Here is a 72089-nt window from a genome sequence, read left to right as displayed (position 1 = left end):
TTCAAAGTCTAAAATTTTCATCACCAAAGTTTGAATGAAACTTAACTTGGGCTTTTTTTTATTAGTTTTCAATCACATTCTGGTGCATTAATTTAAATACCAACTAAATGCTACTCTAGTATGTTCTTTAATCAACGATTCAAGGTTTAAGTTATAATGGTAGGACAAAAAATTATTAAAAAATTTATTTAAGTTATCCTGAGTCAGGTCAAATTAGCTAAATTTCAAATAAAATTAGATATTAATGCATGTTTTATTTATTTATTTATTAGTTTTTTTATGATAATTTTTAATTTAATAAAATAAAAACTAATTAGTTTTGTACCAAAATTTTATTTAAACAGAAATTATTTTAGATATGAAAAAAGAATGGTGTTTTATTTAAATATAGATGTTTGAGATGTTTTACGAAAATATGTAAGTATAGAAAAGTAGTCCAACACGTTATATGCGTGTTGAATAGATGTGGGTCACGTGGCAACACGTTACCTGCATGTTGAACAAATGTGCACCACGTGACAATACATTACCTGCGTGTTACATGCGATTGTACTACGTGTCTAATACGTTAATTGCGTGTTGACTCAGTACATTACTTGTCTGCAACGTCTACTTATCTATATATACACTAAAAATCTCCATTTTTAGGTAAAGTACCCATTTAAAATTCATATTAAATTTTTTTAGTCTCGTTTAAGAGTTAGTTATTAATCAAAGACTTATTACATATGTAAATAAGTTGTATAGGAGAAAATTATGGAAAGTAAATACTTAACTGTGTAGAAGGAAAGAGAAAGAGTCAAATGTAGCAAAAATTTCACAACAGTAACAAGTTCAGTGCAATGAGAGAGAGAGAGAGTTGTGATTTGATTCCTAATGAGACATGAATGGCATGGCATATAGAATTGGAAGCGAGCGAGCGACGTGAGGCAGTCAAAAAAGAGACAGTAGTAAACAGGAAAGGACATATCCGTGCGCATAAATTGAGAAATACTTAAATGCTATAATCTAATATAAAAATATTTTTAATATTAAAAATTAGACATTAAATTAATTATTTATATATTGATTATATTTTTAAATTAAATAATTGATTAAATTTATTAACAATGATATAATAAAATAATTTTTTGAAATTCTAAATACATATTTTTATATATCATGATTGATGATTAATAATTAATTTTTTATTGAATGTAATATATAATATAACGTCACTTTGCAAGTTGGCACTTACCTGCTTTTCAGTTTTATTCCTGACTGCTACATCTCACCTTTTATCTTTGTTTTACTTTGCTTTATTCTCGTCGTGACACACTCATTTGAACCCCGGCCCCTTCTATTACCTCAATAATAATTAGTATAATTACTTTCATGTTCTTAATTAGATATATTAACCTTTGGTGTTGTTTGGTTGGAAATTGGGATGACAAATTCTCCTCGTGTGTTTTATTTCGTCTAATAAGTTCTATTTTGAGAATTAGCTGATTAGAGTTTTCTTTCTTCTATGACCTAATAAAAGGAGATTATTCCAACATGAATAATATAGTTTTGGAAGAGTTTTAAGTGTACCAAAAATACTGGTATTCAGTTATTTTAACTGTTAATCTGAATTATAAAAAATATATATAATATATATTAATTGAAATCAATGATTAAAATAATTGAAACATCAATATTTCTGATACACTAAATTTTTTCTATATTTTTAAGTTTTAACCGGACCTATACACTCTTCCCCATTTGTTCAATATGTTTGCGTTGAATAGGGGTGGCAGGAGTACCCGAACCCGCGTATACCTAACTCGTCCCTATCCGGATGGGGCGGGTTTAAACCCGACCCGAAGCGAGGCGGGTCCTGAGCGGGGTGGGGTGTTGATCGGGGCGGGGCGGGGTCAGGTTCATGGTAAACCCGCCCCTACCCGTCCCGGAGTGTACATATACTCCCTCATATAAATATCTCTTTTAGCAATTAGGGTTGTCTCCTTCATACGGTCATACTCACTTACCCCGTTACCCACATACCCAAATTCTAGAAACACACAGCACTTACTTACCCTTACCCAGATCCCAGAAACCCACACCTTGCTCACTGTCTTCGTGGCTCACCGCCGCTGTTGCTTGCTTTGCTCAGTCGCACACTGCCGTCGTCGCTCACCTCGTCGCTCTTCCTCACTGTACTCATTTCGGCCGCACTTCTCTCGTTGCTGTCACTCTCCTCGCCATTCGTCTCTTCGATTTGTAGTCTCCGGTCCTTCCTTCCACTGTCGTCGTCTCACTGGTAAGCAACAAGCACTTCTCATTTACTCACTATTTATCGCTCCTACCCGCTCCACTGTCAATCCAACGCCGTTGAATAGTGGTTGTACCATTAGATTATTTATTATATAAAAATGATAAATTAAAACCGTTATATTGATATATTTTATTACATTATGAATATAATATATTTATATTTTAACTATTATTTTTATATAATGATATTTTTATATAAGTATTACTATATTATTATATAAGAATTTGTTATTTACACTCTTGATAATAAGTTTTATTATGTCTCGAAAACGGTGATAATATAATTCAGTTTATATCGATATTTATTTTTATCAAAAGATAACGCGTGGAAACCATACCTATTTATTTTATATTTTAGAAGAGTACAAAATATACTTTTTTAAGATATCTAAATTCGTAGCATTCATCCAAAAGGTGCCATGCGGAAGGGGACTTGAACAAACAAAGGGTGCAGGAAACAAGAGTGTCAGAAATTATAAATATTCATCTAGGATTATTTATTTTATTTTATTTATTAATAGGAGCAGTTACGAACAAATTAATCTTCAAACCAATGTGTAAAGATCAGGCGAAAAAAACAAAAGAGAAGAGAAGATGTACGACTACAAACTTCGAAGAGTAAAGACAAATTTGAATTTTAGTGGCACGCGTTTATTGGATGGCCTGCAACTAAGTTGGATTTTACCCAAACGTTAATTAAGTAACGATCAACCTCTGCTATATATATTACAACACTTTTCAACCCCATCCATATAACTCGGGATACTAATAAATAAATAAAAAGTAAATAAATAAATATATTAAATTTACATTCAAATTAATCACTAAAATTAATCATTAATTTAAAATATATATTGAATATAAAATAAATTATGTTAAATAATTAATGATTTTTTGATCAACATAAACAACTATTAATCAAATAAAAATATATTATACCTCTAAATTATTTACATAAATCTTAATATTAAAATAATCATCCGTACACTTAATAAAATGAACATCTAATATATTTATTGTTCACATTATTTAGTATTTTTATTATCTACTTATACTTTTTCATATAAAGTATATTAAAAAGTTAAACTACATAGATATTTATATAAAAAAATTACTATTTCTATCTATAAATATTTAAAATATTAATAAAATTATTCATAAAAAAATTTAACTTTATATCTATAAAAAATAAATTTTATATGACAAAAATATTCAAATGCAAAAAAAATTTAAATTTCTACTGTGCTTTCGTCCTCACCACTCTTACCATTATCATTATATATTTAACACTTGTATACTACTTTAGTTTATTATAGTTAAACATTATTAATCATGCCAACTAAAATAAAGGAAAGTAGACTAAGGCACGATGAACTTACAATTTCGTATTTTGAAAAAAGTAATTTCACGTTGCTTGGAGAAGAAATAACACGTTTTACAAACACGAACACTATTGAATCTTATTTCTCTCCTTTTTTATATCTTCTTCTTTCTATTCCTTTTATTTTTCTTCCAGTTTTCTTTCATAATTAGGATTATAATTTTTTCAAAAAAATGATTTTCTCCTATTTACACTTACTCACTTCGCTATCTTATTGTAATTTTTTAGTTTTTGAGTTCTAATTTTACTATTTTTTTATTGAGATTCTTTCTTTAAAATCAAACAGAGCTTTTTAAGTTTAAGGTTTTTTTTCTATCTTTTAAAAATGTTGACGATGAGATAATACTACCATTCTAGTCCAAAGATTTGAGAAATTAAGGATTCTATAATTAGGATTCAACAGAATTATTAGAGAAATACCAAGTTTCGAGAATTTTGTGGATTTTGAATTTGCCTGTTAAGTGTTAGGGGGTTTATGGACTGGTCGGATCGAATTTAATTAGATCCAGACTTAATCCTAAAAGGTCATTTTAACTAAATTTAATGTAAAATGAGTATATACAAATTTGTAACTTTTATATACTAAAATAATAAAATTTTATTTTTAAAAATTAAATTTAACAAATGTTATATCATATTTATACCAAAATTATTATTTTAAAACAAAAATAATACCGTATAATATAAAAATATTAATTGAAGTATAGAAGTATAATATGACATTAGTAATTTTATGCTAAAATATATACTTTTATTATAAAAAAAATTTAGATCAGACCAGATAATCTAAAAATGACCCAAAAAAATACCAAGCAAAAAAACAATAAATTCAAATTCGATAAAATATTTTTTGTGTTTGGGTTGAATTTTGGACTGAACCGAGTCTTGAACACCCTATCAAATACTAATAATTCAAAGTTTTTTTTCCTAATTTTTTAGAAGAGATAAAAGGAATTAAAATAGTCACAAAAAAAGGTGTAAAAAATAGTGGTGGTGGTGGTAGTAAAAAAAATAAAGATAAATTTAAAATTTAAAATAATTTTTTAATATTTAAATATTTTTGTCATATTAAATTTATCTTTTGTAAATACAATATTAATTTTTTTATTGATAACTTTGTTAGTATTTTAAATATTTATAAATAAATAAAAATTTATTTATATATAATATATATTGACTAATTTGATAATTAATTTTTAATATGCACGTAATATTTTTAATAAACAAGTTATGCTTATTTGCTAATATCTTTATCACGTCGATGTAAATTTCTTCAATAAAAATTATTGATAGGTTCTATCCTAAATAATTGATGAGAATAATTTAATTAAAATAGAAGATTATTCGTTTTTGTTATAAATAGGATAATATATATATATTTTTTAATATTTTTAATTTTTTTAATGATATCAAATGTTTAATTTAATTTTTAGTATTGAAATAATTTTTTTTATTTATAATAATTTTTTGACAAACAATATTTATTTTTTTAATTTTATCCGTTACTCTATCATCATTATCATTCTTAATTCTAATTTTAACTTTTATTCTAGTTTAATCTCAATCAAATTCAAATTCTATTCAATCTTTATCTATAGACTTCCAAACAGTCAAACTAATCAATTCCTATCATCCTACCACTCTATTCACCATCCTTCCGTTATCGCTCTTGCCTCTAACTTCATCAAAACCTCTTTTTCTTTTTCTATTGTCCCACTTTTTCTTTTTTTCACCCCCCTTAATTTTTTCTCTACCTTATCCTCTCCTTTGTATCTTTATCTCACTTTTCGTATTCTCTTTTATCTCCATTGTCTATTCTTTACCTCACTATCACCTTCCACTTTTGCACTGGTCTCTGCCTCTAGCATATTTTTCTCTCTCAATTTCGTAGGGGTTGGAGGGTTGGATATTGAAGAGATCGAATTTAAAGTTAAAATTATTAGTAGAATTTACTGTTATCACATTCACCATCCTCCCGTTATCATTCTTATCTCTAATTTCATCATGGCCTCTTTTTCTTTCTCTATTGCCCCTCTTTTTCTTTCTTTCACCCTCCTTAATTTTTTCTCTACCTCGTACTCTCTTTTGTTTTCGTTTTTATGTCGCTCTTTGTATTCTCTTCTACTTTCGTTCTTTACTTTTTGTTTCACCATCACCTTTCACTTTTGCGCTCGTTTCTACTTCTAGCACATTCTCCTCTCTCAATATCGTAAGGGCTAGATGGTTAGATATTGAAGAGATCGAATTTAAAGTTAAAATTATTAGTAGAATTTGCTGTTAGAATTAATTTGAAGATTTAGGTTTAAGACTATAGTTTCGCAAGTTAGATTGAAAAGGTAAAATTGAGAAAACTTTAGCTAATAAGTGACCGTAAAAAATATAAAAATGAAATTAAAATTTATTTCAAATATTGAAAATAAAAATTGAATCAAATCAAATGTTAGAAGTAATTTAAAAAAGGGTAAAGTATATTTTTTGTCCCTAAAGTTTTTGAATTTTTTCAAAAATATCCCTAACATTTAATATAGTTTCTATTTTATCTCCATCGTTAAATTTTTGTCAATCAACAGTTAATCAATTTTTTTTTCAATTTTACCCTTAACAAAAAAATCTTATCCAAATCCCAAATCTTCTAATCTACCCCAATCCTCCTCCAACCCCTGATACCCACTCCTCCATCCCTCCAACCCCCACTCCCACTCCCACTCTTACTCGCACTCCTTCCTTCTCACTAACATTATACTACCACCACCTCTCTCTCATCATCGCTCTCACCACTATTGCTTTTTCTCCCCTTCCAACCATCACCACTCATCGTCATCGTTATCCCATCACTATCGCTGATGAAGCAGGAGCAGATTCCATGCCACCTATGTGCCGCATCAGCCTAACCTCTTCGCTTTCTCCTCCGTTTTGGGTTGGTATCCTCTTTGTCTTTAGTTCTCCCTCTCTCAATGATCATATCTCATTCTCTTTTTTCCTTTCGTTCACTTTCTATTTATTAATCTTGTTTATTTTTTGAAAAAAAAAATTGTTGTTATTGTGGGTGAAAGTGAAAATTTAGGTAAGAAAAAATTTGTGCGGAGATTTATTGAAAAGAAAAAAGAATAGTTGCTGCTAGTTAGGTGTGTTATTGTTATTACTGTGATTAATGATTAATGAGGTGTATTATTTTTATTGTGATTAATGGAATGGATGACATTATAGGACGTGTTGTTCTTTTTGTTGATTAATAATGTGTGCTGTTCTTGCTATTGTGATAGAAATAAATTTGTTGATGAGTGTAAAATGATACTGTGATAATAGTGGTAATTTTGAGGGAGGTTGATGTGATAATGGTGAGATGAAGGTTTTCAGGTGGCAGTCATGGTTGCGATGTTAGTGATGGTGGTAGTGTGAGGCGAAGGGTTAGAAAAGTTGGGTTTAGGATGATTTAGAATTAGGCAAGTTTGAGATTAAAGATGAGTTAGAAATTTAGTTGTCTTAGTTAGGATTAGGATTAGATAATAAGGTTAAATTAGGAAAAAAAATTTTTGACTAACTATTGACCATAAAAATTTTGATGGTAGAGGAAAAATTAAAATTATTTTAAATGTTAGGGATAAAATTGAATTAAATTAAACATTAGAGATAGTTTTAAAATTTTTCAAAAATATTAGGGACAAAACACATACTGTACCTTTTTAAAAAAATTGGAATAAAAATATTTTTTACCCTTAGGGTGTGAATAAGTGTGATATGATAAAATTTTGTTCATAAAAGAGTGTAATTTTAGTGAAATATATAGGCTTTTTTAATAAATAAAATATTTCATGTTTACCTTTTTGTTTAAAAATTAATTTATTCACTGTTTTACGTATTTTGTTATCATGTCGCAGGCAGAGGTTATAATGCAGGCAAAGGCTGCGTTATCATGGAAGAGCGCTATAGCGCATTCACTGTCAGCGCTATAGAGGTAAATCAGAATGTGCGCTACAACGCACTCATTACCTGCGCTATAGCCGAGACCACTATATATCAATGCAGGCAGCCCCTGCGTGTTCACCTGCAGTCATTTTTCACATTTTGGCTATTTGAAGAGAGTGAAAAATGAAAAAGGAAAAAGAAAAAAGAAGAGAAGAGGAAAAATGTCCAAATAACAGAGAGTCGGCAGGTCCTATTTCTGAGGAGGAATAGGGACTCAGGAGTAGAAGGTCCTCTTGATGCATTAATGCCTTATTTGGAGAAGGTTGGTTTCGCCCATGTAGCTCGAGTTAGAGATTTTAACTTTCACAACTCGCTCCTGTCGCCTTTGTCAAGAGATGGCATCCAGAAACCCATTTATTCCACATGCCATGGGGTGAATGTACTATCACCCTTTAGGACGTTGCTTATCATATTGGCTTGCGAACGCATGGGGAGCTTGTAGGAGGTTGCAGCCGTGATTTTCAAACTTATTATGGTAATGACACGTGAGAAATGGTTGAGGAGGCACTGGAAGCGTTATCACCATGTCAGAAGATGCGCGAGGGTATGCGGCAGGCTGAATCTTTCACCATTAAGATAACACGGTTGAAAGCTCGCCTGAGACAGATGCTTGTTAATGCTGCACCAGATGTACTATAGTAGTGTGCACGTTGTTACATTCTCAGATTGATTGGTGGGCTACTAATGACAGATAAGGCTAGTACCTTAGTACATGTTAGATGGATCCCACTGATTGTCGATTTTTGAGAGATGCAAGTAATACTCATGGGATTTAGTACTCACGTGTTTCAACGAATGGATTTAGAGCCTTAGTTTTCTTTTAGTTAGGCAATCTAATTGATAAGTTATGCATTTTTTTGTTGTATACAACAACATTATATATTATTATATTATGACAGTGGAAGAAACTAACCCACTAAATACGTGAAAACCAAGCAGTTATACAAAATTAGCTACTATATATACTAGTTTCAATTAGAAAGTTTTATTGGCTTTATATTTTTCTACCAACATATATATATAATTATATGAGAAGAAATTTGGTGAATTACATGAGAAGCAATAGTATTCATTGAATAATTTATGTGGATTTTCTTATGCCGAAAAAAGTTGTATCTACTTCACATTGCTTACAGTCCAACAACATTGAATATGATATGGCTATGGAATGGTGCTTACTACAAGAAAGAACAGACAAAGCATGCTTAAAATTATATTAGATATTACATTTAGGTTAATGCATGTGTCTGAAATCATTTTCAAATATGCCTTTTCTATTGTATATTGATCATTTATTGTCATGTTTTATTCCTTAAGCGTCAAAGGGAGGAATTGAGGAAGCTAAAAGCCAAGCTGAAAACTAAAATCTAAATGTCTTGGAATATCTTGTTTTGTATTTGCTAATTATTACTATTTCCATTTCTTTAATTCTAGGTTTTAATTTCTTCCTTGTTAGAAGAAATTAAGGGTAAGTGTATCTTTGGAGTTATCAATTGTAGAGGTTCTGACAGTGTATCGTAACAGCATGTCACAGATTTAAATATACAACTTCAACAAGTTAAGGATTAAGTGGCAACTCTCCACACATTTCTACTACAAAAATATGGTAATGAAGTATCTTTTTTCCCAGATGATATGCCACACACTTAGTCAGACTTAATGTACATCATGGCTTGTTAGTTTAATCTTTAGATACATCTAATTTAAGGCGGATTTTTCGGTGTAGAATAGGAGACAATTCTATACTTGTAAAAATGCGCTGAAGAGATTGCCTGTGCGACAAGTGTCTAAGAAAGGGACAACTTTGGGCAGTTGAAAAGAGACATGTCTGAAGTCTCTCACGTGATGGGTTAGGTTAGTTTAAGTTAGTTAGTTATTAATGTTAGTAAGTTATAACTAATTAGTGTGAGTTAATTAATTGGCTTATACGTAGGCCTTATTCTGGTGTAGGGTGAGGAGATCCATTTGTTTTGGATGTTGTTAAATGTTTTTTAAACAATCAGCCTAAATAATGTTATTTTGTTGGACGTTTGTATTTTTGATATATATTCGGGTCCTAGGACTAATTGTTTTTGGACATTATTTAGTAGTGTTATGACCATGTTTTCAAATAATGATAAAAATATTGGGTTAGGGTCCTAATAACTTACCAAAAAAGTATGATAAGATAATTTTGATATAACTTTGTGAAAGATTGATTAGATAAAATGTGTTGATTTATCTGTAAAATTTGATAATTTTGTTAGTAAGTAGATACGTTAATATGTTATTGTTGTCAACAGCTAATAATACTTTTAGAAAATAAAATAAAAATATAGAGATAAGATATTGATTGATTTTTGTGCATATTTTTGAAATAATTATGTAAATATTTGTATAAAATTTTGAATCAAAAGGTATAATGAATTTGTTGTGTTTTCATATATTTGAGGTTACTTTTGTCGAGGATAAAATTCTGGTGTATTTTTTTTTGGGAGAAAATTACTGGATTGGATTTCTAGAGATTTATTCGTTAAAAAAATACCGCTAAACTTTTTGTACTTGTATGTAGCTATGTTGAATATATTAGTTTCTTAGTGTATAAATCATATTTAAGAGTCTAATTTAATAATTAGTCGTTAAAACAAAGAAATTAATGAAGTTGTAGTTGAGAGTATATTTTTGAAGATAATTTAGTTGGAATTTTGAAAATTAGGATTTCGGTATTGGGTTTCATATTTAGGGTTTAGAGATTAAGGTCTTGGGCTATGGCGTAGGATTTTGGTTTAAGTGATTCAGAATGACGATGCATCATAAATTGTATAGCATGACGCCTAAAAACAAAACTAATAACCATAGACCAGTATGCATAACACTCGGTTATGAACTTATTTTAGAAAATATCTTTATAATTCTATATGAAAATCAGTTTAATGCATAACTGGACTAATTGTCTATTATTAATGACCACTGACCTGGCGTTTGATCTGAAGCAGAGGAGATTAATGACCACTGACCTGACGTTAATCACTTACAGCCTGCAATGGAATGAATAATCAGAAGTTGAAGTAGATAGTGAGAAAAGTTGATCCAGAAGGAGGAAGCATATCCGAAGCCTCAACCATTCTTTTATTATTGATTTCACACCTATCTAGTAACACTTTAATTATTCTATTTTTATGCTTTATAACAACTATCTTTTCTATCTGCCTAACTAAGATCTACAAGATAGTCATTGTTTGCTCAATTCGACAATCTCCATGGGATCGACCTTCACTCACCTGAGGTATTACTTGGACGATCTGGTACACTTGTCAGTCTATCTGTGCGAATATTGCGGAGTCAATTTCATGCATCAATCACCCAAAGCCAAAAAGTTACGTTGATGTCCCGAAGCATGTAACTATATAAATCGAGTTAGACAAATTTGATTTTCACGTTATGAGAGTCAATTGAATTGAGTTGTATCGATTTACATAGGAATGTTGTGTTAACCATAAATCAAATCGAGCGTAAGCGAACTAGGTAAACTCAGAATAAATTGAATAAGACATATTCAATTTACATGAATCAACAATAAAACGAAGTAAGCCAATTCGATTTATAAAGGTGGTGGCTATGGTAAATTGAATGCAACATTATCGATTTAATAGGCACGTAGCCATAAAAAGGAAAAATAATTTATATTATAACAAAATTATAATAACAAAATTATAATCTTTTTTGGACAAAGTAAATAAAAAATTATAAGTAAAAATGATATGTTATAACTCTTTTCATAATAACAAAATTGATAACAACTAAAATATATTATCTTATGTGTTATTTATAATTTAATAAATAAATATTAATTTTTATTATAAATAAAGTATTTAAAAATTATCAATTTTTATATGTTATTTATAATTTAATAAATAAATATTAATTTTTATTATGAAAAGAGTACCAACATATATAAATGGATTTATGTTAAGCGAAAACTAAAATTAAAATATTAAAATTAAAATATAGTTATGTTATATTAGTAATTATGTTATATAGTTATGTTATACTAATAAATATAAATAATATATAGTCATTATGTACTTAACCAAGTAAATGTGCATATAAAATTTATTTTGTAGCCTCAATGTTAAGTTATATGTTTTTTATTTTCTTTTAATATTTTATATGCACCAAGCATATTTGGTAGCCAAAGTGTTTAGTTGCGTGCAGTATCTCCCTGTATTCCTAAGGTATTGCTATCATGAAGGCTTGTCTTTTTTCAAAAAAGTCTTTTATGGTTCATTAGACCCCACGCGAAGTTTTCACATCAGCATTCAATACTTTTGTGTGAGATACTGAAGCTGGATTATATAATCATTGGGGTGCCTAGGTTTGCCATTGAACATTTATCGGAGAATTCACTTCACAGAGTGAGCGAGAATGGAAGGTGGCCGAAATTAATACTACGCGGTGAGGAGGGGGGCGTGTTCCTGGCATATACGGCACATGGTTAGAGTGCAAGTGTTAGGTTACCAGATTTAAAAACAACGAATACAAAGATTTCAAAGACTTGGATGAGGCTAAGACGTGGCTTGGTGGCATTCCAAAACCACCAGATTTCGGGGGGGGGGGGGGGAGCCTCAGCAGCCTGCTATCGAGGTTGGTGAGCAACATCAATAGAGAGATCTCGGGCAAGACCTTTCACATCCAATTCAACTTTCAGTGTATGGAAGCCTGCCGTCCCATGAAACTGAAGACACCCGTGGGAGCTCGTCAACTAGTCTTGACGTTCGCGGTGGCAGCAGTAACTCGTATGTCATAGGAGGTGTGTCAATAATTGATTTAGAAAGCTTTTATTAGCTTTTAGAGTAGGATTGGTTTGAGGAGTTAAGGAAATGAATTTGGTTTTCTGATGCAGGTGGTGTAGTTGGCCGTCTGATGAAGGAGGGACCTTTTTGTATGAGGAGGACATGGAGTTGTTGCTAATGCGTGCATACTCATCTCTTGACATCGGAGCTCCCATATTTATATGCCAGGAGAACAGGTCTAGTGAGGAGGTTATTCGCTTTGTGTTTACTGTGGTTCTGCCTTACAACAGCAGGGGTCTGGAGCTCGTTGCACATAGATCCACTTCAGCAGATGTACGACTAGCTCGTCAAGAAGTCTCGTTTGCATTGTTAGAGAAAATGGTAGTGGCAACTAGATATAGCATATGCGACTACAACTACCGCACAGTTGCTCGCATGGAGGAACACTAGAGAGAGACTTGGGATGCAAGTATAGCTTCCATGGCACAATGGATTCGTCTTCTAGATGAGAAAAATGCTAATCTTTAGCATCAGGTTGAGATGATAAACGAAATGCTGGAAGAGTAGTGGTGCAGTTTATGATTTAGTTTCAGGTCTGAGGTATGTGTGCTTAGTACAGTGGCTGTTGAATGTTTAGGTTTTTACTCTAGTTGAATATGTTGTACTTTAGGATAAGTTAGGGTAAGTTCTGGTTGCTAACATTTCTGACATTGGTCTGAGTATCCCTGCTGGCATAGTAGGCATTCATGTGAAAGTTGAATGAAACGAGGATATATATATTATGGTATTGATGAATATGGTGTATGGTTAAGACAATGAAGGTTTGGTTTCCATGTCTGGATCAGTATTCGAATATGTGTTTAAACACTAACAATTTGGTTTTCTTGCTAATTTTCGGGTGTTGGATTCCTGATTTTTTTGTTTCATCATGTTGATGCCACCGGCAAGCGCTGAGGTGGTACATTGTCATTTGGTTGGAACATTGGTGGAAGGACCAAAGTAGTTGTGAATAATGGTTAAATATTTAATCGATAAGATTACTCAATATTTTAGTTTAAAAAAAATCCAATGCTATTAATTAATGGTTATTTTAAAGGTTTAATTACTCTGTTGGTCCCTATAGTTTCACGAAATTTTTAATTAGGTTCCTATACTTTTTTTCCTTTTAATTGAGTCCTTGCACTAATTTTTTTTAATTGAGTCCCTACACTTGTTTTTTCTTTTATTTGAGTTCCTACACCAATTTTTTTTGTTGGGTCCCTATACAATTAAGCCAATTACTACCAAGAAGGACTTAATTGAAAAAAAAAAGTTGGTGCAGGAACCCAATTAAACGGAAAAAAAGTATAGGGACTTAATTAAAAATTTTACAAAACTATAGGAACCAACAGAGTAATTAAACATATTTTAAAATTAAATACGTGATTTGTTGACCATGTTAACAAAATAGGTGGTGATTAGTGTATTTTATCCGTGAATATGTGGACAAAGGGGTTGGGAAAGAAGAAGCCATTGCCCTAAAAAAATATAAATTTGTAATTTGCTTTTGAAAAATAAATATTTAACTTAATTGCTTTCGCAGGCATCAATCATGTCGAATCAATCTATCAAGTAGGAGGACAGATAGTAGTGGGAGGGTTTAGGGTGAGTGGCTTGGTGACCACCTTGTGATTCGTAGCAAAGCTTGCAACGAAAGATTATCATTAGAAGAGAAAAATTTTGTTGGGCCTCAATGGTTGGTGATGAGCGGATAATTTGTACGCTTTTTGGCATTGTTTTTAGTATGTTTTCAGTATGATCTAGTTAGTTTTTAGTATATTTTTATTATTTTTTAGTTAAAATTCACTTTTCTGGACTTTACTATGAGTTTGTGTGTTTTTCTGTGATTTCAGGTATTTTCTGGCTGAAATTGAGGGACCTGAGCAAAAATCTGATCCAGAGACTGAAAAGGACTGCAGATGCTGTTGGATTCTGACCTCCCTGCACTCGAAGTGGATTTTCTGGAGCTACAGAAGCCCAATTGGCGCACTCTCAACGGCGTTGGAAAGTAGACATCCTGGGCTTTCCAGCAATATATGATAGTCCATACTTTGCCCAAGATTTGATGGCCCAAACCGGCGTTCAAAGTCACCCTCAGGAATTCCAGCGTTAAACGCCGGAACTGGCACCAAAATGGGAGTTAAACGCCCAAACTGGCATCAAAGCTGGCGTTTAACTCCAAGAAGAGTCTCTACACGAAAATGCTTCATTGCTCAGCCCAAGCACACACCAAGTGGGCCCGGAAGTGGATTTTTTATGCCATTTACTCATCTTTGTACACCTTAGGCTACTAGTTCTCTATATATAGGACCTTTTACTATTGTATTTTCATCTTCGGACATCTAGTTCTTAGATCATTTGGGGGCTGGCCTCACGGCCATGCCTAGACCTTATTCTTATGTATTTTCAACGGTGGAGTTTCTACACACCATAGATTAAGGTGTGGAGCTCTGCTGTACCTCGAGTATTAATGCAATTACTATTGTTCTTCTATTCAATTCCGCTTGTTCTTTGTCCAAGATATCACTTGTTCTTCAACTTGATGAATGTGATGATCCGTGACACTCATCATCATTCTCACTATGAACAAAGTGACTGACAACCACTCTTGTTCTACAAGCATACGAGGCTCTAGTGTTTATCTCTTGGATTCCTGATACACGATGCATGGTTGATCGCCTGACAACCGAGTGCTCGCCTGACAAACGAGCCAGCCATTCCGTGAGATCAGAGTCTTCGTGGTATAGGCGAGAACTGATGGCGGCATTCAAGAGAATCCGGAAGGTCTAGCCTTGTCTGTGGTATTCTGAGTAGGATTCAATGATTGAATGACTGTGACGTGCTTCAAACTCCTAGCAGGCGGGGCGTTAGTGACAGACGCAAAAGAATCACTGGATTCTATTCCGGCCTGACCGAGAACCGACAGCTGATTAGCCATATGCTGTGACAGAGCATAGGAACATTTTCACTGAGAGGATGGGAGGTAGCCACTGACAACGGTGAAACCCTTGCATAAGCTTGCCATGGAAAGGAGTAAGAAGGATTGGATGAAGACAGTAGGAAAGCAGAGAGACGGAAGGGAAGGCATCTTCATACGCTTATCTGAAGCTCTCACCAATGATATACATAAGTATCTCTATCTTTATCTTTATGTTTTATTCATCATCTATACCCAATTGAGTCTGCTTGACTAAGATTTACAAGGTGACCATAGCTTGCTTCATACCAACAATCTCTGTGGGATCGACCCTTACTCGCGTAAGGTTTATTACTTGGACGACCCAGTACACTTGCTGGTTAGTTGTGCGAAGTTGTAGTGATCACAATTTCATCCACCAAGTTTTTGGCGCCGTTGCCGGGGATTGTTCTTTTGTATGGACAACTGACGGTTCATCTTGTTGCTTAGATTAGGTATTTTTTTTTCAGAGTTCTTAAGAATAAATTCTAGTGTTTCATGATGATCTGTTGAAGTCTGGCTGGCTGAGAAGCCATGTCTAATCTTATTGGACCGAGGTTTCAACTAATCATCACAATAGCTTGTTGATTTCTATCAATCTTGCTATTGGAGCAATGATCTGCTAAGGCTTGGCTGGCCATTGGCCATGTCTAGTGTTTTGGACCGAAGCTGTCTTTGAAAGCTTGGCTGGCTGTGAAGCCATGTCTAATTCCTGGACCGGAGTCTTAGACTAGCATTGCAATGATTCCTGGACTCCAAATTAAGAATTCTGAAACCTTTATTTTCTATTCTCATATAATTTTCGAAAAAAAGCACAAAAAAAAAATTTACAAAATCATAAAAACCAAAAACATTTTATGTTTCTTGTTTGAGTCTAGTGTCTAATCTTAAGTTTGGTGTCTTGCATGCCTTGTTTGTTTGATCTTGGTTCTATTTTCAAGTCAATAGTACAGGGAACTGAAGATTCAGAACATGCAGCAGAGGAATTACACAGAAAAAGCTGGGCGTTCAAAACGCCCAGTGAAGAAGGACAGACTGGCGTTTAAACGCCAGCCAGGGTACCTGGTTGGGCGTTTAACGCCCAAAAAGGTAGCATTTTGGGCGTTAAACGCCAGAATGGATACCATTCTGGGCGTTTAACGCCAGGATGGCACAAGGGGAGGATTTTGTTTTCAAAATCAATTTTTTTGAAGTTTTCAAAGTTTTTCAAAATCAAATCTTTTTCAAATCAAATCTTTTCAATCAAATGTTTTCAAAATCAATTTCTTTCCTTTTTCAAAGATACTTACTAACAATTAATGATTTGATTGAACATTTTAAGTATGTTGCCTTTTCTGTTGAGAAAGGTTTAATGTTTGAATCATATCTTTTCTTGTTATGCAAGTCATTAATTTTTAAAATCATATCTTTTAAAATTGTTTTCAAATCATATCTCTTCAATCATATCTTTTTAAAAGCATAATTTTTTTATCATATCTTTTTAATCACATCTTTTCCAAAACAGTTTTTTTTTCATATCTTTTTGATTTCTAATTTCAAAAAAATCTTTTTCAAAAATTACTTGATTTCTTTTCCACTCTTGATTTTCGAAAATCATTTAAAGTTTTTCAAAAATGTTTTCAAAATATTTCACTTAATTTTCGAAAATTTCCTTCCCCTCTTCTCACATCCTTCTATTTATGGAGTATCACTCCTTCTTAATGCACAATTCAAACTCTATCTGATCAAGTTCGAATTCTTCTACCTCTTTCTTCTATTTTTCTGTTCCTCTGACACCTCAAGGAATCTCTATACTGTGACATAGAGGATTCCACATTCTCTTGTTCTTTTCTCTTTCACATGAGCAGGAACAAAGACAAAGGCATTCTTGTTGAAGCTGACCCTGAACCTGAGAGGACCTTGAAGCGAAAGCTAAGAGAAGCTAAGGCACAACGCTCTGTAAAGGACCTAACCGAATTCTTCAAGGAAGAAGAACCTATGGCAGCCGAAAACAACAACAATGCCAACAATGCAAGGAAGGTGCTGGGTGACTTTACTGCACCTACTCCCGATTTCTATGGGAGAAGCATCTCTATCCCTGCCATTGGAGCAAACAACTTTGAGCTTAAGCCTCAATTAGTTTCTCTAATGCAACAGAATTGCAAGTTCCATGGACTTCCATTGGAAGATCCTCATCAGTTTTTAGCTGAATTCTTGTAAATTTGTGACACAGTCAAGACTAATGGGGTTGACCCTGAGGTCTACAGACTGATGCTATTCCCTTTGCTGTAAGAGACAGAGCTAGAATATGGTTGGACTCTCAACCTAAAGAAAGCCTGGACTCTTGGAAAAAGCTAGTCAATGCCTTCTTGGCAAAGTTCTTTCCACCTCAAAAATTGAGTAAGCTTAGAGTGGAAGTCCAAACCTTCAGACAGAAGGATGGAGAATCCCTCTATGAAGCTTGGGAAAGATACAAACAATTGATCAGAAAATGTCCATTTGACATGCTTTCTGAATGGAGCATCATAGGTATTTTCTATGATGGTCTCTCTGAACTGTCCAAGATGTCTTTGGATAGCTCTGCTGGAGGATCTCTTCATCTGAAGAAGACGCCTACAGAAGCTCAAGAGCTAATTGAAATGGTTGCAAATAACCAATTCATGTACACTTCTGAAGGGAATCCTGTGAACAATGGGACAAGTCAGAAGAAAGGAGTTCTTGAGATTGATGCTCTGAATGCCATATTGGCTCAGAACAAGATATTGACTCAACAAGTCAATTTGATTTCTCAAAGTTTGTCTGGAATGCAAAATGCACCAAGCAGTACTAAGGATGCTTCATCTGAAGAAGAAGCCTATGATCCTAAGAACCCTTCAATGGAAGAGGTGAATTACCTAGGAGAACCCTATGGAAACACCTATAATTCTTCATGAAGAAATCACCCAAATTTCTCATGGAAGAATCAAGAGAGACCTCAACAAGGTTTCAATAACAATAATGGTGGAAGAAACAGGTTTAGCAATGGCAAGCCTTTTCCATCATCTTCTCAGCAACAGACAGAGAATTCTAAGCAGAACCCCTCTGACTTAGCAACCATGGTCTCTGATCTAATCAAAACCACTCAAAGTTTCATGACTGAAACTAGGTCCTCCATTAGAAATTTGGAGGCACAAGTGGGACAGCTGAGCAAGAAAATTACTGAACTCCCTCCAAGTACTCTTCCAAGCAATACAGAAGAAAATCCAAAAGGAGAGTGCAAGGCCATCAACATGGCCGAATTTGGAGAGGAAGGAGAGGAAGTGAACGCCACTGAGGAAGGCCTCAATGGGCGTGCCCTAGCCTCCACAGAGTTCCCCAATGAGGAACCATGGGAATCTGAGGCTCAAAATGAGACCATAGAGATCCCACTGGATTTACTTCTGCCATTCATGAGCTCTGATGAGTATTCTTCCTCTGAAGAGGAAGAGTATGTCACTGAAGAGCAAGTTGCTAAATACCTTGGAGCAATCATGAAGCTAAATGACAAGTTATTTGGAAATGAGACTTGGGAGGATGAACCTCCTTTGCTCACCAAAGAACTGGATGACTTGTCTAGGCAGAAATTACCTCAAAAGAGACAAGACCCTGGAAAGTTTTCCATACCTTGCACCATAGGCACCATGACCTTCAAGAAGGCTCTGTGTGACTTAGGGTCAAGTGTGAACCTCATGCCTCTCTCTGTAATGGAGAAGCTAGGGATCTTTGAGGTACAAGCTGCAAGAATCTCACTAAAGATGGCAGACAACTCAAGAAAACAAGCTTATGGACTTGTAGAGGATGTTTTGGTGAAGATTGAAAACCATTACATCCCTGCTGATTTCATAGTCCTAGAGACTGGGAAGTGCATGGATGAAACCATCATCCTTGGCAGACCCTTCCTAGCCACAGCAAAGGCTGTGATTGATGTTGATGGAGGTGAACTGATCATTCAAGTGAATGAAGAATCCTTTGTGTTTAAGGCTCAAGGATATCCCTCTGTCACCATAGAGAAGAAGCATGAAGAGCTTCTCTCAAATCAGAGTCAAACAGAGCCCCTTCAGTCAAACTCTAAGTTTGGTGTTGGGAGGCCACAACCAAACTCTAAGTTTGGTGTTGAACCCCCACATTCAAACTCTAAGTTTGGTGTTGGGAGGTTCCAACATTGCTCTGAGAAAATATGAGGCTCCATGAGAGCCATCTGTCAAGCTACTGACATTAAAGAAGCGCTTGTTGGGAGGCAACCCAATGTTATACTTTATCTATTTTCTTTTGCTATTTTATTTTATTTTGTAGGTTGATGATCATGAGAAGTCACAAAATCAATTGAAAAAGCAAAAACAGAATGAAAAACAGGAAGAAAAACAGCACACCCTGGAGGAAGAACCCACTGGCGTTTAAACGCCGGTGAGGCTAGCAGTTGGGCGTTTAACGCCCAGTCTGGCACCATTCTGGGCGTTTAACGCCAGAAAGGGGCACCAGACTGGCGTTAAACGCCAGAAAAGGGCAAAAACCTGGCGTTAAATGCCAGGAATGGGCATCAGCCCGGCGTTTAACGCCAGAAAGGGCTCAAAACGTGATTTTGAATGCCATTTGGTGTAGGGATGACTTTTCCTTGACACCACAGGATCTGTGGACCCCACAGGATCCCCACCAACCCCACCACTCTCTCTCTCTTCTTCACCCATTCACCAATCACCTCAATACCTCTTCCCCAAAAACCCTTCACCTATCAAATCCCATCTTTCTCTTCACCACTCACCTCCATCCTTCATAAAACCCCACCTACCCTACCATTCAAATTCAAACCACTTTTCCTCCCAAAGCCACCCATAATGGCCGAACCCTACCCCTCCCCTCTCCTATATAAACCCTTCTTCACCCCTTCATTTTCACACAACCTAAACACCACTTCTCCCCCTCTTTGGCCGAACACAAAGCCACTCCCTTCTTCCTCATTTCTTCTTCTTCTACTCTCTTCTTTCTTCTTTTGCTCGAGGACGAGCAAACCTTTTAAGTTTGGTGTGGTAAAAGCATTGCTTTTTATTTTTCCATAACCATTTATGGCATCCAAGGCCGGAGAAACCTCTAGAAAGAGGAAAGGGAAGGCAAAAGCTTCCACCTCCGAGTCATGGGAGATGGATAGATTCATCTCAAGGGTGCATCAAGACCACTTCTATGAAGTAGTGGCCTTGAAGAAGGTGATCCCCGAGGTCCCTTTTTCACTCAAAAAGGGTGAATATCCGGAGATCCGACATGAGATCCGAAGAAGAGGTTGGGAAGTCCTTACCAACCCCATTCAACAAGTCGGAATCTTGATGGTTCAAGAGTTCTATGCCAACGCATGGATCACCAAGAACCATGATCAAAGTGTGAACCCGGATCCAAAGAATTATCTTACTATGGTTCGGGGGAAATACTTGGATTTTAGTCCGGAAAGTGTAAGGTTGGCGTTCAATTTGCCCATGATGCAAGGAGATGAACACCCTTATACTAGAAGGGTCAACTTTGATCAAAGATTGGACCAAGTCCTCACAGTTATATGTGAAGAGGGCGCACAATGGAAGAGAGATTCAAGAGGGAAGCCGGTTCAATTGAAAAGGCACGACCTCAAACCCGTGGCTAGAGGATGGTTGGAGTTTATCCAACGCTCAATCATTCCCACTAGCAACCGGTCCGAAGTTACTCTAGATCGGGCCATCATGATTCATAGCATCATGATTGGAGAAGAAGTGGAAGTTCATGAGGTTATAGCCCAAGAACTTTATAAGGTGGCGGACAAGTCCTCTACCTTAGCAAGGTTAGCCTTTCCTCACCTCATCTGTCACCTCTGTTATTCAGTAAGAGTTGACATAAAGGGAGACATCCCTATTGAAGAGGATAAGCCCATCACCAAGAAAAGGATGGAGCAAACAAGAGACCCCTCTCATCATGAGATCCCTGAGATACCTCAAGGGATGCACTTTCCTCCACAAGACTATTGGGAGCAAATTAACACCTCCCTAGGAGAGTTGAGTTCCAACATGGGACAACTAAGGGTGGAGCACCAAGAGCATTCCATCCTCCTCCATGAAATTAGAGAAGATCAAAGAATCATGAGAGAGGAGCAACAAAGACAAGGAAGAGACATTGAGGAGCTCAAGCACTCCATAAGACCTTCTAGAGGAAGAACAAGCCGCCATCACTAAGGTGGACCCGTTCTTTAATCTCCTTGTTCTTTATTTTCTTGTTTTTTCGAAAATTGTGCTTTATGTTTACCCATGTTTGTGTCTTATGATCATTAGTGTCTTAGTGTCTATGCCTTAAAGTTATGAATGTCCTATGAATCCATCACCTTTCTTAAATAAACAATGTTCTTAATTGAAAAAGAGAAGAATTGCATGAATTTTGAATTTTATAACAGATTAATTATTTTGATGTGGTGGCAATACTTTGGTTTTCTGAATGTATGCTTGAACAGTGCATATGTCTTTTGAATTTGTGATTCATGAATATTGGCTCTTGAAAGAATGATGAAAAAGGAGACATGTTACTGAGGATCTGAAAAATCATAAAAATGATTTTTGAAGCAAGAAAAAGCAGTGAATACAAAAAAAAAGAGAAAAACGAAAAAAAAAGAGGAGAAAAGAAAACGAAAAAAAAAGAGGAAAAAGAAAGAAAAAGAAAGAAATAAAGTGGTGATCCAAGGCAAAAAGAGTGTGCTTAAGAACCCTGGACACCTCTAATTGGGGACTTTAGCAAAGCTAAGTCACAATTTGAAAAGGTTCACCCAATTATGTGTCTGTGGCATGTATGTATCCGGTGGTAATACTGGAAGACAGAGTGCTTTGGGCCACGGCCAAGACTCATAAAGTAGCTGTGTTCAAGAATTATCATACTTAACTAGGAGAATCAATGACACTATCTGGATTCTGAGTTCCTAAAGAAGCCAATCATTCTGAATTTCAAAGGATAGAGTGAGATGCCAAAACTGTTCAGAGACAAAAAGCTAAAAGCCCCGCTCATCTAATTAATACTGATCTTCATAGATGTTTTTGGAATTCATTGCATATTCTCTTCTTTTTATCTTATTTGATTTTCAGTTGCTTGGGGACAAGCAACAATTTAAGTTTGGTGTTGTGATGAGCGGATAATTTGTACGCTTTTTGGCATTGTTTTTAGTATGTTTTCAGTATGATCTAGTTAGTTTTTAGTATATTTTTATTAGTTTTTAGTTAAAATTCACTTTTCTGGACTTTACTATGAGTTTGTGTGTTTTTCTGTGATTTCAGGTATTTTCTGGCTGAAATTGAGGGACCTGAGCAAAAATCTGATCCAGAGACTAAAAAGGACTGCAGATGCTGTTGGATTCTGACCTCCCTGCACTCGAAGTGGATTTTCTGGAGCTACAGAAGGCCAATTGGCGCGCTCTCAACGGCGTTGGAAAGTAGACATCCTGGGCTTTCCAGCAATATATGATAGTCCATACTTTGCCCAAGATTTGATGGCCCAAACCGGCGTTCAAAGTCACCCTCAGGAATTCCAGCGTTAAACGCCGGAACTGGCACCAAAATGGGAGTTAAACGCCCAAACTGGCATCAAAGCTGGCGTTTAACTTCAAGAAGAGTCTCTACACAAAAATGCTTCATTGCTCAGCCCAAGCACACACCAAGTGGGCCCGGAGGTGGATTTTTTATGCCATTTACTCATCTTTGTACACCTTAGGCTACTAGTTCTCTATATATAGGACCTTTTACTATTGTATTTTCATCTTCGGACATCTAGTTCTTAGATCATTTGGGGGCTGGCCTCACGGCCATGCCTAGACCTTATTCTTATGTATTTTCAACGGTGGAGTTTCTACACACCATAGATTAAGGTGTGGAGCTCTGCTGTATCTCGAGTATTAATGCAATTACTATTGTTCTTCTATTCAATTCCGCTTGTTCTTTGTCCAAGATATCACTTGTTCTTCAACTTGATGAATGTGATGATCCGTGACACTCATCATCATTCTCACTCATGAACAAAGTGACTGACAACCACTCTTGTTCTACAAGCATACGAGGCTCTAGTGTTTATCTCTTGGATTCCTGATACACGATGCATGGTTGATCGCCTGACAACCGAGTGCTCGCCTGACAAACGAGCCAGCCATTCCGTGAGATCAGAGTCTTCGTGGTATAGGCGAGAACTGATGGCGGCATTCAAGAGAATCCGGAAGGTCTAACCTTGTCTGTGGTATTCTGAGTAGGATTCAATGATTGAATGACTGTGACGTGCTTCAAACTCCTAGCAGGCGGGGCGTTAGTGACAGACGCAAAAGAATCACTGGATTCTATTCCGGCCTGACCGAGAACCGACAGCTGATTAGCCATATGCTGTGACAGAGCATAGGAACATTTTCACTGAGAGGATGGGAGGTAGCCACTGACAACGGTGAAACCCTTGCATAAGCTTGCCATGGAAAGGAGTAAGAAGGATTGGATGAAGACAGTAGGAAAGCAGAGAGACGGAAGGGAAGGCATCTTCATACGCTTATCTGAAGCTCTCACCAATGATATACATAAGTATCTCTATCTTTATCTTTATGTTTTATTCATCATCTATACCCAATTGAGTCTGCTTGACTAAGATTTACAAGGTGACCATAGCTTGCTTCATACCAACAATCTCTGTGGGATCGACCCTTACTCGCGTAAGGTTTATTACTTGGACGACCCAGTACACTTGCTGGTTAGTTGTGCGAAGTTGTAGTGATCACAATTTCGTCCACCAGTTGGCAGCGACAGACCCAGAAAATTTATGTTCGGGGGTAAAAATAATATACATTACTATCAAAAGATATATTAATCCAAATTTAAAAAAATAAAAATGTACATTAATTATTCGAATAAAAAAAACCCAAAAAGTACATATAATAAAATAGAACGAAAGATATTTTTTGAAACATTTTTCTATTACTATTTTTAAAAATAAAAAATATATATTCTAAATTAGTAAATTTATCAATTAACTTTAGAAATTTATATGCAACATAAATACATATAATAAAATAAAACGAAAGATAAACAAATAAATAATAAGGATCACTAAATTGTGAATAAAATAAAACATATAAATTCATGAAGAGAATAAAAAATTAGATTAATACCTAAATTATAATTGCTTGAATTAAACTTTGCAATTAAAAATATCAAAAGGAAAAATAATGAAATTGAAAGATACATAGAGTCATAGAGAGTTATATTAAAAAATAGAGATTTTAAAATTTACCTTTTGATGAAGAGAAGATGACCACTAGAAAAGGAATAGAAAAAGAAAGTTGAAAATATGAAACTAAGAAGAGGGTTTAAGAGAATAAAAGAGTGCTGACGGCTGGGATTTGAGAATGGGAGAAGACTAAATTTGATTAGGTTAACGGTTAACTAATAGTCAAAATGATAAAAAGATAAAATGGGTTCGGGACTTTGAATAATTGAGCTAAGTTTATATGTAGTGCGGTCATTTTAAATTTAAAATGGGGACATATTATATATGTATATTTTTTTAAAAACAAAAATTGAAATAAGAGTAGGGGCAAGTGCCCCCCTATAATACAACGTAGGTCCGTCCCTGATGGTTGAGTCTTTGGTTATATTTCATTCCCTTTGTGCAAAGCAGGGCCTATCCAAGTGAGAGAAAGGAATTGACACCTCGGTTAATAAAATGACTGGTCTCATTGTACTGGTAGTAGGAACACCCGAGTAATCATCCTAAGTTCCATTTGGCGCGTAAAGTTGGATTTGTGAGGGATGAATATGGATGATCCAAAGAATGGCATTGGGGAAGCTCCTTGGTGCACGGAATTGTGATTCACACTTTTCACAACTCCGGTGCCACTAACCAGCAAGTGCACTAGGTCGTCCAAGTAATACCTTACGTGAGTAAGGGTCGATCCCACGAAGATTGTCGGCTTTAAGTAAGCTATGGTTGTCTTGTAAACCTTAGTCAGGAGATTAATAATGAAAAGGATTTTGTTTGTAAAAAGTAAAAGAACATGAAATAAATAATACTTGTTATGCAGTAATGGAGAACAGGTTGAGGTTTTGGAGATGCTCTGTCTTCTGAATCTCTGCTTTCCTACTGTTGTCTTCTTCACGCACACAAGGCTCCTTCCATGGCAAGCTATATGTTCGTGGGTCACCGTTGTCAATGGCTACTATCCGTCCTCTCAGTGAAAATGGTCCAACTACGGGTTCTGTAGGGCTAATCATCTGTCAGTTCTCACTCGTGCTGGAATAGGATCCATTGATCCTTTTGCACACTGTCACTGCGTCCAACATTTGTAAGTTTGAAACTCGTCACAGTCACCCCTTCCCAGATCCTACTCGGAATACCACAGACAAGGTTTAGACTTTCCGAATTTCAAGAGTGCTGCCAATTGATTCTAGCTTATACCACGAAGACTCTAGTTTCACGGATTTGAATACTCTGTTGTCAGGAGAGGCAATCAAACTCGTGAACCAGGAACCCAAGAGATACACACTCAATCTAAGGTAGAACGGAAGTGGTTGTCAGGCACGCTTTCATAAGTTGAGAATGGTGATGAGTGTCACGGATCATCACATTCATCATGTTGAAGTGCGAATGGATATCTTAGAATAGAAACAAGCATGATTGAATAAAAAACAGAAATAATTGCATTAATCCATCGAGACACAGCAGAGCTCCTCACCCCCAACCATGGGATTTAAAGACTCATGCCGTAGAAGATACAAATTCAGATGTAAAATTTCATGAGGTACAAAATGAATCTCTAAAAGTAGTTTTAATACTAAACTAGTAACCTAGGTTTACAGAAAATGAGTAAGCTAAGATAGATAGTGCAGAAATCCACTTCTGGGGCCCACTTGGTGTGTGTTTGGGCTGAGCATTGAAGCTTTCATGTGCATAGCCTATTCCTGGAGTTAAACGCCAGCTTTGGTGCCAGTTTGGGCGTCTAACTCCAACTTTTATGCCAGTTCTGGCGTTTAATGCCAGAAAATGGTAAAAAACTCGCGTTTAAACGCCCGTTTGTGCTATCAAATCTCGGACAAAATATGGACTATTACACATTGTTGGAAAGCCCAAGATGTCTACTTTCCAACGCAATTGAGAGTGCGCCAATTGAGCTTCTGTAACTCCAGAAAATCCATTTCGCGTGCAGGAGGGTCAGAATCCAACAGCATCTGCAGTCCTTTTTTAGTCTATGAATAAGATTTTTGCTTAGGTCCCTCAATTTCTGCCAGAAAATACCTGAAATCATAGAAAAACATAAAAACTCATAGTAAAGTCCAGAAATGTGATTTTTTCATAAAAACTAACAAAAATATACTAAAAAATAACCAAAATACACTAAAAACTAAACAAAAATACCACAAAAAGCGTATAAAATATCTGCTCATCATAACACCAAACTTAAACTATTGCTTGTCCCCAAGTAACTGGATAAATAAAATAGGATAGAAAGAAAATCAAGAGGTAATACATCTCAGAGTTTTAAGTGAAGCTCAGATTTTAATTAGATGAGCAGGGCTAGTAGCTTTTTGCTCCTGAACAGTTTTGGCATCTCAATTTATCATTTGAATCTCAGAATGATTGGCATCCATAGGAACTCAGAATTCAGATAATGTTATTGATTTTCCTTGTTTAATATGTTGATTCTTGAACATAGCTACTTATTGAGTCTTGGCTGTGACCACAAGCATCTTGTTTTCCAGTAATATTACAGGATACATAAATGCCACAGACACATAACTAGGTGAACCTTTCAGATTGTGACTCAGCTTTGCTAGAGTCCCCAGTTAGAGGTGCCCAGAGTTCTTAGGCAGACTCTTTTGCTTTGGATCACGAATTTAACCACCCAGCCTCAAGCGTTTCACTCGGACCTTCATGACACAAGCACATGGTTAAGGACAGCTTGATTTAGCCGCTTAGGCCAGAATTTTATTCCTTTGGGCCCTCCTATCCATTAATGCTCAAAGCCTTGGATCCTTTTTACCCTTGTCTTTTGGTTTAAAGGGCTATTGGCTTTTTCTGCTTGCTTTTTCTTTATTTTTCGTTTTTTTTGTTTTTGTTTTTTTTTTTGCAAGCTTTGTATTTTTCACTGCTTTTTCTTGCTTCAAGAATCAATTTTATGATTTTTCAGATTATCAATAACATTTCTCTTTCTTTTCATCATTCTTTTAAGAGCCAACAATTTTAACATTCATAAACTTCACTATAAAAAATATGCACTGTTCAAGCATTCATTCAGAAGACAAAAAGTGTTGCCACCACATAAAAATAATTAGAATTTTTCTTATTGAAAACTTGAAACAATTGCCTCTTTATTCTAAAAAAATCTACTATTTTATTCATGTTTAGTGATGATGAGAAGAATAAATTATAGCTTACTTGGAGATAATAAAAATAAAAATAAAAATAAAGACCCTAATTACTAATACTCATGTAATTCTTAAGATTGGTTTCTAATAATAAAAGTTATCACAGGTTTAAAATTAGGACTCAACAACCTTTATCTTGGGAGATGGATGCTCCTTCAATCTGTGGGATGTCTGGTCCCTCAAGGGTGAGCTTCTGGCGCTTCAGCTCCTGTAGCTCACGCCTTTGCTTTTCTTGTTCCTTAAGCAGTTTACAGAGCATGCTATTTTGATTTTGCTGTTCTTCTTTAAGTTGATCCATAACTTCTTGCAGCTTGGTGACAGATGCTTCTGGGCGGGTTCAGTTGTCAATTTGAGGGATTTCTGGGAGAAATTCCTGCGCCCTCCTCTTGATGGAGTTGTCGTGCATTTGTTGTCCCTCCATTGACTTTTTGGTAGTTGGATGCTCAACTGAGATAAACTCATCCACTCCCATCTTTATCCCAGCATCTTTATATAGCAGAGAGATTAAGCTTGGGTAGGCCAATTTGGCTTCAGTGGAGTTCTTATTTGTAATTGTGTAAATCTCACGAGAAATCAGATGATGAATCTCCACTTTGTTTCCCAGCATAATGCAATGAATCATCACTGCTCTTTTGACAGTGACCTCAAAGCGGTTGCTAGTGGGCAGTATAGAATGCCCAATAAAGTCCAACCAGCCCCTCGCGACTGGTTTGAGATCTCCTCTCTTGAGTTGGTTTGGGACACCTTTTAAGTTGGTTATCCACTTAGTTCCAGGGAGGCATATGTCCTCTAGAACTTGGTTCAAACGCTTATCTACTCTCACCATTCTCCTATTAAAGGATTATAGATCATCTTGTAGTTAAGGCAATTTGAAGACCTCTCTTATTTTGTCAAGGTGGAAGTAAATAGTTTTCCCTCTGACCATAGTTCGAAAGGTATGGAAGGCAGTTTCCATCATTCTCTGTTTATCTGTTAGCCACAGATTTGAGTAGAATTCCTGGACCATGTTTCTTCCAACCTTTGTCTCAGGATTAGCTAGGATTTCCCAATCTCTGTTTCGAATCTGTTCTTGGATCTCTAGATATTCGTCTTCTTTCAGATCAAACTTAACTTTCAAGATCACTGACCTCAAACCCATTATTTTGTGGTAATGGTCTGCATGTTCTTTGGTTAAGAACCTCTCTTGATTCCAAAGTGGTATTGGATTATTCTCTTTCTTACCTCTTAAAGTGTTTTGTTTTCCTTTAGGGGCCATGATCTTAGTGAGGTTTTACTCAGTGATCATGGAAAAACCCACCAAACTTAGAGGTTTGCTTGTCCCCAAGCAAAAGAAAGGAAAGGAGAGGAAAAGAGGGGGATACAGATTCGAATGGTGGAGGTATGGGGATGGCCGAACTTGTATTTAAAAGGGAGGTGGTGGATTTCGAAAATTTTAAAAAAGATATGATAGAAAGATATGATTTGGAAAAGATAAATCATGATATGAAAAAGATGAGATTTTAAAATTCAAAAGATATGGAAACGATATAAAGAAGTTAAATCTGAATTTTTGTTGATGCATCTAAGAATTAAAAGATGATATGATGAGTTGGAAAATATTTGGAAAGAAATTGAAAAGATAAATGAGTTTTTGAAAAAGATTTGAAAGAGATTTTGAAAGAAAATTAAAAAGAATTTAGAAGATTATTAAATTTTTGAAAATTGAATTTGAGAGATGAAAATTTGTAACATGTTTATGCAGAAAATTATGAATTAAAACATGAAAATTTTAAAAAAATTTAAAGTGGAAACAAAATCACCTCCCCTTGTCTTTTCTGGCATTAAACGCCCAAAATGGTATCCATTCTGGCGTTTAACGCCCATTTGTTGGCCATTTTGGGCGTTTAACGCCAGCCAGGGTAACGCCCAGCCAGGGTAACGCCCCTGGCTGGCGTTAAACGTCAGAAATCTTTTATCACTGGGCGTTTTTCTAAACGCCCAGGATGCTGCAACTCTGGCGTTAAACATCCAGAATGGTGCCCATTCTGGTGTTTAACGCCCAGAAAGGTATCTTTACTGGTGTTAAATGCCAAGAATGGTACCATTCTTAGCATTTAACGCCCAAAATGCCTCTTACTAGCATTTTCGAGCCAGTGAACTCTTTTTCTCTGCTTTGTGCTCTGAAACCTTCTGTAACTCTATGAACTTCTGCATTTTGACAATTAATCTTAAAGATAATTTATATCAAACTCCTATAATTATTATTTAAATAACAAGAACCTTTGCTAATGACTAGGTTGCCTTCTAGCAAGCGTTTTTTTATTGTCTTTAGCTGGACTTTTACTGAGCTTTAGTCTAGTCTCAGTTTTGAGTATTCTTGCTCAACATTGCTTTCCAGATAATGTTTGACTCTCTGTCCATTAACAATGAATTTTTTGTCAGAGTCAATATCCTAAAGCTCTACATATCCATATGGTGACACACTTGTGATCACATATGGTCCCCTCCACCGAGATTTTAATTTCCCAGAGAACAATCTGAGCCTAGAGTTAAACAGCTAAACCTTCTGTCCTGTCTCAAAGACTCTAGATGACAATTTCTTGTCATGCCACCTCTTTACTTTCTCTTTGTAAATTTTTGCATTTTCGAAAGCATTGAGTCTAAATTCTTCTAGCTCATTCAACTGGAGCAATCTTTTCTCTCCAGCTAACTTGGCATCAGGGTTTAGGAATCTGGTTGCCCAGAAGGCCTTGTGTTCCAATTCCACTAGCAGGTGGCAGGCTTTTCCATACACAAGCTGGTATGGAGAGGTCCCTATAGGAGTTTTGAATGCAGTTCTGTATGTCCATAGAGCATCATCCAGACTCCTTGCCCAATCCTTTCTACGGGTACTTACAATCCGTTCCAGGATTTGTTTTAGTTCTCTATTTGAGACTTCAGCCTACCCATTTGTCTGTGGATGATATGGAGTTGCCACTTTGTGGTTAATTCCATATCGGATCAGAGCGGAGTCAAGCTGTTTATTGCAGAAATGAGTTCCTCCATCACTGATTAGTATTCTGGGGACACCAAATCTGCTGAAGATATGCTTTTGGAGGAACTTCAGCATTGTCTTAGTATCATTAGTGGGTGTTGCAATTGCCTCCACCCATTAGATACATAGTCTACTGCCACCAGAACATAAGTGTTTGAGTATGATGGCGGGAAAGGCCCCATGAAGTCAATACCCCATACATCAAACAACTCAATCTCTAAGATCCCTTGTTGAGGCATGGCATAACCGTGAGGCAGATTACCAGCTCTTTGGCAAATGTCACAGTTACGTACAAACTCTTAGGAGTCTCTATGGAGAGTAGGCCAGTAAAAACCACATTGGAGGACTCTTGTGGCTGTCCACTCACTTCCGAAATGTCCTCTATATTGTGATCCATGGGCAATGCCATAGGATCTTCTGTGCTTCTTCTCTGGGCACACACCTACAGTTTATTCCGTCTGCACATCTCTTAAAGAGATATGGTTCATCCCACAAGTAGTTCTTTACATTAGTAACTAATTTTTTTGTTTGCTGCCTGCTGTACTCTTTGGGTATGAATCTTACCGCTTTATAATTTACAATGTCTGCAAACCACGGTACTTGCTGAATGGCAAATAGTTGCTCATCCAGGAAGGTTTCAGAGATCTCAGTAGAGGGGAGGGACGCCCCTTCTATTGGTTCATCAAATTCTTGCAGAAGCAACACCCATCTTATGAGCCTGGGTTTTGAATCCTGCTTTGTGAGTAGATATTTAAGAGCAGCATGGTCAGTGTACACAATCACTTTTGATCCTACCAAATAGGATCTGAACTTGTCAATGGCATAAACCACTGCAAGCAATTCCTTTTCTGTGGTTGTGTAATTTTTCTGCGCGTCATTTAACACACGGCTGGCATAGTAAATGACGTGCAGAAGTTTGTCATTCCTCTATCCCAATACTACACCAATGGTATGGTCACTGGCATCACACATTAGTTCAAATGGTAATGTCCAGTCTGGTGCAGAAATGACTGGTGCTGTGACCAACTTAGCTTTCAGAGTCTCAAACGCTTGCAGACACTCTGTGTCAAAGACAAAGGGTGTATCAGCAGCTAGCAGATTGCTTAGAGGTTTTGCAATTTTTGAAAAATCCTTTATAAACCTCTTATAGAATCCTGCATGTCCCAGAAAGCTTCTAATTGCCTTAACATTGGCAGGTGGTGGTAATTTTTCAATTATCTCTACCTTAGCTTGATCCACCTCTATTCCTTTGTTCAAAATTTTTTACCCAAGGACAATTCCTTCAGTCACCATAAAGTGACATTTCTCCCAGTTTAAAACCAGGTTAGTCTCTTGTTTATCCTGTTCCGCTAGGCGGAGTTTCTGAGGATAAGGCATATTGGCTTTATATTCCTCAACCTTAGTTGCTGCAGGTTTGTTTCCAACAGAGGTGATTGGAGAAGCCTTCTTAGAGGGGTTACTATCAGCACTTGCATGTGTCTGATCCCTCATTGGCATTTGAACGCCAGGATTGGGGGTGGATGGGCATTTAATGCCAGATTTTCCCCCTTTTCTGGCGTTTGAACGCCAGAACTGGACATGGACTGGGCGTTTAACGCCAGTTTTCTCTATTTTCTGGCATTTGAATGCCAGAAGTGGGCATTCACTAAGCGTTTAACGCCAATTCTTTACCCTTTTCTGGCGTTTGAACGCCAGAAGTATTCCTCTCTGGGCTCTTACTGTCCTCAAAGGGATTTTGGGCAGTGCTTCGCTCATCCTCTGTCAATTGTTCCTTTCTTGGCTTTTTGCTGCTTTGAGTTGAGGTATTTAATGTCTTCCCACTCCTTAAATGAACAGCTTGGCACTCTTCTGTTATCTGTTTGGATAACTCATGTTTTATTTGATTCAATTGTTTTTCTATATTCTGGTTAGCATCTTTGGTTTTTTGTAATATTTCTTTAAATTCTGCTAGCTATTTTATTAGAAAACATAATTACTGATTGAGTTCAGCAACTTGTTCTGGAGGACTAAGTTCAGTGGATACTGCCTTAGCCTCTTCTTTCATGGAGGACTCACTACTTAAGTACAGATGCTTATTTCTAGCAACTGTATCTCTGAGCTCTTGAGCTTTTTCAATTATTTTTCTCATGTGTATCGATCCACCAGCTGAGTGGTCTAGAGATATCTGGGCTTTTTCTGTAAGTCCATAGTAGAAGATGTCTAACTGCACCCACTCGAAAAATATTTCAGAGGGGCATTTCCTTAGCATCTCTCTGTACCTCTTCTAGGCATCATAAAGAGATTCATGATCCTCTTGTTTAAAGCCTTGGATGTCCAGCCTTAGTTATGTCATCCTTTTTGGAGGGAAATATTGATTCAGGAATTTGTCTAATAACTGTTTTCATGTTCTTATGCTGGCTTTGGGTTGGTTATTTAACCACCTCTTAGCTTGGTCTTTTACAGCAAATGGAAATAGCAATAATCTGTAGACATCCTGATCCACTTCCTTATCACGTACTGTGTCAGCAATTTGTAAGAATTGTGCCAGAAACTCAGTAGGTTCTTCCTGTGAAAGACCGAAATACTGGCAATTTTGCTGCACCATGATAATGAGCTGAAGATTTAGCTCAAAAGTGTTAGCTCTTATGGGGGGGTATACAGATAGTACTCCCATATGAAGCAGTAGTGGGGTTAGCATATGACCCCAGAGTCCTTCTGAACTGTTCATTTCCACTTAGGACCATGATGGAGAAAGGAAGATGATGTGGATTGGAGATAGAAATATTATATTTATTATTTAAGTTATTTATATATATATATATATATATATATATATATATAGAAAATCGAAAATAAAAGAATATAAAATAAAATAAAATAAATGAAAGATTTTTGGGTGAGGATCTTCGAAAAATGAGGAGAGAGAAAATGGTTAGAAAGTTTTGAAAAAGATATGATCTCAAAATTTTAAAGATTGAAACTTTCTTAACAAGAAAACACCAAACTTAAAATTTTTCAATCAATTTAGTGAACCAAGACAAGAGATTCGAAAATTGTATGTAAGAAAAAGAAAAAGATTTTGAAAAATTTTATGAAGGATTTTCGAAAAAAAATAAAAAATTGAAAAAGAGTTTGTTTTGAAAAAGGTTTAAGAAGATAATTTTAAAAATTGAAATTTTGACTTGACTAACAAGAAACTACCAAATTTTGAAAATTTTCACTAAATCAACTCAAGGAATTCAAAAATTATGAGTGAATAAAGGAAAATATATATTTTTGGTTTTTTTTTTAATTTAATGAGGAAAGAGAAAAATAATGAAAAGATACAAGACTTAAAATTTTTAGATTTAATGCTCCTTATTTTTGAAAATTTGGAGGGAAAACACTAAGGGACACCAAACTTAAAAATTTTTATACTCTAGACACTAATAATTTGAAAATACACAGGAAAAACAAGAAAAGACATCAAACAGGAAAATTCAAAGATCAAACAAGAAAAATAAACAAGAACAACTCGAAAAATTGAAAGAAAATAACCACATGCAATTGACACCAAACTTAAAATATGAAACTAAACTCAAAGAAAATTAAAATAAAAGACTCTAAACCAAAAAGACAAATTTTTTCTAATCTAAGTAACAAGATGAACCATCAGTTGTCCAAACTCGAACAATCCCCGACAATGGCGCCAAAAACTTGGTGCACGGAATTGTGATTCACACTTTTCACAATTCTGGTGCCACTAACCAGCAAGTGCACTGGGTCGTCCAAGTAATACCTTACGTGAGTAAGGGTCGATCCACGGAGATTGTCGGTTTGAAGCAATCTATGGTTGTCTTGTAAACCTTAGTCAAGAGATTAATAATGAAAAAGGTTTTGTTTGTAAAAAATAAAAGAGCATGAAATAAATAATACTTGTTATGCAGTAATGGAGAACATGTTGAGGTTTTGGAGATGCTCTGTCTTCTAAATCTCTACTTTCCTACTGTTGTCTTATTCACGCACGCAAGGCTCCTTTCATGGCAAGCTGTATGTTGGTGGATCACCGTTGTCAATGGCTACCATCCGTCCTCTCAGTGAAAAAGGTCCAACTACGGGTTCCGTAGGGCTAATCATCTGTCAATTCTTACTTGTGCTGGAATAGGATCCATTGATCCTTTTGCACACTGTCACTGCGCCCAACATTTGTAAGTTTAAAGCTCGTCACAGTCACCCCTTTCCAGATCCTACTCGGATTTAGACTTTCTGGATCTCAAGAGTGCTATGAATTGATTCTAGCTTATACCACAAAGACTCTAGTTTCTTAGATTTGAATACTCTGTTGTCATGAGATGCAATCAAACTCGTGAACTAGGAACCCAAGAGATACACACTCAATCTAAGGTAGAACGGAAGTGGTTGTCAGACACACGTTCATAAGTTGAGAATGGTGATGAGTGTCATGGATCATCACATTCATCATGTTGAAGTGCGAATGGATATCTTAGAATAGAAACAAGCGTGATTGAATAGAAAACAGAAATAATTACATTAATCCATCGAGACACAGCAGAGCTCCTCATCCCCAACCATGGGGTTTAAAGACTCATGCCGTAGAAGATACAAATTCAGATGTAAATGTCATGAGGTACAAAATGAATCTCTAAAAGTAGTTTTTATACTAAACTAGTAACCTAGGTTTATAGAAAATGAGTAAGCTAAGATAGATAATGCAGAAATCCACTTCCAGGGCCCACTTGGTGTGTGTTTGGGCTGAGCATTGAAGCTTTCATGTGCATAGGCTATTCCTGGAGTTAAACGCTAGCTTTGGTGCCAGTTTGGGCATTTAACTCCAACTTTTGTGCCAGTTCTGGCATTTAACACCAGAAAAGGGTAAAAAGATGGCGTTTAAACGCCAGTTTGTGCTATCAAATATCAAAAAAAGTATGGATTATTATACATTGCTGGAAAGCCCAAGATGTCTAATTTCCAACGCAATTAAGAGCTTGCCAATTGAACTTCTGTAGCTCCAGAAAATTTATTTCGCGTGCAGGAGGGTCAGAATCCAACAACATCTGCAGTCATTTTTTAGCCTCTGAATCAGATTTTTGCTCAGGTCCCTCAATTTCAGTTAGAAAGTACCTGAAATCACAGAAAAACACACAAACTCATAGTGAAGTCCAGAAATGTGATTTTTGCATAAAAACTAATAAAAATATACTAAAAAATAACTAAAACACACTAAAAACTACACGAAAATACCACAAAAAAGCGTATAAAATATCCGCTCATCACTCCTCGATCAACTGAAGTTCCTCCGAACTTTGCATCAGTGGAGGCATCCGTGTTTGATGAGGTTGTGAGGTATGTGCTTATCTTTTATGTCGATATATGCATACCCATGTGAAGGGTTCATGTTTAAAGGTACTCTGTCGATTGTTATTTGCATCAACAGGGAGAAGAAGAATGCACATGACGAGGATGGATCTGTTCCGGAGGATAGGATCATGGCTGTATTCAACAAGATATACGAGGTCAGTATGGTGATGTTGTTAATGGTACTAGTGTTGAAAGTTTCCATTTTGGGTTAGCCTTGTCTACATTATACATTTTTCTGTTGTAGCTATTGATGGACAACGATCGAGCTATGCGGGAAGTTGTCAGAAAGTAAATAAAAAGGATTGTTGGAGCTTGCGGTAGAGAATTGCAAAGTAATCACCATGTTGTGGGAAGACTACACAGCGAGGCACAAAAGAAAAGCTATGGTCGCTGATGTTCACATGAAGAAGACACGTGCCGTGGTTGGTTCAAGTCATCGAAGGGGTAATGTAACTAATGCGAGTTGTAGGAAACAGAGGATGACAAAAAAAGTTGATTTGCCAACACGAAAGGTGGAAGCTATTATTAGAAATGCTGAAGCCATTTTACGTAACATCGGAGGAGAGGCGGAAGACCTTGTGAAGTTAAGTAAGTGTTTGGCAAAAGGAACGAAAGATGCCATAACGTCCAAGGTTGTTTCCAGGAAGGAGACATCAAGACAACCTTTGAAAGTGGTTAAGGTATGTTTTATTTTCTTTGGACCGTTGGCAGTGAGTTTTTGTTAATATTCAGTGGTTGTAAGGTCCTTATGGTGCTAGTTATTCTCTGTTGTAGCAATTTTGTGCAGCGAAAACTAGATTATTGGTCGGTGGATGATGCTTTGGGTGGTCTGGGCTCAACCCAAATGCAGCAAGAAGTCCTGAAATTACTTGCACATGTTGACATCGTGGCTCTGGCTTCGTGGAGCTATGTGCCCTGTCGCTATGGTTAGACCTTTCCTTCCATCCACCTACCGGAATGAACTTGTCGTCGTTGGAGTTGGCGGTCACGGCTTATATCTTCGCGCCTGACCTATATAAGAAGTAAGTTTTACTATGAAAAGGAGAGCTGCAATGTTGTGCTTGAAAATTTTTTTTCCAACCTTGTTCAAGATTTTTTGTTAACTCTTCAGCTTGGTTAAAAGGGACGATCCTTCGACGTGAAAACTGGCTCCACTCAAAACTTTCTCTATGGCTTTACCTTTTTTTCTGGACCAGGCTGTAGGCCACAAAACTGACCAGGCCCAATGAAAATCGACCCATAACCCGACACACACAGAGACCCACCCACCCTAATAGGCCAATCCTCTCTTCCTCGTTCTCTGTCTCTGGAGATCTCCGTTGTTACCAAATTTTCACCTCAAGAAAGTTAAATTTTGTTGCATGGAGCATAGGCCAAGTGCCTCCACCCTTAACCGTGGACTCCACCAGAATCCACATATGTTACCTATTAAAACATGTCCATGCCGCACTGTGTGGAATATTATTTGTATTGTGGTTTTCATTGACGACCCAACATTTCTTCCACTATACACTATGATATGGAAAACCCAATATGCATTATTCACTATGAGCAAACGATCATGACTGTCTGTGACTTTATCTTTCAAAGCTTTTTCTTTGGCGCTGTTCTTGGTTTCAAGGTGTTGCCCATGATGATTTCTGCATGTTTTGTTAATTTTTTTACTTAATCAATGAGGTTTCCTTTTTGTACCAATTTTTCCTTTTTCTATGAGGCTTTATTTTTATTTTTTCTGATATTTTGTTTGGGCCTTAAACCCTTCTCATCCACAAGTTCATAAGCCTGGAAGATTTTTACCCTAATATTTCAATCACGTTTTAACATCTGTTTCTATCTTCTAGCTCTAAAAAATAGTCACTCAAATAGTTTTCACAAAAAAGAAGTGACTTGAGAACACATGGTGATTAAGGGTAGAGTAGTGGAAGTGAGAGAGGATGAGATCGTGAGATGCTGGTGAGCATTGGCTACTGGAGAAGAGAGGCAATGGATGAGAGAAAGGGGATTCAATATGATTTTTTGTTAAAAAATTTTATATAGTCATGTGTTCTAAATTATGCATAGTTTTTAAGCATTTTAATTGTGTTGCATATGGTTTAAGAGTTAAGTGATGCTATCTTTTTGCCTACATTAATGCATAATAATCTAATTAACTGATAAACAAATTTAAAGCATGAATGCATCTGGCTCCGAATTTTTGTGTCTAATTTTGCGTTGGTTTTTTTTATTTACTCCATGATGCCGTCGTCTTCGAGGGTGCAGAGAGATATTGGTACCCAATGATCATTGTATTTTCAACAAGAAAGCATTCTGGATGCTTCAGCCAGGGAAGGAAGTCGTCGACGATGTAAACTTCTCTTCAATCATAATTTTATCGTGGCTTTTCACGCTATAAGTGGTTTTACCAACTATTGCAAAATGTTTTGATCTCGCTTTTGCAATGATGCAGGTGGTAAACTTAGTTGCAACCATGTTGATAGATGACCGGACTGAGAATACCTGGTGGCTTTCGGCAACTTTTTCGGTGAGTGCTCCGGCTTCTCGTGTAACCTTGTAGAGAGAATCCGGCTTTAAATTTGGATTTATGAACCTTGAAAACCAAATTTTTTGACCAAAAATCTACTTCAAAATCAGTTTTTAAAAATCCAATTTCCAAGCCACATTTCACTATTAGTAAACCAGTTTTAAATCCAGAATTCAGTATGTTCAATAAAAGTTGAAATCAAGAATATAAAATCTCGACATGATTTACATTTTATTCAATTTGGCCTGATAAACATATCATATCATGCCACTTTCGACTTGTCTAAATGGGGATAATACCGAACTTACACTTGAACACACTAAAAACTCATACGAGTGATAATTTTTAGTTCTTTATTAGAAGCAACCAACTAAACTTAACGAATATGCATTGTTATCAAAATGCCAACATATCACAACCAGGAAATGAACCGAGAATCAAGAACAATATAAGCACAAAAATAAAGAACATAATACAATCTAGAAACAAGAATCACAACCAAAAATCATAATAGTATTAATATTCAATAAAAAAACAGTTCAAATAAGCAACAAAACATAAAAAAAATATAACACAATAACGGAAAATAGAACAAATGATTACATAAATATAGAAAATAATCCAACCAACAACCTTAACCAGGATAAAAAAAATCAGAATCAAAAACAAAAATAATCTAATACTCAGTCCAACCGTAAACCATAACCACAATCAGATAACCAGTTCAAAACAATAAAATGAAAAACATTTATACCAACCTTTTCTTTGTGTGGTATCACATCAGCGTCGTCTTCCAAGTTATGCATCTTAACAGACGCCTTTCTAAACCCTTCAACACACCTTCGCTTAGTGTGACCAGTTCGCCTGCAAGTCGTACACGTTCTTTTCTTACTCCTTACCCCCCGTGTACTAGGAGCCCCTATCATCCACACGACAGATGGATCACGCACACCAACTTAAGGATCTGTGTTGGTTTGATCATAGCTATCCCCGCCGAATCCTTTCATATCAACACACATGGTACAAATTCCTCTCATGGCTACATTAAATAGCTCATGGCTCTACGCACCAACAAACAACAACCACTGAGCTGTCGCATGTAAGGCACTATGTCGAAGAAAGAATCTCCGATCATTGGCTACGTCCTTCTTATTTGAGTAGTCTTCAACGGCCTTAGCGTCCTTGCGCCATCATATCAAAATTAACCGATGTGGAATTATGTTCAAGTGCTCATGCTTTATCACAAAAAACATATGTCGACAAGGAATGCCCTCTCTAGCCTAAAAGTTACACCTACGCTCTAACTTTGTCGTGTTCGTGTCAATCAAAGTAACCACTGGCTGCCCGGGATTACCATACTCCTCCATTGTATACACTACCGTCGTCAACACCCTCCTCTTACTAACAAAGTTTAGAACTCCAACCGCATCTATCTCCTTTCTCATGTTGGTGAAAATCGGCCGCGTATACATCATGGTAGCACATTTTTCGATTAGATCAAGGCACGTCGTCATAATAGGGACGTTATAAATGGAGTTGAACTGTGCAACCATCTCATTGTTCTGGTATTCACAAAGGACTAGCTCAGGGTTTTGCATAAGTTCCAGTATAGTGTGCTTCGAGCTAAGGAATTTCTTCACATGCGAATTTATGCCCTCGCACCGCGATGTGGTACGAAACCTAGCAAAAAAAACTTGTCGCAAAGGTATGCATTTGCCCACATCTTTCTTTTTTCGTACATCTGCATTGCCCACAACTTATCATGTAACCTGTATTCATCTACTGGTTCGGCCCATTCCGTTTCAAAGTCATCTATTGACATATCCGCATACAACTACCTCAAAAATAAGTCCCTGAACATCTGCTTGTTCCCATTAGATGTAACATTCTTTTGTAAATGCCAAGCACATAGGCGATGGATAGAGCTAGGAAAAACTTTCGTAATTACGGCAATAATGGCATCATCACCATCTGTCACTACAATAGATGGAAATTTATTACACATCACCTCAAGAAGATTCTCTAGCATCCACTTGTACAAAGCAATCGTCTCTTCCAACACTAACCCGAACCCGAAGATCGTCGTCTGTTTGTTGTTGTTTGCACTTAAGAATATTACAAGGGGTCTATTGTACTTATTATTTTTGTACGTCGAATCGAACACGATTACATCACAAAAGTGTTGGTAATCAACTTTACGCATTCCATCAGCCCAAAACAAGTTGGCCAACATGCCCTCCTTAGTCAGGTTATACCTCGCCATTGTCATTGGGTCCACAGAAGCCTTTCCCTCCAAATAAACAATGACAGAAGTTGCGTCCCCATCTGCAATTCTTGTGCGCTTAGTCCGGGTCAAGGTAGTTATAAGCATCCTTCTTTGTGAAACCCAATAGTGAATACCCTCCAGTAATCCCTACCATGTACCCAAGTATCTTTGACGTAGGTAGCCCATAACTTTGCATACCATCTAGCTGAACCTTTGCCGCACCTAAAATCTGATGGAACTTAGGAATCAAGTGTACCATACACTTAACTACTAACTCATGGTTGTGCTCGAGGACGACTTTCCGAATCTTCTAGTTCGAACTTTCTTTGTCAAAATATATGAACAACTTAGCCTGGCAATTCGTCCGCGTCTCAGGCTTATGACATCTTTTTCTATCCAATCTGTTGTAGTGCTTTTCATCCCTTAACCCAGCTCTATTACAAAAGAATCTCATCCTAATTAGATTTATGTCGTCATCCTTCCCATAGTCTCCCTTGCGTACACCAAACCTATGCCACTTCCCAAACCTCATATAGAATTCATAAGCACGTTCCTCCGTTCTGAAAACTTTGTTCTCTATTTCAGCTGCAGTAAAATCAAATACATTTTCATAATCCGACAAGTCATCTTGGCCACTTGGATCCAATTTCTCAACATCAAGTTCATCAGCATCTAAACTGACTACGTCGCTAACACAATCACTTTCATCCTCTATGCAGAATTTCTCGCCATGACTAGTGTATTCCATCTAAAAAAAATTAATCAACAAATAACTCATCATCTAATTTCCTCACACACCCTAATATATTTAAAGTACGATCCCTATGAAAAGAATATTGGTACTACTTAATACTTCTACGACAAACATTACAAATCCCTCTGGTAGTACTAGGCACATTCATACTAACAAGTATCACTACACAAATATAACCACTCCTAAAATTATATCCACTAGATACTCCATCACAGATACTAAATTAAATAACAATTAGTCAAAACTCACACAATACTTTCATGACTAAATAAAACAAGTAGTCTAATAGATTTCCTAAATTACATTCCCAAGGACTAATATCACCGATTTCAGTTGATCACAAATCGCAAATCATTTACTCTATATATATATATATATATATATATATATATATATATATATATATATATTCTTTTCATTTAAGGTCAACAACATTTCAATTATACTCTTATTTTTTAAGTTTATGATAACAAAAATAAGTTTATCATGTTAAATTACAATGAACTAAATGAAATCCAACTATGAAATAATAAATAATATAAATAAATAATTTATACTATTTTATTCATTCTAATATTTCATAAAATAAATTTATTTTTCAACTAAATTATAAAAAAATAAACAGCATGTTTCAACTAAATTATAAAATAGACAGTCAGTTACACTCTTATGAATTTTCAATAATACTTCATATCTGCATTACTTCATAAGCAGTCATATAGCTCCAAAATCAGAAGCATAAATAGCAACTAAAAATTCGTTCAGACATTCATACCTTTAACATCGCCAATTTTACACTGATGACATACAAAATCCCTGTAAATCTAACGTGTTAACTAGTCCAGCACGTTGCCGCCTATACCACGCCTACCAAACTTAGCAGACATAACAGCCATTAAAGAAAGGGCAACTCCACTGCACTGGAAATAGTTCGCACTTCCACCATTGGATTTCAGTTGTTAGTTACCTCTTCTCATATAACCCTACTCCAAGGGCTCCGACACTCACAGCGAGAAAACTCTTATGAAAAAATCCCCCAATTGAATTTCTTTCTCCAATTCACTTTTTCATTACATTTCTTTTGTCTTCTCCTGTAAGATTTTGTTCCAAGTCCTGTAAATTACATAGCCTACCAAAACTGAGCCCATCCACGTCTTAAGAAACGTTCAACATGTATAAAAAAGCCCAATAACATGAGGCTTATGTAGAACTAATACTAATTATCTATACTTAAACCAATAACATGAGTTGCAGTTTTTAAATTGAAATGAGACCGTTCTTGCAACAAATCACATCTACTCCCTCACTCACACACTTGTCGCACGTTGCGACTGTCCACGCCATTTCTACACATGTAGAAGTCGCATCAGTTTTTACATGGGAGATTTTGCCCTAATTTAAACTATGTTATTAGAGATAATTTATTTTGTTATCGTATAGTATTATCAAATTTGGTTGATTTAATTTTTTTTCATATATTTATATGAACAATACATATTCTGAACCATTATTATTTAGTTTGTTATACATTGTAGTTTATTGTTGATTATGATTGTTTATTTAATAGTATCTCTTAATGTAAAATATTTTGAAAATAGTATATATATATATATATATATATATTTATATAACAATTTGAAAACAAATATTCAATCAGCAATTAATATTTAGATTTTTTTTAAAATTAAAAATGTCCAATTAGCCACGGAATGATGTGTTGTTAAATAACCTATCAATATTGCTTATGAAAAAAAAGCATGGAAAAAATATCTTGCCTGCCTATGTTAGCCACAAATAAAACGCGATAAAAGCTAAACCTTATTTTTAAATTTTACATGTTTTTATTTTATTACGAAAAAACTGTTGTTAAATAACCCATCAACATTTGGTCACAGAAAAAATTATGACTAAAAAATTTTGCCTGTTCTATTTTTGTTACGGTAAAATATGGCAAAAACAAAAATGTTGTTGTGTATCGTTTTATTTTGCTAGAACATGCAAAATGTGTAAAATTTTTTGCTAACAAAAAGTCGCCCTTTTTAGTCAGAGATGCTCATGTCAAAAGCATCATCACCATGTTTATTTTGGAGTTTAGCTACGTATTTTTTCATTGTTAAACTCCTTATTTTTTTGTAGTGTATATATATTTCAAGTGTAATTTTAATACATTTTCTATATAAACAAAATGTGCAAGGATAATCAATGTGATGGTCAACAATTGAATTAATCGAAAAATTAACTTATTCATTTATTTAAGTATGTAATAAGATTTAAATTTTGCTTATTGCAAATAGTAATTTATTGATCAATAATAAATTTTTGAATAAAAATTATACCCGTTATAGATTAATTCTTAATCTATAAAATATATATAAAAAATAATTGTGATGGTGACGATATATGTGTAGTTAGGGGGCATATATTAAGATAATACATTGGTTGCATTAAATGTTGATTATTATTAAATTAATTAAATAAGAAGAATATATAACTACTCGCCAAAAACGAAGGTTAAAATAAGGTGAATGATGCTCTGATCTTAATGTGTACGGCAGTACCCATCATAAAAATTACACATATAATCTATCAAGTACAGCCCTTTAAGAAATTAAGGATAATGTTGTTGAATTCTGCTGCTTTTTCAATTTGAGGGACATGGGATGCGTCCTTGATAACCTCCAAACTTGCCTTCTTACCAATTACCCTGTAATAACAGTTAAATAAATTAGAAGGCGACAACTCATACAACAATAATAATAGCTTTACTGTATTAATATATACAGCTAGTTCTTAGTTACTTCCTAGTTCCTAAGTACTAGACTTCATATAAAATATGAGTGATATATTGTATGAGAGCAGATTGAGTTGAATCCTTTTTAAAAATAATGTAATAAGAAGTAATTCAAGAATAATTTGACTTTATGTGATTATGATATAATTTGAATAATAGGGAAATAAATCATGGGGCCGGGAAAAAGATGAAATAAGTAAACAACTTAAATAATACAATATTAATTTGATGCATACTCTCTGAGTTCTCTGGCCATCTGCACGGGAAATATACGATCATGTTCCCCCCATACTATGAGAACCTCCTGAGTTTGATACACCAATAAATATGACCAAGTTAGCCATGTTATTCAATAATACTTTCCTTATAACCAGTAGGGTTATGCATACCTGTTGGAGGGGTGAAATGTTCAAGGCTTCTTCCCTTCCCAGAGATACTCCTTTTAGAAGCTCCATCTTCTCCTTTCTATTGTCTGAGTACAGTTTCTGATAAATTATTACATTAGTAAAGTTATTGAAGGAAGGAATAATATTTATACACTTTCAACAATATAATTTTTGTATAAAACATTATTTTTATTGATTCATACATTAAATTTGCAATTACATTAATTCTTATGGCCAAAATTGCAGCATCAGGCCAAAAACAATATGTGAAATGACTTCAACCATGGCGTGATTTTCACTATCTTATTAGATTAGACATGTCTTCGACCAATTCATTTGGTTGTGTTTTCTTTTTCCTTTGTTATCTTGTTTTTGTTTTTAGTCAAAAAAATATTATAAAGATTTTTTGCTATAACTAATTGTAATAAATACCATAACTCGGCAACAATTTATTTCCTTTATTATATATGATCATTTATATTTTAGTTGACAATAATGATTTTAGATAAACGGTCAAATTGTCAGTTATAGAAAACATATGACACAAGAAAAAAAAATAAGTATATTTAAAATTATTTTCTAATAATTTGTCAAAAAATATTATATACGAATTAATTCGAGTATTAAAGTATCTTTTATAGATATTCATTTAGTCGTTTTTTAGAAAAATTAAAATATATACCACATTTTTAAATAAGAAGAATGAAGTCCAATTCTTCAAAAGTCGAGAGATTAGTCTAACAAATTTTTTTTACAAGTAGAAATGGCAATTCGAACGGACTTAGTCGACCTATCTCCTCACATCCCGAACAAGCTAGTTTTTTTTTTTTTTTTTTTCTTTTAGTAGTTTTTCCTTTATTTTTATTTGGGTATGAGATGGGTATAGTTAATGGTTGCTCCGCTCTATTCTGTGTGTGCTGTTTGGGTATAAGAGAGGTATGAGTATAATGACCGTTTCGCCTCATTTTATATGTGTGTGTATGCCCTTTGTATTTTTATGTGTTATATATTGTTGTGAACCATTTAAAACTATCTTTGTATTTAATTATGCTATGTGTGAACTTATTTATTTAATTAATTTTATTGATTAGTTATGTTCAATTTGTTTATCTTCGTATTATAACCTTTTTTAAAGAAAAAACTTATAAATCAATTAGATTTTAAGGCTGGATGAACGAGGACAGAGAGATATATATATATATACCCTTAGATTCGAATATGAGATAAAAATGAGGATACCTATAAATAATGTATAAATATTCAAAAGGAATGCAAATACTTAAATACTCATCTCGCCCGCTAACAAGAACATATCTTGTAAAATTTATTGTAAAACTATTCTAATAATTTTCAATCATTATGTAACTATCAAAAGAGTTTGATGAATGGCTACTAATAATGTAAACGATCAATTCACAAATTCCTTTGCTTTGATGAAAAGAAAAAGGGTAAAGGGAGAACTTACATTGATGAAATCAGCGAGGAAGAAATCAGGTAGATAATGGAGACGCCTAGAGAGAGACAAAGCCATCAATTTTCGGAAATGTTGAGGCTTAGCTGGCATCATGAGGTCCTCAATTCTCTCAAGTCCCGCCCTCTCCAAAAGCGCCAAGTTATCCTTCTTCCTCATATTCACTCCCGAGCTTGCAATTACCACTTTGCCCACTCTCTCCACCCCCATCATCCTTGCCACTTGGTACGCCACAAATCCCCCGTAGCTCGTGCCTATCACGTGCACCTTCTTCTTACTCTCCTCATCCGCCACCACCACTTTCTCCACCAGCTTCACCACCGCCGCCGCCTGAAACTTCTCGCTCCTCTCACTGCTCCTCGTCGTGGACCCTCCGAAGAACACCAGGTCCGGCACGTACACGTTGAAGTGAGGCGCGAAGAACTGCACTTGTTTCCGCCATTGCCATATGGCCATGGGGCCGAACCCGTGTATGAGAACAAGGCATGCCTTGTTTGGGGATTTGCTGGTGGGGCCCCAGAAGTGGATCGTGGTTTCATCGTCCACCGCGATTGACTGAGACAAGAGGCCTGCCGCCGTGAAGCAGCGGCGGAGGTAGATTTCGTATAGCGAGGCGATGCTCATGAATGATGGGATTGAGAGCATAGTATGTGTTTGTTGAAATGAACCAAAGAATTGTGCGGGGTTAGGTTTAATTATTGGATTGGAAGTTTGTTCTCTTGCGTTTCAGTTTTGACTTCCTTGACACAATCTTTTTTCTTCTTCGGTGAGGTGTGACTTATAATAATAAATGCTGTTAGGAGAAGATCATAAAGGTTCTGTTTGGTTAAAAATTAAAATAAACTTTCCAGAATTCCAGTGCAAAGAGAATGAATAATCATGCTGCTTTAATTAATTTCCTCTAATTAGAAACAAATTTCGAATTGAATTAGTGGTTTCTTAAACAGAATTACGCACACATACATACATGTGACAGTGTTGTAATTAGAGAATGGAATCGAAAAGGCCAGGTATACACGCTATGTACGAATTTTCCTATGTCATTATCTTTTTCTTCTTCACATGGAAAGTTTTTGTCAAATAAAAAGGTAGATGGATGATGTAACATTTATTGATTCCACGACGATGAATAAAATATGAAGCACTACTACTAGAAGCTAAGAAAATTTAATTGGGAGGGAGGTGTTAAGAGTTAAGACAAGGAGGTGGTGGTGGGTATGGGTTGGCATGACTGTATGATCTGAGTGGCTTCTTTATTAGGAGGTGAGGGTGACCCACTACGGGAAGTCCTTCATTTCACCAAACTCCTTAATTTGCTACCCACAGTGTTTGTCGTTGTCCCTTAGACTTGTGAGATCCTGTACGTACTATGTTGCATGGAGTATCTACTACAACAATTACGCACATAGGATTAGGAGAATTACAAGGAGACAATCAGAATACTAAATTATTTAAATAATGGATATATATTCAATTTAACAGTTATGTAGATGATCATGTTAATTATTTTTAATTAAATAATTATTTATTTTGATTTGATTTATTCATGTACAGTTTAAAATTGTTGAATATTTAATTTATTAGATTTGCGGATGGATGTTAAACTTTATAAAATAATTTAGAATGGAATATTTTTTTACTTTATTAAATCAATTTTAGAATTTATTGTTCACGTTATTTAAAAAAATTATTTACCTAACAAAATTAATGACATTATTTTACAGAGATAATAGTTAAAATTTATTAAATATTTTTATTAATTACTTAACATAACATATATGATATATTAATATCTAATTTATCATATTTACATAAAACTATTTTTGTGTAAGTAGTCACTATCTAATACTATTTATCATCTCACACATATATAACGTGTCTTGCCACCAATAATCATGGTTATTATTGAATTTAAAAAATTATTTTTATATTTTTATTTTTAAATTATAAATTTAATATCAACAACTAAAAAATAATTTATGAAAAATAAAATATTTTAAATTATTTAATTATTACGTAGAATACATAAAATAGATAATTTTAAATTAAAAAAATTATATTATTATTGTTATGTGTAACAAAATTAAGATAAAAAATTATTAATATTATTTACAGATTAGTACAGTTATTTATAAATAATTAAATTTATTTATTTTTTAATTCTTTTTAATTTAAAAAAATTAAAAATTTATATTCAAAACACTTTTTATCTCCATGCACGATTTTAATAAATAATTTTTTTTCAATCTTATATTGAATATCTTTAATTTTATTATTCTTTTAAAATTATTAATTTTTATTTTGATGATATTATCTCACCATATCATACACAATCTTTTTTTCTTATCATTTTCATAGATGTATAATTATTATTATGTCACCGTCACTATTATGTTACCTTATTTTATTTTTTTTCTTTATTTTCTTTTTCTATTCACTGCGACCGTAATTAATTACCACTGTACTATTATCGCAACTCTCTCTTCTTTTTTTACCTTAATCTATAACTATCCATTGTGTTAATTTTTGAATTATCGAAGATTTGCTAAAAAAAAAATTTATTTGATTTAAATATCTAGATATATAACTATTATATAATTACTTATTTTTCACACTTGCTTGTTAAGTCATATTTTATTATTTAAAAAAATTAAGTTATCAAACATTCAAAATTTTTGTTAAAATTTTCAAAATTTGTCAATACTTATAAAAACAATTATCATTATTTGGGTTATAGTACATAAGGATAAAATAAAAAGAAAGAATTGAACACTAAACTTCCATATTTCCTATTATTATTATTATTATTATTATTATTATTATTATTATTATTATATAAAGAGAGGTCAGCAGAGGTATTTTATTTTTGGGATGAAAAAAAAATCTGTCAATTGCCTTTTTATTTTTTCCTAGCATAGGTGATATTTAAAGCGTCACAATATAGTGGATAAATGTCTTTATATAAAATAATATTTAGAATATAATAAAAAATTAGTTAAAATAATTAATATTTATTTTATTTAATATTTATTAATTATTTTTATTTAGTATTTATTAATTATTTTTATAATTAATAAGTATTAAATAAAATAAAAAAATTTTTGTTTCCTTGACATTATTTTCGAATGGTTAAAGACAGAAAAAATCTCGTCAAAATAAGTATACACAAGGATTATCTGCTATGAGAGTTACCAATACTTAGAAGGACAAGGACCGATTACCACAAATAAATTGGGACGGAACAAAAAGTATAGGTACTCATCCCAAGATCTAACAAGTCTCTACCACAAATAAATTGGAACGGAAACAAAAGTATAGATACTTATTGCAAGATCTACTAAGTTTTTGCGAATGCAAAATTAATATAGTGTCTTCAAGAGTTATGCTATGTTATTATATTGGAGAATAGTTTTATATTATTTTCTTTTAAATTGTTATTTATTATAATAAATATGTTGTAGATTCTTAGTGTATAAATTAGATTATACTATTTAATATATTAAAATTGAATTTTTTTAATTAATAAAAATGAGGTGTTAATTTTTTATGAGTTCTTTTTTTTAAAATAAAAACACTATCTTTTAATATAAGATATTTATCATTATTTATCAATTCCTTTTATTTCAATTTCTCTATTTATTAAAAATTACTTTTCAACTATTGTTATTTAATTTTACTTATTTTAGGAATTAATTGTTAAAATTTATTAGGTAATATAAGACTATTATTGTTATTACCCTTTGTATCTACTACATATTCAATTATTATTATTTGTTTTATTCATTTAGAGTAAGAACGAATTGATCAAATTACTGAATTATTAAATTATTGATTTAATTAGTAGATTATAGGTTAAATCAGTTGACTCCATTATAATTAAATAAGTATATAAAATTTTATTATTATTTGCATAATAAATATTTTAATTTAATTTAATTTTTATATTATAGTAACTATTATTTTTATATTTTAATAATTAATTTATATCTATTATATTATACTATAAATATTTATTAAAAAATATTTTGTGGCGAGTAAAGATTTTTTTTATTTTATTAATTTGTAAATGTTTAATAAAAATTTATATTTATATTATCATTTGTTCGTAACAAAAAATATAATTAATTTAAAAATAAATGATAAAATTAAATTCAATTGACAAAATTTATTGAATGAAAGCCTTATATAATATCACTATATATATATATATATATAATAATTATCACATATAATATTGAAGTGTGTGTTAGTTTGATAGCAAGGCATGCATTATGCAAGGAAGAGGTCACAAAACTCAGCTGTTGGATCACGGAAGACTCGTGGAGTGATGGAGCACAGTATGACCCCCGGTTCAAGGGTTTAAATGCAAACTGGCGAGTTTGAATAAATTTGATACGAACTGGCCGGTTTTGGATAGTCCAATTGCATGTCCGGTCAGTGTTTTTATTCGATTCTGTTACCTATGGTAATAATTAAATTTATTAGTCATATTATAATAATATTTGTATATCCTTCGTGTCTCCTTAATTCGATTATTGTTATTTATTTTAGGGTAAAAAACTCAAATGAGCTAAGGGGAGTTCATTTTTATCCAAATCCGCCAAAACAAATTTTGATACATCAATCCACCAGAACACATTTTTATATAATTCGAATCAATAGGATTCGAATTAGCTTTGCACATAATTCGAATTGATTCAATTCGAATTATGACCAAATACTCTTCCCACGTAGTTCGAATCAATTAGATTCGAATTAGGCATACAAGGTTCGAATTATATCAATTCGAATTACATGGAGTACGTGGCTTAGGGGAGTTCGAATCGAGTTGATTCGAATTACAAGTGAATTCCCTATAAAAAGGAGTTCGAATTAAATTAAATTAAATTAATATTTAAATTGAATTCCCTGTAAAATTCTAATAATTTTAATATTTAAATTAAATTTTAATTTAATTTTTAATATTTAATTTTTTTTCAATTTTAAATGAATTTAGTATTATTTCAAAGTTAAATGTGACATAATAACTAGTATATTTAAAAATTAATATAATATTTAATTTTAGTACGTAAATAAAATTGATCTATTAATAATTATTAATATAAAAGTTTCTTATTAATTATTTAAATTAGATTTAATAGTAAAATAATATTAAATCTGTTTAAAAATTTTTAAAATTAAAATAGGCTATTTAAATTATTAAAAAATAAATTAAAAAATTAATTTAAATATTAAAAATTAAAATAATACTTTATCCTATAATGTATTATTTATACTCTCTATTTTTTTCTATAAAGTATTATTTTAATTTTTAATATTTAATTTTTTTTTCAATTTTAAATGAATTTAGTATTATTTCAAAGTTAAATGTGACATAATAACTAGTATATTTAAAAATTAATAAATTTTAGTACGTAAATAAAATTGATCTATTAATAATTATTAATATAAAAGTTTCTTATTAATTATTTAAATTAGATTTAATAGTAAAATAATATTAAATCTGTTTAAAATTTTTTAAAATTAAAATAGGCTATTTAAAATATTAAAAAATAAATTAAAAAATTAATTTAAATATTAAAAATTAAAATAATACTTTATAGGAGAAAGATAGAGAGTATAAATAATACATTATACGATAAAGTATTATTTTAATTTTTAATATTTAAATTAATTTTTTAATTTATTTTTTAATAATTTAAATAGCCTATTTTAATTTTAAAAAATTTTAAACAGATTTAATATTATTTTACTATTAAATCTAATTTAAATAATTAATAAGAAACTTTTATATTAATAATTATTAATAGATCAATTTTATTTACGTACTAAAATTAAATATTATATTAATTTTTAAATATACTAGTTATTATGTCACATTTAACTTTGAAATAATACTAAATTCATTTAAAATTGAAAAAAAATTAAATATTAAAAATTAAAATAATACTTTATAGGAGAAAGATAGAGAGTATAAATAATACATTATACAATAAAGTATTATTTTAATTTTTAATATTTAAATTAATTTTTTAATTTATTTTTTAATAATTTAAATAGCCTATTTTAATTTTAAAAAATTTTAAACAGATTTAATATTATTTTACTATTAAATCTAATTTAAGTAATTAATAAGAAACTTTTATATTAATAATTATTAATAGATCAATTTTATTTACGTACTAAAATTAAGTATTATATTAATTTTTAAATATACTAGTTATTATATCACATTTAACTTTGAAATAATACTAAATTCATTTAAAATTGAAAAAAATTAAATATTAAAAATTAAATTAAAATTTAATTTAAATATTATAATTATTAGAATTTTACAGGGAATTCAATTTAAATATTAATTTAATTTAATTTAATTCGAACTCCTTTTTATAGGGAATTCACTTGTAATTCGAATCAACTCGATTCGAACTCCCCTAAGCCACGTACTCCATGTAATTCGAATTGATATAATTCGAACCTTGCATGCCTAATTCGAATCTAATTGATTCGAACTACGTGGGAAGAGTATTTGGTCATAATTCGAATTGAATCAATTCGAATTATGTGCAAAGCTAATTCGAATCCTATTGATTCGAATTATATAAAGATGTGTTCTGGTGGATTGATGTATCAAAATTTGTTTTGGCGGATTTGGGTAAAAATGAGCTCCCCTTGGCTTATTTGGGTTTTTTACCCTTTATTTTATTTATTTAGAGTAATAATTAAATTTATTATAATTGCATCAAATTTTTATAATTATTTTTTAAATATTAATATTATTGATATATTAATATATTTTTAAAAATATTGTATATTATTAATATATAATGAACAATAATAAATTTTCTCTTATGTTTATTATTTAGATAATTCATAATTCAGATATAAAATAAATTTTAATTAAATACTAAAGTCATTAGCTAAAATTGTTTAATTTTAATCATTTTCTAATGTTTAATTTTAATTGATATGCTTTACTTTTTACTTATATTTTTATTTATTAGTTATTGCATTCTTTATATTTACAATAAATATTAAATATAAAAGAATAAAAAATAATATCAATTTGATTTGGTATATTAGTGTAATATACGAGTGGTTATCTTATTAAAATTTATTAGTCATATTGTAATAATATTTTTGTATATCCTTTGTTTTTCTTAATTCAATTATTGTTATTTATTTTATTTAATTAGAGTAATAATTAAATTTATTATAATTGTAGCAAGTTTTTACAATTATTTTTCAAGTATTGCTATTATTAGTATATTGATATATTTTTAAAAATATTGGCACATTATTAGTATATATAATGAGCAATAATAAATTCTTTCTTATATTTATCGTTTAGAGGATTCAGACACTGTTCTTATTTTTTTTATATATTTAATGGCTACTATTTATGATCCTATCAATAGTATTAGTACAGTAAATTATATGATGAAAAAATATGAAAAATAAAAGCAAGAATTATAAAGCTATAAAAAGTCTCATTTAAATTTAACAAGAGCAAGATGACTTACATATAAATAGTTCTAATGTATGATAAAATTAATTGATTTTTTTTCTAAATTTTTTCAAGTGATGCTAAATTCAATTTATAAATATTTATTTTTAGTTGGTATTTTAAGTTTATTTAATAAATACACCCTTCCACAAGTCAAAGATATTGCAGTTTAATAGCTTTATAGATGCTAATAACTTTTATATTTAATTTATGTTGCAGTGCAATACAATTTATTGTTCAATCAATAATTATTTGACCAAGATGTTTGAGAATGAATTGATAGAAGAAAAGGTTAATGTCTTCTCAAATTTTGCAATTGAGGAATCAAACCGAATATATTTTTCGACTGCATGCACGTGCGTAATATCTTTTAAGAAAGAGTCACGTGCAGTTAATACGGTCGATAATTGTAAAATTCTTGATAATCATTTTAATTTTCTTACCCACGCTGATATATTAAACAAACATACGAACGATCTCACTTATTTGGTATGTAGTTAATTTATATTAATCCACACAAAACTGTTTTCTCTTTATTTTAAGTTTTGCTAAAAATTTGTATAATAGCATTATTTTATTGATAACCAATTTATTTACGAAAATATTTAAAATCATATTGTAACTTTTTAAGGTATATCTTTTTATAATGACGAGGAAGGCATTTTTGTTTTTGCTATGCTACAAATACTTTACTTGTTCTGCTATTTACCTGTTGTCCATCGACTACGCCTTTCGGCCTGATCTTAGGCCCTGACTCACCTTCCGTGGACGAACCTTGATTTACAAATCAAATACTAGGATAAACTCTATTAATTGGACAAATTCTTCATTGAAAAAAAAAATTTTTAACAAATTTTCAAGAGAAAAATGATACCTTTTTTCGTTTGCGCTACCAGCGGAGCCCGGGTACATTCCGTTCCTTTGATCAAAGAATAATATTCATCCAAGGTATAATATTATTATGTATAGTATAATATTCAAGTTATTAATATACTGTTAATTTTATCATTTAACATAAAAAAATTAATGATTTTTTTATTTTATACACGTATAAAACTGTAATTTCTTATATTATTTACTTATTTGTTTTTAATTAAGTACTTTTAATTTAATTCAGTATTTTTTTGTTCAATTAAATGTTATATTTTTTATCAGAAAAAGACAATTTATATCTTAGTAAAAAATAGGGAGAAGTGGTCAATATATTATGATTGATCTTCATAATTTATAATATGTAAAATTTTAATATTTTAATATGAATAATTCTAATTTTTTTAATATTTTAATAATTTGATATCCATGTTAATTGTAATACTAATTTTTAATGGACATGTCTACTAACAAAATGTTGTTTAAACCAAAAGTAGGAGGGATTACTTATTATTCAACAATATATTTCAAATTTTTTTGATCCGATACTTATTTAATAAATTTTAACTAATAATGTTATTTTCAATTGAAAAAGTATAAATTTGATGATTTTAAAATTTAAATAAAAAATATTGCACTTGTAAAAATTAAGGAGTTTTTTCAATCAAATGGTCAGTCATTAAAAAAAATATTATAAGATGCTATGTCTTATAGAAAATTTGGTGTCTAACTTAAAAGATAGAAATATAAAAAAAGAGTTAAATTTCGATATTATTGCTCTTGCAAATGAATTAAGTGAGTATTTGCAAAAATTAACCAATGAACATAAATTTATGTATGATCAAATAATGAGTGTTATTAGCAGTAATATTGGTGAACTTTTCTTCTTATACAGTTAAAGTAGTTGTGAAAAAATATTCTTATAATCAACTATAACATGTTCAATTCGATCTAAAAGAGGTATAATTTTAAATATTACTTCATGTAAAATTGTTGCTCTTCTATTGCTTAATGGAAGAACTACACATTCAAAGTTTAAAGTTTTTTTAAACATAAATGAAGAATTGAAGATTCTTTGTGCAACATTAATAGAAAACTCTTTTTGCAAGGTTAATAATCAAAGCCAAATTAATCATATGGAATGAAGTTCCAATGATAAGTAAGTATTGTTATGAATTTTCAGATAAATGTCTTAGAGATATTTTGAGGTGCTTAGATTCGTATGATATACCTAGTCTGGTTTTCATCCATGATCGATTGTATGTTGCATTATCAAGAGTAAAGATGGTTTGCAAGTACTATTACAAAATTAAGACACTTAAAAAATAATTGTACGATGAATGTTATATATAGAGAGATTTTTGAGAGCTTATAATGAAAAGATAATTGTTTAATCTTTTAGTCAATTTATTAATGTAAAGTAAAATATTGATAAATCCTAAATACTAATTGATAATACATTTTTATTTCACATTTATAGTTTGAGGATGTTAAAATTATCATGAAAATTTGTATTATTTTATTCTCTTGATAAATTATTTTAAAATTACGTTAATCATAGAATTTTGTATACTAATATTGAGATTCTGTTATTTCAGGTACAAGTTTTGCATACATTAAAAGGGGACGTTGAGTTATTTTTTAGTAATTTTAAATTTTTATTTTTTATTAGTGAAATTTATGCACTAAAATTTTCTAATAATTTATTGTTATTCATTTTGAGTTAACTTTGATATGTTTTTACTTTACAATAAACAATATATAAATATTTGTCGGTGGATTTAAGTTTTACTCGACTATTTAATTTAACATTAAGTATATATGTCCAATTTATTGAACAAAATAAATTAACAAAAAGATTAATAATTACATTTAAATTGATACACTTAATACCATATTAAAAAAAAATGAACAACGCACATTATATTACTTATTTATTAATCAAATTCTTACTATTTAAATTAATTTTAATAAAATATCTTAAAATTATAATTTTAATTTTATCATGTGTATAGAACGGATTACTATATTTATTAAATTGTATGTGCTAGATTTATGTTTAATTGTGTTAGATTAAATTAAACCGATTTATTATTTGTTGGTGGTACATGATATATATAATTTTTATATTTAATTCAAAAATACGAAATTATAGCAAATAATTTTAAAGGAAAAAAGAAAAAAGTTAAGTGATATACAGCATAATATATGATACTAATGATAGGATAGGTTATATTATTGGACTATTGGTCAACAATAATGACATGCTAACGTTGCCACATTATGCTACACACTGGTAAAATACTATGGATTCTCTAGTTGGGCCACTTGTATCTATGATTAGCCCATTTTACTATAGTTGGGCCACTTAGTTCTACGGATTCTTCATGGATCTTTACCAAAAAAGGAAATGAAATACATCAACTATGAAAAGGTATCTAATTAACCCAATATTGTGTTAGTTACCAGTTACCCTTTGAGTAAAAGTTTCCTATCATGTAACCAAAAAAGAAAAAATCAATTTGGGTGGGTCGAGTGGTCAGCTCATTCGTCCGTTTAAACAAGTGTCGGGAATTCGAATCCTGTCTTGTGCATACAGCAACCCATTGGCCAGCGACAGACTTTTAAATAAAGCTCAAATCAACGACGCATTAGTTCTTGACCTGTTGGGTTGGGGGATATAATGGAAAACAAAAAAAAATGTAACAAAAAAAATCCCTATCAGAGGGATGCTCCCTCTCGCGTGGAGAGATTTTAGAGCAATAGGTTCTGCTGTTCAAACACAACATAACATTCAAACCATAACAAACTTTTCCTACACTACCCCAAATCCTCATTAAGCCAACATGACAATATAAATCTTTAAGACACTAACCCAACCATTGATCATAGTTCTTTAGTATCACAAGCTCGAGCAAATTCCAGATTGTGACAACAGGGAAGAGCATCAAGCCTCTTTGTCCTCATCCTACAACATAAAACCACAATCCTACATGTAAGCTACTCACTTCAACATTCCAAAAAAAAAAAAGCAGGTTTTTTTCACCTTGTGGGACTAAGCTCTATACCATCCTCAACCTAGTGCATTACTCTCCCTCGCTTCTTTCGCAAACCAAACAACTGCATCTTAAATCCTTGGATCTCACAACCATACATCACATGGGAACTGTTCTCATTGAAGGTATAACCATCACTCTCAACACAAAACCATGTCCAGAATACATATCAAAATGTTTCAATATGTTGGAAAGGTCATAGCGGACAGGGAAAAAAAAATTGAAGTCATCAAGAACTCCATTCTTGATATGTGGGTGGGAAAACCCAACTGATGTCTCCATTTCAGAGGTTAGGAGGAACGAAGTTCTCATCAGCGTAAAAGACAACAACAAAGGGAAGAGATTTCTTGATAGTGGGCCTTGGAATATCAACGGAAATTTATTGAGCCTACAAAGATGGCTAGGTGATAAGTCTATATTGGATAGGTTTAATTACTCTGTTAGTCCCTATAGTTTCGCAAAATTTTCAATTAGGTCCCTATACTTTTTTTCCTTTTAATTGGGTCCCCATACGTTATTTTTTTTCAATTAAATCCCTACCGTGACAAAAACGTCTAAAATAACATAATATTCTCTTAAAAAAATGAATATTCTCTCTTTTAGAATAACAAAACACTCTTATATTTTTAAAATTCCAAAACATCCCTTCTCACTTCAACACATAGATATAGCTCTCTCTGTTCGCAATTTATATATAAACCCGAACAATAGTGGCACGTGAGCTCCACCTCCTCAACGGTCTCACTCTGACACACTCTCCCTCCCTTCGCTTCCTTCTGCAACCTCTCTCTGTGATTCTTCCCTCACCACACCCTACTCCTTCCTCTTTCTTCTTCTTCTTTTTTCTGTTTCTGTTTCACAGTAATAGGGTTTTAGGGTTCATCTTCTTCCCGCACATTTCAATGCCGGAGAAGTCCAGGAAGGTACCTTTCACGGTCTCCTCCGGCAACGTCTCCTCCAGCGGCGTCTCCTCCAGTAGCGACCTCCTTCTGCGACGTCTTCTCTAGTGACGGTCTCCTTCGGCGACGTCTCCTCCTGTGACTTCTCCTCCAGCGACGTCTCTTCCAGCGGCTTCTCTTCTAGCGAGTTTCTCTTTCGGCAGACTCACGAGTAGGTTCTTCTCTCTCTTTGCCTTTGTTCTCTTAAAAATATTTCATTCTAATCGATGGTCTTTGACTTGCCTTAGATTAGATGAACAAATTTAATTAAAATTAGTTTGAATCTCAATATAGTAGTCAAAATGTTTCTCGTTTTTTATTCTCAGCATGTATGTGCTCTATTTTGTTGTTCAATTTCCATAAAAGAAAAGAGGAAAACACTCTTTGTAATTATTATATTCTTGTGATTTGCTATAAAATTATATCATTGCTTTGCTTTTCTGGATGAGTTATGATTTGAGTACGACAAAATACTCTTAAAATTAACTTTCTAAGAGATTATATTTAGTTTATTGAACTATAGCAATTTCTCATGTTAGTATACTCATCTTTGTCAGGGCTTTGTCCTGTCTGATCCAAATAATAGGATGTTCCTTTGCAGTACTTAGTAACTATGATTTTTGCAAGTTACTTGAGCCTGTCTTCTGTATAATTGCACAAGACCATACCACTCCTTTACTCTAGTTTGTTGAGCACAAGACACCAATTTTAATTTCTGTTCATTACAAAATTTGGCTCAAGAGTTTGAAGATCAAATTTTTAATCATGGGAGTTGAATGTTCATGAAATGATTAAGTAGTATATTTTAGTTTTTGATTGTTACCATGGGAGTTGATTGTTTATGAAATGTGTGGTATCATTTGTAGGTTTTCTTTCCATTGTTTCTTTCCTTAAGTCACTGGAGAAAGGGACTGCCTTTTGTCTTCTTTTTTTTTACTATCCATAATTTTCTAAATTTAGATTTAAGACTAAGCACCCAGATTGTATACTTATGTATAGATGTAAAATATTGAAGGTTATTGCTTAATGGTTCACTTTGTCTAGAGTGTTATCCCATATCTTTAGATATGTAAACTCAATGATGATGAATGCATGTCTTGGGTTTGCTAAATTATCTCTTTTCTGATGTTTGATGCAGCGGCCGCTATAAGAATTTTATTTCAATCTATGATCTCACCTTCACAGCTAGGTTGGCAAGTGAGTGGTGATGATCTGTGTGGACAATATTGGAAAGACATAACATGCTCAAACAACCGAATAGATATAAAATTCTAGACTAACAAGTAAACTTCAACGGCAAAAGCTTTTCTTTTTTCTGGCCAGGGATGCTATTTATAATTTAACCGTGCTATCTTATATATATATTGTTGAGCTTCAATTTTGTTCATGTAATAACTAATATTATGGGAAAGTAAATATATAAAGCAGATATATTGGTTCATATCATGGCATGGAAAGAAATTGAAGGCGATTTTATTATCTTTGTGCACTGCACTAAATTACAATACATCTCCACAACAGTTTTATGTTTGCCACTTACCTAGAAAGAATGATGATTGATGACCACTCCAAACAATGTTTTTATGATGCCATTTTTCATTAGATCTTGAGGCAGAGTTCTAATGGTTTTTCATATGCTATTCTGTTCATACTGCACTTTACACAACCCTTTTTATATCTTATCTGATTTCAATTTAGTCCCTATATTTTTTTTTTCAATTAGGTCCCTAAGGGTATAAAAGTAATTTCACAATTCACTAACATTTTTTTGACGTTTAACGTTAATAGGGACTAAATTGAAAAAAAAATAACGTATAGGGACCCAATTAAAAGGAAAAAAAGTATATGGACCTAATTGAAAATTTTGCTAAACTATAGGGACCAACAGAGTAATTAAACCTATTGGATATCACTCATGATTACATAGTATTCTGGATATAGTTGCATGGTGTCTCTAAAATTCGGTTAATTAATAAATAATTAACTTATAAATTAATATTTATTTAAAAAAATTAGAAAATTGAATTTTTATAGTTTAATGTGATAGAATAAATTAAAACAAGAATTTAGACACTAATTTTAAAAAATTTGGCCCAAAATTAAATTGAACGGACTGAACCGATCAAACTGGGCCTAAATCGGGCCCGTAGGCCCAACCCACTCACCTAATTAAATGACCTCAGCTCATTTCTCTCTCCCACTTCATGCATAACATGCTGCAAGAAGTGCAGCAAGAAGGGAAGAGCATATCACAAGTTCACAAACCCTTGTCTTTGATTCAATCGAAGATAACTTTTGATCCGAAGCTCCATCGTCGCACCGTTTACGGCCACGCGACTGCGGTGTTGAGCTCTACAAAGTCCACTAGATTATTTAAGAGTTTTCTCAACAGTTTTCTAGCCCTTGATTTTCGAAATTTTATGTTATTGGTATTGAGATTTTGAGTTCCTTGATGTTATAGGATCTAATTAGTTTGAGGAAAACACTTAATCTTGTCTCCTTGGTGATTGGGTAAGGTGAGAATCCTTGAACCCTAGTGGAATTATTAATTTATTGTATTTGGGTATTAAGTTGTTATATTTGAATGTGGTAATGTGGATTAGGTAATATATCTATGTAAATTGGAGTTTGATTGTGAACATTGGAGACTTGGTGGAACTTTGGGTATCATTACTTTGGAGACTTTAAATCCTTGGAGCTGGATTTTGTGCCTTTTGGTGGTGTCTTTAGGTTATACATGGAAATCGGCTAAGGTATGGTTTCGATTTCTCGTATCTAAAATGTAATGTGATGTGAAAACTTAGGCTAGTGACCCTAGGATAGGAATTGAATTTGTGATGTTGTTGATTAGTTGAAATAGATTGCATCGATTATGTGGTTGTTGGTTTTAGAGGGTGTAATTGATGTCCTTGTTGATGATGCATGTAATTTGTATATGATGATGATTGGTATGTATAAAGGTTGATTTGAAGTTGATATTATACTTGATATGGATATTTGATGATGTATATTGAATATTGTAGAATTGGAAGTATTGGATTGGAATTCGATAAAAATGAAGAATTGGTAAGATGATGAATGTGTACTGTATATTGTTGAACTTGAGATATTAAAAATTTTGAAATTGGTATGTTTTGAAAATGGAGGTTTTGTAAAGTTTTACAAAAAACTATGATTTTGACCTAACTTTGAGGGAGCATAACTGGATCTCTGGACCTCCAATTTGTATCAAATTTGTTTAGAAAGAAAATTTGGTTCGAGAAGTTTACTCTGTTCGAAGAACGAAGGAAAAATGTTTTAAAATGAGAAAGTTATGTGTGATCAAAGTTTAGGTGCAAAAATTGATATTTCAGGACTCAGCAGCTTTTTGAACTTCTGCTAAGCCCGTGTACACGAGAAATACGTGCGACGCGACCAATTGTTGCTGCCCCAAGAACTCGCATGCGCGAGATGTGTGTCGCATACGCGAACATCTCGTTTGCTTGGTTGCGTATGCGACCACATAGAGCGCGATGCGAGCAATAATTACGGGTTGAGGATCTCGCGTACACGAGCCAGTGTCGCATACGCAAGAGGTCAAAATTTTAAAAGTCGTGTATGCGAAAGGTTACACGCGATGCGAGCGTGCATTACTGGTTGCATTCCTCTCGTACGCAAACCCTTATTTTTCTAAGCTTCAATTTTTTATTTCTTAGGGCATTTCTCCAGCTTTCAAAACCTTATTTTCTCTTGTTTAAAGCCTGGTAGGTGGATTTTGGTGAAGTATAGTGAGGGGTGTGAGGAAGGAAACTTGTGGATGAAGTAAGGTGTGAATTAGTGATGAATCATGACTAATGATGATTATATGAGTTTGCTGATGATGATGGTGGAAGTGTTGTTTATGTTATGAGCCGGATGGCTGGCTCAATATGATAATGAATTATGGCTGGTTATAGATTATGTTATGAGTCGGATGGCTGCATTAATATTGAATTATAGCTGAGCATGAATATGTATGATTATTGATTTGATAATATGATTGTTGCACTTTCAAATATCTGAGATACGAGTTTTCTTGGGTGAAAGCAGTGGCTAGCCACCACGCGCTCCAAGTTGAGACTCGATACTCTGCTGACCCTATGTCGTAAGTGTGGTCGGACACTGTAAAAGTTCCGGATGAGCTTGCCCCCGTGGAATAACACCGGTGTGAGTTATGTGTTTATGATTGAAAATTACTCGAGTTGGGGATGTACGACAGAGGGACAGTCCAATGGTTAGCTACCAGGACTTGTCGGGTTGGCTTTATAACAGACAGATGAGACTCATCTGTCAATAGGACAGGGCATGCATCATATGCATCTATATGTTTGTTTGGTATGCCTTGTTTGGATTGCCTAAGTGATTGCATAAACTATTTGCTACCTGTTTATTTTCTGTATATGCTTTCTATCTGTGATTTTCTTGCATGTAATAATTGTGTTTGTAACGTTTGATTCTAGTTGCGGTTGGGAGGATCAAAAGGGTTGGAAAGGGGAGTATTAGATAGACTAAGACTCTTAGCTAGTTGCCTATTTTATTTTATGGTTTATATTTGGATAATACCAAGTTCAAATGGAAGCATGCTTGGTAAGATATGAGCAGCAGTAATGTAACTATAAATGTTTTTGCCATTTTGAAAAAAAAAAGTAAGTTAAATATGTTGATAGTTTTCTGGTGTTTGAACCTATTTTCTTTTTGAAGTTTTATTGTTTGGAAATGTTACTTAAGAAATTCTTTTGTTATATTGATATGTGATGGTCTTTGAGAAATTAAGAATTGAAATTCTGCTACGTATGAAGTCGGGTTTACTAATTCTATTTTTTGGCTTTAACATTATTGTTTAGGATAAATTCACTAGATTGCTTGAAGGACACCTTGAAGGAGTTGGTTATTTCTCTACAGAGACCTGAACTCTTTAGCAAAGGACAGTTGACTAAGGTGGGTAGGGACCTTTTTTTGTCAATATTATACTTTTGTATGTCGTCCATTTTCAAGTAGATTTTGACCTGTATTATATCATCTCATTGCAATTAGTTTGGTATAGCCCTGCTGATGAGCGGATAATTTATACGCTTTTTGGCATTGTTTTTAGGTAGTTTTTAGTAAGTTCAAGCTACTTTTAGGGATGTTTTCATTAGTTTTTATGTTAAATTCACATTTCTGGACTTTACTATGAGTTTGTGTGTTTTTCTGTGATTTCAGGTAAATTCTGACTGAAATTGAGGGACTTGAGCAAAACTCTGAAAAAGGCTGACAAAAGGACTGCTGATGCTGTTGGAATCTGACCTCCCTGCACTCGAAATGGATTTTCTGGAGCCACAGAACTCCAATTGGCGCGCTCTCAACGGCGTTGAAAAGTAGACATCCAGGGCTTTCCAGCAATATATAATAGTCTATACTTTATTCGGAAATTGACGACGTAACTTGGCGTTGAACGCCAAGTACATGCTGCTGTCTGGAGTTAAACGCCAGAAAAACGTCATGATCCGGAGTTGAACGCCCAAAACACGTCATAACTCGGAGTTCAACTCCAAGAGAAGCCTCAGCTCGTGGATTGATCAAGCTCAGCCCAAGCATACACCAAGTGGGCCCCAGAAGTGGATTTATGCATCAATTACTTACTCATGTAAACCCTAGGAGCTAGTTTATTATAAATAGAACATTTAACTATTGTATTAGATGTCTTTTGACCACGTTTCATCTTTGGTCTCAGTTTTGTTTTATTCTTCATCTTAAGAGGCTATTGATCACGTTTTAGGGGGCTGGCCATTCGGCCATGCCTGGACCTTTTACTTATGTATTTTCAACGGTGGAGTTTCTGCATACCATAGATTAAGGGTGTGGAGCTCTGCTGTACCTCAAGTATTAATGCAGTTCTATTTTCTTTTATTCAATTCTCTCTTATTCTTATTCCAAGATATTCATTCGCACCCAAGAACATGATGAATGTGATGATTAGATAACCCTCATTATCATTCTCACTTATGAACGCACGTGATTGACAACCACCTCCATTCTACATGCAACAGAGCTTGAATGTGTATCTCTTAGATTCCCCAACAGAATCTTCATGGTATAAGTTAGATAGATGGCGGCATTCATGAGAATCCGGAAAGTCTAAACCTTGTCTATGGTATTCCGAGTAGGATTCTAGAATTGAATGACTGTGATGAGCTTCAAACTCCTGAAGGCTGGGCGTGATGACAAGCGCAAAAGAATCAATGGATTCTATTCCAACCTGATTGAGAACCGACAGATGATTAGCCATGCGAGTGACAGCCGCAGAGGACCATTTTCACTGAGAGGATAGGATGTAGCCACTGACAACGGTGATGCCCTACATACAGCTTGCCATGGAAAGGAGTAAGAAGGATTGAGTTGAAACAGTAGGAGAGCAGGCGTCCTTGAGCCTTACAGTACCTCCATATGCTTATCTGAAATTTCCACAATTGAATCTGCATAAGTATTCTATCCCTTTTATTATTTCTCTTTTATTATTAATTTTCGAACCCATAAACAAATTTAATCTGCCTAACTGAGATTTACAAGGTGACCATAGCTTGCTTCATACCAACAATCTCTGTGGGATCGACCCTTACTCACGTAAGGTTTATTACTTGGACGACCCAGTACACCTGCTGGTTAGTTGAACGAAGTTGTGGATTCAACCAGTTCCATAATAATGATTTCATACAAAATAGTTAGAACATTGATCACAATTTCGTCCACCAAGTTTTTGGCGCCGTTGCCGGGGATTGTTCGAGTATGGACAACTGACGGTTCATCTTGTTGCTCAGATTAGGTAATTTTCTTTTCAAAAATCTTTTTCAAAATTTTTCTTTTATTTTTCATTTTTCTAAACTTTATTTTCGAAAAAATTAATAAAAATTCAAAAAAATTCATAAAATCATTAAAATAAAAAAATTATTTTGTGTTTCTTGTTTGAGTCTTGAGTCAATTTTTAAGTTTGGTGTCAATTGCATGCTTTAAAAATTTTTCTTGCATTTTTTCGAAAATCCCATGCATTCATGGTGTTCTTCATGATCTTCAAGTTGTTCTTGACAAGTCTTCTTGTTTGATCTTAATGTTTTCTTGCTTTGTGTTGTTTGTTGTTTTTCATATGCATTTTTCGTTTGTTAGAGTCCATGCATTAAAGATTTCTAAGTTTGGTGTCTTGCATGTTTTCTTTGCATTAAAAATTTTTCAAAAATATGTTCTTGATGTTCATCATGATCTTCAAAGTGTTCTTGGTGTTCATCTTGACATTCATAGTGTTCTTGCATGCATCATGTGTTTTGATCCAAAATTTTCATGTTTTGGGTCATTTTTATGTTTTTCTCTCTCATCATTAAAAATTCAAAAATAAAAAAAAATCTTTTCCTTATTTCCCTCCAAAATTTCGAAATTTTGGGTTGACTTGGTCAAAAAATTTTCAAAATTAGTTGTTTCTTACAAGTCAAGTCAAAATTTCAATTTTAAAAATCTTATCTTTTCAAAATTTTTTTCAAAAATCATATCTTTTTCATTTTTTTTCCTATTTTTCGAAAATTTCAAAAACATTTTTCAAAATTATTTTCAAAATCTTTTCCTTATCTTTACATCATAATTTTCGAAAATTCACTAATAATTAATGTGATTGGTTCAAAAATTTGAAGTTTGTTACTTTCTTGTTAAGAAAGGTTCAATCTTTAAATGCTAGAATCTTATCTTGTAGTTTCTTGTTAGTGAAGTAAATAATTTTAAAATGTTTGAATTAAATCTTTTTATCTTTTATTTTATCTTTTTCAAAAATTTTATCTTTTTCAAAATTTGATTTCAAAATATCTTATCTAACTTGCTATCTTCTTATCTTTTTCAATTTTGATTTCAAATCTTTTTCAATCAACTAACTAACTTCTTGTTTGTTTCTTATCTTTTTCAAAACCACCTAACTACTTTTCCCTCTCTAATTTTCAAAAATATCTCATCCCTTTTTCAAAAATTCTTTTTAATTAACTAATTGTTTCATGTTTTAATTTTAATTACATTTTATCTCTAAATTTTCGAAAATTACTAACCTTTTTTTTTTCAAAATTATTTTCGAAATCTCCCTCCTCTTTTCTTGCTTCTATTTAATTATTTAATTACTAACACTTCTCTCCACCTCTCTTCATCCAAAAAACCGAATCTCCCTCTTCATTCTTCTACCCCTTCTTTTTCTACTAACATAAAGGAATCTCTATACTGTGACATAGAGGATTCCTCTTCTTTTCTTGTTTTCTTCTCTTTCATATGAGCAGGAACAGGGATAAAGGCACTCTTGTTGAAATTGATCCAGAACCTGAAAGGACTCTGAAGAGAAAATTAAGAGAAGCTAAATTACAACAATCCAGAAATAACCTTTCAGAAATTTTCGAACAAGAGAAGGAGATGGCAGCCGAAAATAATAATAATGCAAGGAGAATTCTTGGTGACTTCACAAAGCCAACGTCCAAGTTTGATGGAAGAAGCATCTCCATCCCTGCCATTGGAGCCAATAACTTTGAGCTGAAACCTCAGCTAGTTGCATTAATGCAACAAAACTGCAAGTTTTATGGACTTCCATCTGAAGATCCTTATCAGTTTTTAACCGAGTTCTTGCAGATCTGTGAGACTGTAAAGACGAATGGAGTAGATCCTGAAGTCTACAGACTCATGCTTTTCCCTTTTGCTGTAAGAGACAGAGCTAGAATATGGTTGGATTCACAACCTAAGGATAGCCTGGACTCCTGGGATAAGCTGGTCACTGCCTTCTTGGATAAGTTCTTTCCTCCTCAAAAGCTGAGCAAACTGAGAGTGGATGTTCAAACCTTCAAACAAAAAGATGGTGAATCCCTCTATGAAGCTTGGGAAAGATACAAGCAGCTGACCAAAAGATGTCCATCTGACATGTTTTCAGAATGGACCATATTAGATATATTCTATTATGGTCTCTCTGAATTTTCGAAAATGTCATTGGACCATTCTGCAGGTGGATCTATTCACCTGAAGAAAACGCCTGAAGAGGCTCAAGAACTCATTGACATGGTTGCAAATAACCAGTTCATGTACACTTCTGAGAGGAATTCTGTGAACAATGGGATACCTCAAAAGAAAGGAGTTCTTGAAATTGATACTCTGAATGCCATATTGGCTCAGAACAAAGTGTTGACTCAACAGGTCAACATGATCTCTCAAAATTTGAATGGATTACAACATGCATCCAACAGTACTAGAGAGGCAGCTTCTGAAGAAGCTTATGATCCTGAGAACCCTGCCATGGCAGAAGTTAATTACATGGGTGAACCTTATGGAAACACCTATAACTCATCATGGAGAAATCATCCAAATTTCTCATGGAAGGATCAACAAAAGCCTCAACAAGGCTTTAACAATGGTGGACGTAATAGGCTGGGCAATAGTAAGCCATATCCATCATCTTCTCAGCAACAGATAGAGAATTCTGAACAAAACACATCTAATTTAGCCAATATAGTCTCTGATCTGTCAAAGGCCACTTTCAGTTTCATGAGTGAAACAAGATCCTCCATCAGAAATCTGGAGGCACAAGTGGGCCAGCTGAGTAAGAAAGTCATTGAAACTCCTCCCAGTATTCTCCCAAGCAATACAGAAGAGAATCCAAAAGGAGAGTGCAAAGCCATTGACATAGTCAATATGGCCGAATGCACAAGGGAGGAGGAGGACGAAAATCCTAGTGAGGAAGACCTCCTGGGACGTCCCTCAAGCAAGAAGGAGTTTCCTATTAAGGATCCAGAGGAATCTGAGGCTCATATAGAGACCATAGAGATTCCATTAAATCTCCTTCTGCCATTCATGAGCTCTGAAGACTATTCATCCTCTGAAGAGGATGAAGATGTAACTGGAGAGCAAGCTGCTCAATATTTAGGAGCTATCATGAAGCTGAATGCCAAGTTGTTTGGTAATGAGACTTGGAAAAGTGAACCTCCCTTGCTCATTAATGAACTGGATACTTGGATTCAGAAAATTCTACCTCAAAAGAAACAAGATCCTGGCAAGTTCTTAATACCCTGTACCATAGGCACCATGATCTTTGAAAAAGCTCTGTGTGATCTGGGGTCAGGGATAAATCTTATGCCACTCTCTGTAATGGAGAAGCTGGGGATCATTGAGGTACAACCTGCTTTGTTCTCATTACAATTGGCAGACAAGTCATTGAGACAAGCTTATGGAATAGTAGAGGACGTGTTAGTAAAGGTTGAAGGCCTTTACATCCCTGCTGATTTCATAATCTTAGACACTAGGAAGGAAGAGGATGATTGTATCATCCTTGGAAGACCTTTCCTAGCCACAGCAGGAGCTGTGATAGATGTCAACAGAGGAGAATTAGTCCTTCAATTGAATGGGGAATACCTTGTGTTCAAGGCACAAGGCCATTCCTCTGTGACAGAAGAGAGTAAGCATGAAGAGCTTCTCTCAGTTCAGGGTCAAGAAGAGCTCCCACAGTCAAACTCTAAGTTTAGTGTTGTGAGGGCACAACCAAACTCTAAGTTTGGTGTTAAGATCCCATACCCAAACTCTAAGTTTGGTATGGACAACTATACAACATTGACCTGATCACCTTGTGGCTCCATGAGAGCCACTGTCAAGCTATTGACATTAAAGAAGCGCTTGTTGGGAGGCAACCCAATTTTATTTATCTAATTTCTATTTTATACTATTTTATTGTTATTTTGTGTTTTATTAGGTACATGATCATGAGGAGTCACGAAAAAATCATAAAAATTAAAAACAGAGTCAAAAACAGAAGAAAAAAATTTTTTTACCCTGGAGGACGCACAGGCTGGCGTTCAACGCCAGTAAGGTGCATCTGGCTGGCGTTCAACGCCAGAACAGAGCACCATTCTGGCGCTGAACGCCAGAAACAAGCAACATCCTGGCGCTGAACGCCAGGAATGTGCCTAGAGGAGACAAACTGGCGCTGAACGCCAGTAACAAGCATGAAACTGGCGTTCAACGCCAGAAACATGCTTTACATGGGCGTTGAACGCCCAGAACATGCACCAATGGGCGTTTAAACGCCAGAATGATGCACGAAGGCATTTTACATGCCTATTTGGTGAAGGAATGGTATTTCTTTACACCTCAGGATCCTGTGGACCCCACAGGATCACCTCAGGATCTGTGGACCCCACAGGATCCCCACCTAACATATTCCCACCTTACCTTCTAATCCTAATCACACTCTCCTAATCCAAATCCACTCTTCCCCATGTCACACTTCCCAACACCTTTCACCAATCACCTCAACTCCTCTTCCCAATTACCCCATTCACCACTCACATCCACCCACTCTTCCCCATAAACCCCACCTACCTTCAAAAATTCAAACCAATTTTCCTCCCATCCCCACCCAAATGGCCAAACCTACCTTCCCCCCTTTCCCTATAAATACCCTTCCATTCTACTTCATTTTCACACAACACAACCCCTCCTTCTACACCTAAAGCCGAAACCACCTCTCTCCCTCTATACCACATTTTCTTCTTCTTCTTCTTCTCATCTTTCTTTTATTGCTCGAGGGCGAGCAACATTTTAAGTTTGGTGTGGTAAAAGCATAAGCTTTTTTTTGTTTTTCCATTACCAATGGCACCTAAGGCCGGAGTATCCTCTAGAAAAGGAAAAGGGAAGACAAAAGCTTCCACCTCCGAGTCATGGGAGATGGAAAGATTCATCTCCAAGAGCCATCAAGACCACTTCTATGATGTTGTGGCAAAGAAGAAGGTGATCCCTGAGGTCCCTTTCAAGCTCAAGAAGAATGAGTATTCGGAGATCCGACATGAAGTTCAAAGAAGAGGTTGGGAAGTCTTAACCAACCCCATGCAACAAGTCAGAATCTTAATGGTTCAAGAGTTCTATGCCAATGCATGGATCACTAGGAACCATGACCAAGGTATGAACCCAAGTCCAAAGAATTATCTCACAATGGTTAGGGGGAAATACTTGGATTTCAGTCCGGAAAATGTAAGGTTGGCATTCCACTTGCCTATGATGCAAGGTGATAAACGCCCCTACACTAGAAGGGTCAACTTTGATCAAAGGTTGGACCAAGTCCTTATGGACATTTGTGTGGAAGGAGCTCAATGGAAGAGAGACTCCAAAGGCAAGCCAGTTCAACTAAGAAGATTGGACCTCAAGCCTATAGCTAGAGGATGGTTAGAGTTCATTCAACGCTCTATCATCCCTACTAGCAACCGATCTGAAGTTACTATGGATCGGGCCATCATGATTCATAGCATCATGATTGGAGAAGAAGTAGAAGTTCATGAGGTCATCTCCAATGAAATCTACAAAATAGCCGACAAGCCCTCACCTATGGCACGGCTAGCTTTTCCTCACCTTATTTGCCATCTATGTTACTCAGCTGGAGTTATCATAGAAGGAGATGTCTCCATTGAAGAAGACAAGCCCATCACCAAGAAAAGGATGGAGCAAGCAAGAGAAGCCCCTCACGGTCCTCAAGAAGTGCATCATCAAGAAATCCCTGAGATGCCTCAAGGGATGCACTTTCCTCCAAACAACTATTGGGAGCAACTCAACACCTCCTTAGAAGATTTAAGCCACAATGTGGAACAATTAAGGGTGGAACATCATGAGCACTCCATCATTCTCCAAGAAATAAGAGAAGATCAAAGAGCAATGATGGAGGAGCAACAAAGGCAAGGAAGGGACATAGAAGAGCTAAAGAACATCATTGGTCCTTCAAGAAGAAGACGCCACTAGAGGTGGATTCATTCCTTGTTCTTTATTTCTTTCTGTTTTCGGTTTTTAGTATTATGTTTATCTATGTTTTGTGTCTTTATTTCATGATCATTAGTATGTAACCATGCCTTAAAGCTATGAATAAATTCCATTAATCCTTCACTTCTCTTAAAAGAAAAATGTTTTAATTCAAAAGAACAAGAAGTACATAAATTTCGAAAATAGCTCTTGAATTTAGTTTAATTATATTGATGTGGTGACAATACTTTTTGTTTTCTGAATGAATGCTTGAACAGTGCATATGTCTTTTGATCTTGTTGTTTATGAATGTTAAAATTGTTGGCTCTTGAAAGAATGATGAACAAAGAGAAATGTTATTGAGGATCTGAAAAATCATGAAATTGATTCTTGAAGCAAGAAAAAGCAGTGAAAAAGAAGAAGCATTCGAAAAAAAAAAAGAGTATATAGAAAAAGAAGGAGCAGTAGAAAAAGCCAATAGCCCTTAAAACCAAAAGGCAAGGGTAAAAAGGATCCAAGGCTTTGAGCATCAATGGATAGGAGGGCCCAAGGAAATAAAATCCAGGCCTAAGCGGCTAAATCAAGCTGTCCCTAACCATGTGCTTGTGTCATGAAG

The 72089-nt window shown here is 33.9% G+C and overlaps 2 protein-coding genes and 1 non-coding gene across 3 annotated transcripts; all 3 read right to left on the bottom strand.

The window, feature by feature from the left end:
* Positions 1-17790: 17790 nt before the first annotated feature.
* On the bottom strand, positions 17791-17898 carry LOC130959782 (small nucleolar RNA R71). The gene has a single exon (XR_009078848.1). It is a non-coding gene; the product is annotated as a small nucleolar RNA R71 (small nucleolar RNA).
* A 23104-nt stretch (positions 17899-41002) lies between these two features.
* LOC130957500 (uncharacterized) lies at positions 41003-41674 on the bottom strand. The gene is made up of 2 exons (XM_057884355.1): positions 41248-41674; positions 41003-41148 (listed from the first exon to the last, which is right to left on the bottom strand). Exons 1-2 carry the CDS (start codon positions 41672-41674, stop codon positions 41003-41005), a joined length of 573 nt encoding a protein of 190 aa, XP_057740338.1.
* A 2517-nt stretch (positions 41675-44191) lies between these two features.
* LOC130954953 (uncharacterized) lies at positions 44192-47237 on the bottom strand. Its single transcript, XM_057881727.1, has 4 exons — positions 46323-47237; positions 44861-44956; positions 44708-44775; positions 44192-44384 (listed from the first exon to the last, which is right to left on the bottom strand). Exons 1-4 carry the CDS (start codon positions 46971-46973, stop codon positions 44267-44269), a joined length of 933 nt encoding a protein of 310 aa, XP_057737710.1. The 5' UTR covers positions 46974-47237; the 3' UTR covers positions 44192-44266.
* Between the last annotated feature and the right edge of the window lie 24852 nt (positions 47238-72089).

This window comes from Arachis stenosperma, chromosome 10 (genome assembly GCF_014773155.1).
Source record: "Arachis stenosperma cultivar V10309 chromosome 10, arast.V10309.gnm1.PFL2, whole genome shotgun sequence".
Classification (NCBI taxonomy): domain Eukaryota; kingdom Viridiplantae; phylum Streptophyta; class Magnoliopsida; order Fabales; family Fabaceae; genus Arachis; species Arachis stenosperma.
This window is presented reverse-complemented; position numbering and strand designations above follow the sequence as displayed.

Bases quoted from the DNA above. Each gene is read 5' to 3' on its own strand.
- LOC130957500 (XM_057884355.1), bottom strand. From the start codon at position 41,674: ATGGAATACACTAGTCATGGCGAGAAATTCTGCATAGAGGATGAAAGT. The intron at 41,149-41,247 runs GTTCGAACTAGA...ATCAGATTTTAG, and splicing joins CATATATTTTGACAAAGAAA to GTGCGGCAAAGGTTCAGCTA.
- LOC130954953 (XM_057881727.1), bottom strand. From the start codon at position 46,973: ATGCTCTCAATCCCATCATTCATGAGCATCGCCTCGCTATACGAAATC. The intron at 44,957-46,322 runs GTAAGTTCTCCC...ATAATTTATCAG, and splicing joins TCCTCGCTGATTTCATCAAT to AAACTGTACTCAGACAATAG. The intron at 44,776-44,860 runs GTATGCATAACC...TATCAAACTCAG, and splicing joins ACATTTCACCCCTCCAACAG to GAGGTTCTCATAGTATGGGG.